The 72089-nt window shown below is 44.4% G+C and overlaps 2 protein-coding genes and 1 long non-coding RNA gene across 3 annotated transcripts in view; all 3 read left to right on the forward strand.

Annotated features, from left to right (window-relative positions):
* LOC120917668 (inactive hydroxysteroid dehydrogenase-like protein 1) overlaps positions 1-4836 on the forward strand; it is a 17883-nt gene extending 13047 nt beyond the window's left edge. Inside the window, exon 4 of the mRNA XM_040329124.1 lies at positions 4575-4836. Coding sequence (XP_040185058.1) covers positions 4575-4679 — 105 coding nt within the window. The 3' untranslated portion in view covers positions 4680-4836. The remainder of the gene's footprint in view (positions 1-4574) is intronic.
* Positions 4837-29634: 24798 nt separating this feature from the next.
* Positions 29635-35996, forward strand: LOC120917670. The gene is made up of 3 exons (XR_005744227.1): positions 29635-29775; positions 34243-34287; positions 35792-35996. It is a non-coding gene; the product is annotated as an uncharacterized LOC120917670 (long non-coding RNA).
* Positions 35997-35999: 3 nt separating this feature from the next.
* LOC120916826 (5-hydroxytryptamine receptor 3A-like) lies at positions 36000-58980 on the forward strand. The gene is made up of 6 exons (XM_040327769.1): positions 36000-36007; positions 39156-39325; positions 44793-44953; positions 51107-51314; positions 56428-56640; positions 58613-58980. Exons 1-6 carry the CDS (start codon positions 36000-36002, stop codon positions 58873-58875), a joined length of 1023 nt encoding a protein of 340 aa, XP_040183703.1. The 3' UTR covers positions 58876-58980.
* The last annotated feature ends 13109 nt before the right edge of the window (positions 58981-72089 follow it).

The following is a 72089-nucleotide window of genomic DNA, read 5'->3' on the forward strand; positions in this document are numbered from 1 at the left end:
AACGGGGAGAGCCGTATGTAAACACGGCTTCCCCGTGCTTCACTATGGCGCTGCATCGATCGAGTGATCACTTATATAGGGAGACTCGATCGATGACGTCATTCCTACAGCCACACCCCCCTACAGTTGTAAGCACACACTAGGTGAACACTAAATCCTACAGCGCCCCCTGTGGTTAACTCCCAAACTGCAACTGTCATTTTCACAATAAAGAATGCAATTTAAATGCATTTTTTGCTGTGAAAATGACAGTGGTCCCAAAAATGTGTCAAAATTGTCCGAAGTGTCCGCCATAATGTCGCAGTCACTAAAAAAATCGCTGATCGCCGCCATTAGTAGTAAAAAAAATATAATTAATAAAAATGCAATAAAACTATCCCCTATTTTGTAAACGCTATAAATTTTGCGCAAACCAACCGATAAACGCTTATTGCGATTTTTTTACCAAAAATAGGTAGAAGAATACGTATCGGCCTAAACTGAGGAAAAAAATAAATTTTATATATGTTTTTGGGGGATATTTATTATAGCAAAAAGTAAAAAATATTTTTTTTTTCAAAATTGTCGCTCTATTTTTGTTTATAGCGCAAAAAATAAAAACCGCAGAGGTGATCAAATACCACCAAAAGAAAGCTCTATTTGTGGGGAAAAAAGGACGCCAATTTTGTTTGGGAGCCACGTCGCACGACCGCGCAATTGTCTGTTAAAGCGACACAGTGCCGAATTGTAAAAACCCCTTGGGTCATATAGCAGCATATTGGTCCGGTCCTTAAGTGGTTAACCTTTAAAATTAGCACTTTTGATTTTTCATGTTCATGTCCCATAGACTTTAGCGGTGTTCGTGTGTTCGAACTAATTTTTTGCCTGTTCGCATGTTCTGCTGCAAATCGAACCGTGGGGTGTTCGGCTCATCCCTACTCTTTAATAGGGATGAGCCGAACACCCCCCCCCCCCGCAGTTCGGTTTGCACCAGAACATGCGAACAGGCAAAAAGTTCTAGCGAACATGTGAACCCTATTAAAGTCTATGGGACACGAACATAACAAAAATCTAAAGTGCTCATTTTAAAGGCTTATCTGCAAGTTATTGCCATAAAAAGTGTATGGGAACCCGGGTAAAATGAAATATTCCTTTAAATATTGTGTCTGGGGGGGTGCCCTTAGTCTGCCTGTAAAGTGGTGCATCTGTGCAATGTGTAGAACAGTGCCGCAGAAAAATGTAATTTCTAAAGGAAAAAATGTAATTAAAACTTTCTTGCGGCTGTAATGTATTGCCAACTTCTGGCAAAACAGATGAAAAATCAAGAAAAAAAAATCGGCATGGGGAACGCCTCGGCAAAAAAATACAAATAAAAAAAGCCGTTGGATTCCCCCCAAAATCTATACCAGAACCATTATCCTAGCAAGCAGCCTGGAGGACAGAATGGGGGGGGGGGGCAAGTGAGCGCCCCCCCCCCAAACCATACCAGGCCACATGCCCATGTTGATGGGGACAAGGGTCTCGTCCTGACAACCCTGGCCATTTGTTGTCGGGGTCTGCGGGTGGGGGGGCTTATCGGAATCTGGATGAAAAGTGTCATAAAAAAAAATGTCAAAAAGTAAAAACCACAATAGACAGTTTTTGGCAATTCCTTTTATTAACCATTTAAGGACCGGGCCTCTTTCTGAGTTTTGGTGTTTACAAGTTAAGAAAATTACTTAGAACCTCCAAACATTATATATCATTTTGTTTTCTAACACCCTAGAGTATAAAATGGCAGTTGTTGCAATACTTTTTGTCACACCGTATTTGCGCAGCGGTCTTACAAAAGCACTTTTTTTAATTAAAAAATAAGACAACAGTAAAGTTATATATTGTGAAAGATAATGTTACGCCGAGTAAATTGATACCCAACATGTCACGCTTCAAAATTGCGTCCGCTCGTGGAATGCCGACAAACTTTTACCCTCAAAAATCTCCATAGGCGACGTTTAAAAAATTCTACAGGTTGCATGTTTTGAGTTACAGAGAAGGTCTAGGGATAGAATTATTTTCATATGCGGGCGCTACTCACCTATGCGTGCACTTCTGCACACAAACTCGGCGGGATGTGGCGCGTTTAAAAAAAAAATCGTATTTATTTTCCCTTTTATTTTACATTTTTACACTGTTCTTTTAAAAAAATGATTGTGTCACTTTTATTCCTATTACAAGGAATGTAAACATCCCTTGTAATAGAAAAAAGCATGACAGGACCCCTTAAACATGATATCTGGGGTCAAAAAGACCTCAGATCTCATATTTACATTAAAATGCAATAATTTTTTTTATGTCCCTTTAAGAGCTATGGGCGGAAGTGACGTTTTGACGCCTGCGCTGTCTATTGTCTACACTGACTACACTGTATAATAATAATCTAGCTCAAGTTCTTTCACTCTCCTCCACGTATCACACTACATACGGCCGCCGTGTAAGCAGCCTTATATAGTGTGGGGCGTTGACTTAGCCCCCTGAGCAATTGGCCAAAGGCACCCTGCCTCCTTGTGATTGGCCAAAGCATGCAGGTCAGGTGCATGCTTTGACCAATCGGCAGCCGTCAATGCATTGCGACCTCGCAGTGCATTATGGGGCACTGCACGGTGTTCGAATTTGCCGCAAACGCCCCATATGTCCAGTTCATCTGCGAACAAACGAACACCCGATGTTCGAGTTGAACTTACGTTCGATTCAAACATCAGGACCATCTCTAGTCTTTAACCTCCCTGGCGGTATGATTCTTTCAGAAAAAAGGTGCTGAAAGCGGTACCAATATTTGCAAGGAAATTTGGCGTTTTATACTGTAGGCCTGTAATTTTTAGGAATAACTCACTTAAATCTGACCAAACAAGAGTCTTGTAGGCATCCCGGGTATGAATTTAAAAAAAATAAAAATTATAAATTATAATATAATAAATAATTATAAATAATTATAACAAATAATAATTTAATTATAATAAAAATTATTCAATATTGTAATCAACTCAAAATCACTGAAATTTGCTCAGTTGCAGAATTGTCGCTGTCATTACTTTTTTTTTTTTATGACGAATTTCCCCACAAATCGCTATCGCACAATTCTGCAAGTGATTATAATTTATTATCGCTGTTTTCTAGCTGTTCTAAAACCATTTTTGACATAAAAAGACACTTTTGGTTGCTATGGACAATCTACAGTTTGCAGGCAGAAAGAACAGTTTTTATTTTATACAAGTACATGCAGGACACTGGGCAGACCACTAGGGACAAGGGGGGTGTGTATGTTTTACATACAGTACTGTAATCTATAAGATTATAGTACTGTATGTAATGTGTTTGTTTACGTTTTTGAATTTGGCGCCGTTCTCCGCTCCCGTGCGTCGTAACGTCGCAGGGAACGGAGATCGGCGGCACAGGAGGACACTGTGTGAATCGAGCGAGGTCCCGCTCGCTCACACAGCGCGGTGGCATCGCTGGATCCAGGGACAAGGTAAGTAAACCAAGCCTGTGGATCCAGCGAGGCGAGCCCGAGTCTGACTCGGGGTTACCGATCCTAGCACAAATTCTAACCCCGAGTCAGACTCGGGAACACCGCCAGGGGGGTTAATAGTGTGACTCTAGCCACATCAGGCCATAAGAATAGTATTAAAAAAATCTCACAGGGCCCCTTCACATTTGTGCGTTGCTGCAATGCACACTAAAACATGTATTTCTGCAAAACATGGCAATGTACAGTAGCTGTTCTATCTGCATTGTGGTGTCATTTATTGTGAATGATAAATTAGATTCACTATTAACATGGACACAGAAAAACACACATGTAATTTTTTCAGAATAATCAAATGGTAGGAATCTGCAACAAAGTTTGTTGAAATCCCTGAAATGTACATAGATCACCCAGAGGAGAATGTTTTTCTCAACAAAAGTGGAGTTACTCTTTAAGTATACAGTGGAACCTCGGTGTAAGAGTAACTTGGTTTGAGAGCGTTTTGATTTGCGAACAACTTTTTTCTTAAGTTCTGACTCGGTTTGCGAGTGTTGACTCGCAAGACAAGCAGAATTCAAGCTAAATAGGCCTGCAGTACCTCATTTGGCTTGAGGTACAGGGGCACAGAAGCCGAGCAGAGCCGAAAATAGGCCTGCAGTACCTCATTTGGCCTGAGGTAGGGGGGCGCAGGAGCCAAGAAAAGCCAAACATTGGCCTGCAGTACCTCATTTGGCCTGAGGTATGGGGGCGCAGGAAACGAGCCAAAGTGTCCTTGGGCCTTTTCGGACGTTTACGGCGCTCTCTGGCGCCCCCCACCTCTGGCCGCATTCGGTATTGCATCCCATTAAAGTCAATGCAGAACAAATTATTTTCATTTCAATTGACTTCAATGCAAAAACGCTCTTTGATATGCGAGTACTTTGGATTACGAGCATACTCCTGGAACAGATTATGCTCGTAATCTGAGGTTCAACTGTAAAAGAGTTTCGGACTGTCCATCAGATGTGGATGCAAAAAACAAAATAGATTTTGCATTGCTAAGGAGGAGGTGAGCTAGTACTAAATTGTTAATTGTTTAAATTTGTTTCCACAGTTGTTGTTATCTTATTGGATTCCGGAATGGCTCTGGGTATCAATAATTACGTTTCTCTGCAACAGCGCTCGCATGGTGCGCAATCAAAAACCAGTGAAGTTATAAAAATCCACCAAATTTCTCCACTGTTGAATATGTAAAAGATTTGTAATCCTCAATATTCTATACTTATATTTCCTCTTTATATTCCAAAGTATATTGGGCCAGATTCACAAAAGAGATACGACGGCATATCTCCTGATACGCCGTCGTATCTCTGTTTTAGGGTCTTCCTCACTATGCGACTGATTCATAGAATCAGTTACGCATAGTTAGCCCTAAGATCCGACAGGTGTAATTGAATTACACTGTCGGATCTTAGGATGCAATACCTCGGCCGCCGCTGGGGGGAGTTTGCGTCGTAAACCAGCGTCAGGTATGCAAATTAGTAGTTACGGCGATCCACAACGGTTTTTCGCGTTTGTTACGTCGCTGCTAATCTAGTTTCCCGTCGCAAAGTTAGTCGTCGTTTTAGCTGCCCTATCTTTACACAGCCCATGTTAAAGTATGGCAGTCGTTCCCGCGTCAAATTTCAATTTTTTTTCTTGCGTAAGACGTCCGGGAATACGAAAGTATGCTACGCACGTCGCCGTTTGAAAAAATGACGTCACTTCGCGCAAAAGCACGGCAGGAATTTCAAAACGGAGCATGCGCAGTAGGTCTGGCGCGGGAGCGCGCCTAATTTAAATTGCACACGCCCCTTTGAATTACGCGGGCTTACGCCAGAGGCCGCCGGCATAAGTTTTCACGCAAGTGCTTTGTGAATCAGGCACTTGCGATGAAAACTTGCGGCGGTGTAACGTATCTACGATACGTTACGCCGCCGCGATTCTACGTGAATCTGGCCCATTGTGTTCATATTTTTTCTTTTTAGAATTATCCATATCTTCAACATCATTATTGGCTCAATTCACTTACTTTTACTGTTACTAAGTACTGCACGTATTTTACTCTTCTTAGTTATTATTAATATTTTTATGACCCTAGGCTATATTTGTTCATACCAAGATTGCAAATGTATTACTTTTCATTTTAATGATTGTTCTGCCTAATTTTTATGTAATTGTTTCTGTGTTGAACAGCATGACGTTATTATCTTTCTGTAGTATGCTGTTATCTATCTCTACAAATGTGATTTTTGGTATGTTCCTCTGTCGTCCCCCTCTGTTTAGTGCTGGTCCTAGCGCAGTGGTTCTCAACTTTTCTAGTGTCGTGACCCATTGATAAAATATCTCAAGTTGTGGGGACCCCCAACAGTAACATTTTTGTAGCGTGGGTTGTCAGCACCCAAGGAAAGACAAGAAATTGGCACCCCTAACCCACGGACATTTAGCTCTCCCTGAGTCCCTTCCACTCGTACCATATTAAACCCCTTATGGTACATTTTAGGATGTACACTCTTTCTTTGTTCTCCTTTTTTTCCCTTTTATGCCTCTCTATCCTAATTCCCCCCCCCCCCCCCCCCCCATACATCTCTCTAGTTCTTATTCTTTCCCTTTTTCTTTGCCCCCCCTCTTTTCCTCTCCCTTCCGTGTATTCTCCCTTTTTTTATTCTCTTACTGCTTGGTGGGGGGCAGGGGTGGGAAGAGTGGTAGTGCTGGGGGAAGGGGGGAGTTCTGATCAGTCAACTTAGGTGCTCTTGATAAAGGTCATCTGCTGATCTGAGAACTGTAGTGGGGACTTTTAATGGCAACTCTAATCACAGGTAGTGTTACTCACTGTGTCTCCGGCTTAACTGTGTCCCCAGCTCTGTGGTGCCTCGTAGCAGTGACACCTATGCCAAAATCAGGAGATAGGGTCTCCTCCAGCCTCTCCCACTTCACATTCCTCACCAGTCAGCTGACCTCTAGTCTCTGCCCCCTAGCCAGGGGCGTAACTAGAAATCACAGGGCCCCATAGCAAAATGTTGTATGGGCCCCCCCCCTCCAAAAAAAAGAGTGGGAGCAGCCAGGTGGAGGGGAGGACAGAGTGGGAGCAGCCAGGTGGAGTGGAGGACAGAGTGGGAGCAGCCAGGTGGAGTGGAGGACAGAGTGGGAGCAGCCAGGTGGAGTGGAGGACAGAGTGGGAGCAGCCAGGTGGAGTGGAGGACAGAGTGGGAGCAGCCGGGTGGAGTGGACGACAGAGTGGGAGCAGCCGGGTGGAGTGGACGACAGAGTGGGAGCAGCCGGGTGGAGTGGACGACAGAGTGGGAGCAGCCGGGTGGAGTGGAGGACAGAGTGGGAGCAGCCGGGTGGAGTGGAGGACAGAGTGGGAGCAGCCAGGTGGAGTGGAGGACAGAGTGGGAGCAGCCAGGTGGAGTGGAGGACAGAGTGGGAGCAGCCAGGTGGAGTGAAAGACAGAGTGGGAGCAGCCAGGTGGAGTGGAGGACAGAGTGGGAGCAGCCAGGTGGAGTGGAGGACAGAGTGGGAGCAGCCAGGTGGAGTGGAGGACAGAGTGGGATCAGCCAGGTGGAGTGGAGGACAGAGTGGGAGCAGCCAGGTGGAGTGGAGGACAGAGTGGGAGCAGCCAGGTGGAGTGGAGGACAGAGTGGGAGAAGCCAGGTGGAGTGGAGGACAGAGTGGGAGCAGCCGGGTGGAGTGGAGGACAGAGTGAGAGCAGCCGGGTGGAGTGGAGGACAGAGTGGGAGCAGCCAGGTGGAGTGGAGGACAGAGTGGGAGCAGCCAGGTGGAGTGGAGGACAGAGTGGGAGCAGCCAGGTGGAGTGGAGGACAGAGTGGGAGCAGCCAGGTGGAGTGGAGGACAGAGTGGGAGAAGCAAGGTGGAGTGGAGGACAGAGTGGGAGCAGCCAGGTGGAGTGGAGGACAGAGTGGGAGCAGCCAGGTGGAGTGGAGGACAGAGTGGGAGCAGCCAGGTGGAGTGGACGACAGAGTGGGAGCAGCCGGGTGGAGTGGACGACAGAGTGGGAGCAGCCGGGTGGAGTGGAGGACAGAGTGGGAGCAGCCAGGTGGAGTGGAGGACAGAGTGGGAGCAGCCAGGTGGAGTGGAGGACAGAGTGGGAGCAGCCAGGTGGGAGCAGCCAGTGATAAAGTCCTGTACCTCTATGGAAGCCTGCACCCCCCCCCCCAGTTAAGTTCTTACCTTGCCTAGTAAAATCACTGTCACTTTCTCTCTGGCTCCCTCCACCCTACAGCCTCATGGTTCCTCTTCTCTTCTCAAGTTCTCACAGTCTGCCTCTCTCCTCCTCCCGCTCGGCATGTTGGGGGCTGCAGGGCTGCATCCTAGGCCTGCTGGTATCATGGACTATCTATCCCATAATGCTCTATTCTTAGTTTCCCAGGTGCTCGGCTCAAAGATGAGAAGGAGGAGTGGAAATCCCCCGCAGCTGCGGCTCTCTCCCTTTACAGAGCCTGTCAGCAACGGCTGATGGGGGGGTCTGCATCCCCCGCTCTGATCCACCCCTGGCTCAGGCTTGGCTGACACTCCTAACAGATCTCACGCTGGAAGATGAAGGAGGTGGGCGGAGCAACTTATTGGCGCAGAGGCTGAGGCTCTGAATGCTGGGGCGGCCGTGTCCTCTGATGTCACTGGTTGCTAGGCGCTGGTCGGCAAGCTTTTCTGGCAACCAGTGCAGGAGGCAGCGCACCGCCGACAAGCATTCGCTCTGCTCTGCCCCTGCTTACTGATCTAGGATTCCGGGCGGCAGTCCGAGTAGTCTACTCCATCGGGTCCCATGGTAGGGCCGGCTCTGCCAGGCCCCACTTGGCTGCGGGCCCCATAGCGCCCGCGTGGGTCGCTATGGCGGTAGTTCCGCCACTGCCCCTAGCCATGTCGTGGACTGAATGGGCGGCTGTGAAGAGGCCAAGTGGGTGGCTGCAGGCTCCAGGAACACTCCAGGATTTGGTGACCCCTGGCAAATAGTTATTCGACCCCTGGAGGGGTCCCAACCCCCAGGTTGAGAACCACTGTCCTAGCGGGACCACCCACTCACATTTCTTCCATGTTCCGTCAGTTAGTGTTGGTACTTTGCAGAGACAGGGCTTTGGAAAGTCTTTGTCTTCTTACGCTTCAAAAGATTGGAAAAACATCCTCTATACTGTAATTAGCTGAAGTAAAATGCTGAAGGACTTCACTCCTGTGTGACCCCTTTCATCAGTCGGATGCTGCATCTTTCCCAATCCAGTTCTAACACTGAAAACCAAGTGATAAAACTTCACCGATTGCTCGCTTCTCAAAGTTCTCTGAGCAGAAAGCTGGTGACTGTTAGACAGGCTCTCTGCTCAATCCCCCCCCCCCCCACTATTGCTCTCATTTGAGCACTGGGCTGTACACGGGGCGGGAGTGGCTCCCAGCGGCTCACTGATTGACTGAGCCGTGTGCCGTTCCAGGCATGTGGGCAGATTTCAACCATATGATCGCAATCTTTCCCGAGCCTGGACCAGCTTGGTTCACTGCCTGCTGAAATAACTGCACACCTATGATAAGGTGACCAGATTTTTTTTATTAAATCCGGGGACATATTTTTTTTACTAGTAAAGGCGGCAATCAGTGACTCTTTGCCCGTCGTCACTGCTGCCCGCCTCACAGCCTGACAAGTCTTACGCTCCGGGCCCTGGCTACTACTGGGTGGGGAGCGGAGGAAGATCACTCCGCCAGGAAAGGCAAGGAGATAAGCAGGTAGGCGGGTGGCCGGGACTTGAGCCAAGGCAGAAGAAAATGCGAGCAGAGCTGGATGAGCATGCACCCAAAACTGAAGAAATATTCCCTCCGCTTCGACCAGCACATGATCATCAGAAAGGGGCACAGATAATGGAAAAAAATAAACCCCTCTAAGCTAGTAGGAGTGGCGGAGTGGGGGGTGTAATTCAGATTTTTTTTATTAATTCTGCACTGACTGTCTTTGAAATTGCCCCAACCAATGTTCAAATCCAACCCGGGGATAAAACCGGGGACAGACTTAGTCCGGGGACAGTGTCCTCAACACGGGGACTGTCCCTGGAAATGGGGGATGTCTGGTCACTCTAACCCAGTGTTTCTCAACCTTTTTCTAGTCGGGGCACCCTTAAAAAGTATTTTCAGTTATGAGGCACCCCAGTCCAAGGCTTGGTTCACAATACGGTGTGTCACACCGAAAAGCGATCTGTGCATGGATTGCTTTCAGAGGAGCAGCACTCCTTGCTATCAAACAAGCCCTACAAAAGCCATTCTTATGGCACAGGAATGGGGGGGGGGGGGGGTCAGGATTAACAGTAACATACACACATACATACAGACACATGCTTACACACGCATACACACATGGGCTATGAATAAGCACTGAAGCACAGTGCGAAACGCTTTAGCCTTTTCCTCATTGTTTGCTGTGGCGTGTGATGTTCTGTGACCAGTTTTAATAAAAAGGAAAGTTTTTGGAGTGCGGCTGTCCCAGCTTCTTCTCTTCAATTACGCATACACACATGCATACACACGCATGCACACACATACATACATACATACATACATACATACACACACACACACTTACAGACACTCACATGTGCACACACACAGACACATGTATAAAGCCATTTTAAAATGAATCTAGTTGAGAAAGGCTGCTCTAACCTATGATCCACAGGAGAAGTACAGCCAAATGAGCTTTGGCTGTACTTCTCCTTTGAAAGCAGCTGGGGTTCAGATTACATTCTGCAACGTCTTCATGTGTTTGCTCTCACTAATTGAAAGCAGATATTTCTTTAATTTGGAAAGCTGTGCATGCACATGAGTTTTTGTGTATTGAATATGCTTGGGAAATCTTAAGGACTATTTTTCTATAATTATTTCTAATTAGATTGCTGTGCTGTGATCAACTGTTTTTTTTTTCCAGCTTTGCACAAACACCGGTTTTCTGCAAAAAACTTCACTATACCCAGATATAGCTCCATAGCTCACAAATACAACAGCAATCAATTACAGTCAGACAGTGAATACAGCCCTGGCTAAAAGTTTTGAGAATGACACAAATATTAATTTTCACAAAGTCTGCTGCCTTATAGGTAGATTCAGAAAGAGTTAGGCCGGCTTATCAGTAGATAAGCCGACCTAACTCAGAATCTACGCCGACTTATGTTTAAGTGTATTCTCAATCAGAGATACACTTAAACATATCTAAGATACGACGGCTTGCGCCGTCCTATCTTAGGTTGCAATATTTCGGATGGCCGCTAGGTGGCGCTTCCATTGCGGTCGGCGTATAATATGTAAATTAGATACGCCGATTCACAAACGTACGCCTGGCCGACGCAGTACTTTTACGCCGTTTACGTAAGAGATAGGCCGCGTAAAGTTAGAGCTAGGCCCTAGTTGGAATAGTAATGTTAAGTATGGCCGCCATTCCCGCGTCGAAATTCAAATTTTTTACGTCGTTTGCGTAAGTCGTCCGTGAATCGTGATTTTACGTCATTTACGTCCACGTCGAAATCAATAGGCCCGTGCGGCGTACTTAGCCGCAATGCACACTGGGAAATGTAGACGCCCGGCGCATGCGCAGTTACATTTTTTTTTTAAAAACGTAAGGTCAAGCCCCATTGACATAAAACGCGCCCCCTTACACACATTTGAATTAGGCGCGCTTACGCCCGCCCGCTTTAGGCTACGCCGCCGTAACTTAGCAGGCAAGTACATTGTGAATCATGTACTTGCCTCGCTAACTTATGGCGGCCTAGCCTAAATGCCTTAGGCAACGCCGCCGAAAAGTTGCGGCAAGGTATGTGAATCTAGGCATAAGTCTTTATGATGGCAACTTGCATATACTCCAGAAAATTATGACGAGAGATCAGATGAATTGCAATTAATTGCAAAGTCCCTCTTTGCCATCAAATTAATTCCCAAAGAAAACATTTCCACTGCATTACAGCCCTGCCACAAAAGGTCCAGCTGACATATTGGAGGTTATTTACTAAAGGCAAATCCACTGTGCACTTGGAAGACATACAAGAAAAATAAAAATCAACATTTTTGCTTGCACATGATTGGATAATAAAATCAGCAGAGATTCCCCTCATTTTAGATCTTCCCCTCAGATCTACAGCAACTGCACTTCCAAGAGCACTTGTAGTGCAGAGCGGATTTGCCTTTAGTAAATGAACCAACCTCCATGTCAGTGATTTTCTCATTAACATGTGTCAATGTTGATGAGGATGAAAAATCACTCAGTAACGCTGAGTTCAAATAACAGACTGGAAGCTTTAAAAGGAGGGCGGTGCTTGAAATCATTGTTCTTCCTCTGTTATCCATGATTACCTGCAAGGAAACACGTTCAGTCATCATTGCTTTGCACGAAAAAGGGATTCACAGGCAAGGTTATTGCTGCTACTAAGATTGCACATAAATCAACCATTTATCGGATCATCAAGAACTTCAAGGAGAGAGGTTCAATTGTTGTGAAGAAGGTTTTCTGGGTAAGCAACTGCTTGGATTTACCTGCTCATTTGCATCACCATGACCCTGTGAACCTTCCAACCCACTTGACATTCTGGGTTCAGACATCATTGCAATACCTTTAAAGCGGAAGTAAACCCATCAATGTAACACTTAAAAAAACTGTTAACATTCCCGGCATGCCGGGAATGCTAACTGCACATTGGTTGTGCTCTCAACCAAACTGAGAAACCATCCAATGGCTGGTGTCATAACTGATCACATGTGCAGCTTCATGGCAGTTGAAGATTGAACAAAGGCCAAGATGGCAGCTTCTTTGGCTGAAAAAGATAGGAGGGTTTACAACCGCTTTAAGTAATGAGACAACACTCAATGCATTTATATTCTTTTAACGTTTACTGGAATACTTCAGTTAAAGTCTGGTTGTACAAAGAGGTAATGGTTCAACTGAGTTTGGCATAGCAGAGCCCTCTCAGTCGAATCACTACTTAAAGTGGAGCTCCTCTGTAAAAAGAAATTAAAAGCCAGCAGCTACAAATACTGCAGCTACTGACTTTTAATATTAGGACAGATAGCTGTCCCGGAGTCCAGCGACGTCGGCAGTAGAAGACGAGCAATCGCCTGTCACTCTGCTGCCCCCACCGCCATCCTCGGTAAGGGAACCAGGAAGTGAAGCATTGCGGCTTCACTGCCCGGTTCCCTACGGCGCATGCGCGAGTCGCGCTGCGCCGTGCTCACTGGTCCCCGCTGTGTTCTGGGAGCCGTGTGTTTCCCAGAACACAATAGGGGGGGATCTGACGTTCTGCCCGCAGTCTACACGCAAACTGTGTGGCCGGAGGTGGGTGCAAATACCTGTCTTAGACAGGTATCTGCACCCCCTCCCCCCTGAAAGGTGTCAAATGTGACACCGGAGGAGGGGAGGGTTCCGATAAGCGGAAGTTCCACTTTAGGGTGGAGCTCCGCTTTAAGAATTGTGAGTAGAGACAGAAGGCAACAACAGAATATTGTATATACCTATGTACAGTAGAATACCACTTGGACATATCTGGATGCATAGTTATGTAGGGGAACAACCCTCTGTTGGAACTACCAATTCCACTATCCCTTTGGTTGGGCTCACACATATGATGTCAGTTTGATAACGCTGGACACTAGAGGGATAATATGGTATAAGATAGGGCAGGGAATAGCTGTTCATGGGAATTATAATCCATATTGCTACAGAAAGTCTAGCAAGCTCCAGTACCGTCTCCTACAGTTGATTCAGCTGCAGGATCAGGGAACCACCAGTGCAGAGCTCAGGGAACCACCAGTGCAGAGCTCAGGGAACCACCAGTGCAGAGCTTGCAGAGGAATGACAGCAAGCAGGTGTAAGTGCATCTGTAGTGTTCTTTCACAGAATGCAAAGCAATCTGTGATTATATGAAGGGTTAGGTCTTTCTCATTGTGAAAGAATGGCACTTTTGCATTTTCTGAGGTGTTACCCTTAGGAATATATGGTAACGTGCTGCAGGAAATAGTCCTTTCAATCTTTAAAATTCTGACTGTGCTTAACCACTTAAGGACCGCCTCATGCCGATATATGTCGGCAGAGCGACACGGCTGAGCTTTAGCACGTACAGGTACGTTTCTGTTTAAGAACCCGGCTGTGGGTCGCGCACGCCGACAGGGGTGCGCTCGCGACCCGGTCCTGAGCTCCGTGATCGTGCCCGCGGGATCCCGCGGACCCGATCGGCGCCGGTGTCCTGCGATCAAGTCATATAGCTTGGTAAAAATTGTAAACTTATCAGGTGGCTTATGACATTAAACCTCAGTAAATACTTTACAATGCATTTGGGTATATAATGCGTGTGGACAAAACCCCTGTTTTTAACGCATACTGTTAGACAGGTTAATTGGCTGTTCTGCAAGCTGGTCAGTAAGTAGGCTTGGTTTTTCCCTGGGCATTCCCCAGGTTTTGTTTTTATTTGGGTATATAGACCTATATAAAAAGCTTGCATAAAGATTGCTCTCAGATATCAGTTATGCAATAATCAGCCTGACCAATAATCAGGGCATTCCTGCCACAAATCCGTGTGAGGCCCTTTTCACACTCAGTTCTATACCCAGCTGTGTTTCGTATACATATGACATTGTGTTTTTACATTTTTTAAAACTTCAATACAATTTTGGTAAATAGAAAAACAAAAAAAAATAAAGAACTTTTTGGATGTTGATGCAGAAGGGCGGAAAAAAACTCATAAAGCAGAATGGAAGAAAAAAATCATTCCTGATCCTCCAAGACAATTGGAAGTTCCCTGGATCAATTTACACAAAAACAAAAGAAAGTACTCATTCACTCACAAGATTTTTTATTATAACAAGTAACAATGCTTAAAATACTACTATCAAAAAAATGCCTCATAGCAACCAACCACCATTAAAAAAAATTACAGATCTGTCACATAAAACACACATAAGGGTAACCCCACATTCAAACCATGTTTGACATGACAATTACAGTATTAAACAGAGGCATGCTGCCACATTTAAGTTGCAGTTGCATCTGCAAGTTGAAGGCTTATTTATGTGGTCACTATGCTGAGAACACTTCAGGTTGGTTCCTAGTCGTCAGTGGGGACTGGAGATGTCAGTGACAACTGGGTCTTAAGCCTCATACCCTTGATCGGACTTCCAACAGACTTTTCCGTGGATTTGGCTCCGAATGGGCGTTGGCAGTGAACTTGGTATGCATACACACGGCGGGAGTTTTTCAACCAACTTTCACCAAATCACATGGTTTTTCAGCTCTTTACCACCACCCTGTGGGCAACTTCTGCTATTGTTGTCTGATCTTGGTTCTGAGCATGCGTGTTTGTAAAAAAAAAAACAGCCGATTGTCATTAGGACAACTCGGCTGAATGTAATGTTAAAACATTTTTTTGGGGTGAACACCCGCTTTAAGTTGGTCCAAAGGTTGATTGTATACGCAATCAAATAATTAAAATGTTCTGCTGCAGTTTCCATGCCTGTGCACACCCAACTACAGATGCCGGCTCCCCAAGTAGTCCGTCCTCTGCTCAACATGCAAACATTGTAGAGAAAATGGAAGCTGTACCCCAAAATGAAAGCTGATGTTTATTAATCAGTCTAAATAATTATATAATATAATCTATAACAACTTTCCTACCTCGATGGAATTCCCCCTTCTTTTGATTTCTTAAGGCCCATACACACGATCAGACTTTTTGACAACGGTCCGACGGACGTGTTTTATCGGACAATCCGACCCTCTGTATGCTCCATTGGACAATTGTTTTAGTTTTTTCAACGGACAAATGTTGGCTGTGCATGCTCTCAAACTTTCCGGGAACAAATGTCCGATGGAGGATCATCCCATCGTGTGTACACAAGTCCATTGGACTAAAGTCCAAAGTACAAACACGCATGCTCCGAACAAATGCTAAACATCAGACAACAAAAGCAGAAGTTGCCCAAAGGGCGGCGGTAAAGAGCTGAAGAAACACGTGATTTGGTGAATGTTGGTTGAAAAAGTTCTGCCATGTGTATGCATACTAAGTTCATGGCCAATGCCCCTTCGGACCAAAATCCACAGAAAAGTCTGATGGAAGTCCGAACGTGTGTATGAGGCTTTACACTGACAGATTTTTGTTGAATGCCCCAATCACTGCATAATTGGAAATTCCGTTCGTCTGTATGGAACTCTGACGGAGAAAAAAAAAAAAAAGGTTCAGAATCAAGTCGAAGCATGCTCGGAAGCACTGAAGTTCATTTTTCTCAGCTCGTCATAGTGTTGTATGTCACCGCGTTCTTGACGGTCGGAATTTGGTGTGACAGTGTACTAATTGATAATTTCTCTTTATTAAAGTGCTCTCTTTTGTTTCCACTGTTACTTTGGTTGGTCCGTTTTAAAATATCATCCCTGTTTTTGGAGTTGGCGATGGACACTGCTCTATCTAGAATACATCTGGGATACCCCCTCTTTGGAAAACGGGCATAGAGAGCATGTGCTTCTCTTTCATACACATCAGAATCATTAGAAACTGGCCTACAGAAATATCTCTAGGGCCTCGTACAGACGACCGAACATGTCTGCTGAAACTGGTCCGCTGACCAGTTTCAGCAGACATGTTCGGTCGTGTGTACGGCCGACCGGACAGGTTTCCAGCGGACATTTGTCCACCCGACCGTTTTCGAGCGGACAAATGTTTCTTAGCATGCTAAGAAACATGTGCGCTGGAAGCCTGTCCGTCGGACATCTTCGGTCGTCTGTACAGACTCACCGTACATGTCCGATCGGCCGCCATCCCTCGCATGCGTCAAAGTGATTCGACGCATGTGTGGAAGCTTTGACCTTCCAGCATCGCGCACGTCGCCGCGTCATCGGCGCGGCGACGGCGCGGACACGTCACCGCGCTGTCTGTCCGTGCGGATTTCGGTTTGATGGTGTGTACAACCATCAGACCGAAATCTCCCAGCGGACATGTCCGATGAAAACGGTCCGGCGGACCGTTTTCATCGGACTGTCCGCTGGTGTGTACGAGGCCTAATGGTATGTCGTGGGATGACCAGATTGTGCCATCAAGAGGAGCAGAACCCCCCTTCCCCGCCCTAGTACAGACCCCTCAGTGGTAGAAAGCCCCCTCTTCCCCCAGTACAGAGCCCTCATTAGTAGAACCCCCTTTCCCCAACACAGATCACTCACTAGTACAAATGTCAACCTTCCCCAGTACAGTTGTGTCTCCCTCCAGCACTGTCATGAATATTGTTTCTTTAACCTACCTGTGATCTGATGTAATGTAAGCAGAAGACGGAGCAGAGGAGAAGTGGGGGGGATAGCGCAGACTCTTCAGCAGGAGTGAACCTCCCCCAAACTCTCATCTAAGGGCAGCCTAAGCCCAGCAGTGCCCACAGCCTTCTATGGCCAGTATGATGGTGAATCTGAGATACGCCCTAAACCCACCCTTTTTTTAAGCCAATTAGAACCTCAAAAAAAAAACCCTATTGAAATCCATGCGTCAGGCACCCTGCATGTAGATTAGGGGCCAGGTGCATTGATTACGGGGGCAGCGCTCCTGCACCCCTAATAGATGGGCCACTACTGGAGGGAAGCCTTTCTTAAAATTGTGAATGACTCAGCAAATCTAGTACTGTTGGTAACTATGTGTAGGCAGGTGCAGTCTGTATTCTCCACTGCAAGTGGTGCTCGATCATAGGGAGCGAGAGACATCATATAGGGAATGGATATGAGGGGAACTTAAAAGAACTGGATGAAATTTTATCTTTTTTTCAACCAGACTAACTCTAACTATGTTATTTGGTTCCTCTATGATTTCCGGTCACAAGGGGGCCGATGTTTGATTGTGACTTTGTTGGCCATCTTGGGTCATACAGTCTATTTAGAACACTGGCTCCCAGCCTTGGCACGCTTTGTGTGAGTGGCTAGCATAGGGATAAGTTCCCTGTCTGACAGGGACAATGTTTAGAGACAGCGAAAGGTTCCAAAGGAGTAGGGACAGTACAGAGACTACGTCTACCTCTTCCAAGAAGCCTTCCCTTTTGGGTGTGTACCGGCTGGGCCGTATTCTACTCCTTATGGCAAACGCTGCCACCATCTTCCATTATTCAAATCGCTGTTCCATTGCAGTCACAGTTGTAAGTGGCTCTGGATGGATGTGCTGCCCGCTAGGCCTGTTTGCCTTGCTGAACTTTCCTACAATATATTGCTATTGCTCATACCTTTCCACATACCTTTCCGCGGACGAGGCGTATCTAAGATACACTACGCCGCCATAACTTATCTTTTTTTTTTTTTTTAATCCTGAAAGAATTTGCGCCGTAAGTTACGGCGGCGTAGTGTATATCTCGCGGCGTAAGGGCGCAGAATTCAAATGAATGTAACAGGGGCGTGTTTTATGTTAATACGTCGTGACCCGACGTAAACAACGTTTTTTTTTAACTGCGCATGCGCCGTCCCTGGGGGTATCCCAGTGCGCATGTTCGAAATTAAACCGGAACCAGCCAATGTTTACGTAGGTGACGTCATTCTACACAAATTCCTATTCGCGAACGACTTACGCAAACAACGTAAAAAATTCAAAATTGTACGCGGGAACGACGGCCATACTTAACATTGAGTACACCTCAGAACAGCAGCTTTAAATATACGCCGGAAAAAGACGAACGCAAACGACGGAAAAAAATGCGCCGGGCCGACGTACGTTCGTAGATCGCCGTAAATAGCTATTTTGCATACTCGACGCGGATTTCGACGGGAACGCCACCTAGTGGCCGCCGAAAAATTGCAGCTTAGATCCGACGGCGTACTAAGACGTACGCCTGTCGGATCTAGCCAAGGTGCCGTCGTATCTTGTTTTGTGGATACCAAAACAAAGATACGACGTGCAAAATTTGAAATTACGGGGCGTATAAAGAGATACGCCGGTGTAATTTCTTTGAGGATCTGCCCCTGTGTGTTCACTGCCTATGGCAAAATGCTGCACCTAGCCCACAGGCTAATGGAGGTGCATCTTTAGCTCTGGTACAAGTATTGTGTACTTTGTATTTTTATTTCCTTTATCGTTGGTTTGGTCACTTTTTTTACTTCCTGTCTCCAGATCTGCTTAGCGGTCTGTTTCCATGTTGTTGTCCTACAAACACTCATAAAATCTATAAAATCAGATTTAAAATTAAGTACGTTCACCAAGATTATGACACAGGTTTTCTTGTGATAAACTACTGCCACCTTCTGCTCATCATTAGCAGTGATGTTCTTCAAGGCGTTTCTTGAAAATATCAGTTCATGAGAAACACAATCTTTCACATTGAAAATCATTCCAAACCTGTGCAATATTTAAAGCTGAATACCAGGTATTTGTATTGCAATATGAACACTGGTTCAGCTTAGCAGATTGTGAGTATGCATATCTCATGACCGATGGAACACTAGGGAAGCTAAAAATCACAGTAATAGTTGGTCCTACTACAGCGATAGCGGCAATTCTCTTTGTTCTGTTTAGGTGCTCGACGCACACTGACCCAGAGGGGGTCGCTCATTTGGCACCCTTATTCGTTTTGCTCGTCGATTTCCTTGTGAAGCCGCCGAGGATCTCGGCGAGCCAAGTTTCCTCATTGACTAACGAGGAAATAGAGAACATGTTCTCTATTTGGCCCGACAAGATCCTCATCGGTTTCCTCGGCCAAAAGTGTACAGACGACCGGGTTTCTCGGCAGAATACGGCTCCGATCGAGTTTCTGGCTGAATTCTGCCGAGAAACTCGGTCGTGTGTACGGGGCCTAACATTTTTCATAGAATACATCATATTCTCTTCTTAGATAAGGGGGAGTTAAGGGGTTGTGACATCACGATCTCCACCTCATCAAATCAGGTTGGGAGGCTGTCATGAAACGTTGCAGTATATATGTGCAGTTTATATGTGCACACACTGCTAACTTTTAGGCTATGTTTACACTACTGTGATCCAATTTTCAGTGCAATTATGCAGCGTGGCTTCAAACCAAATAAAATTGATACCACTCAAAGACCCCAAACTGTTATCCCAGCTGACTGGCCACAATGTTTGTAGGTGGTGGTCAGGTTGAATACTGGCTTGTCAAACACATTGAGGACTATAAGAATTTTGTGCCTTTCTGCTCACTGCCTTGGCATACACTGAAATATGGCTTCAGCTTGGTCGCCTACCCATGCCTCTAACATGTTTTGCCCGATAGAAACATACTGGTAGATGAAAATGTAGTTTGAATAGATTGCGTTATAAAGCATCATAAGCCATAAAGAACTAGTGTTCAGAAGTGTCCGGTATCCATAACAGATCATACTGTGTTACAGCGCCACCTGTTTAGAAGAGATTGAAAATGCACACAAACATTCCAACTTAAAATAAAAACAACCTACAAACTGCTGGGAAACAAATTGCCAACCCACTGCTAATACAAATACCTTCATATATGAGAACGGCCTTAAAACATGGCTGGATGACTTACTTATGGATTGTCAGATATAAGTGTATATAAAAATATACATTCAATTTAAATCAATATTCTCAACTGATTTAAAAATCAAACTGATCCAAATAAAAAAACAAAACAAACGTAAGACAAGAAGCAAGAAAGCAATACACAAGCTATATACATGACTAAATCCCATCTCATAAATCAGTACGATAAAATGTATAAAAAAAATTAAATAAGAAAAATTTAAATAGCCAGGATACATTAACATGATCTGTAAATGTAACTACATGGAAAATGTTATTCTGACCTGATGAGAGCAAAAATGGACACGTGGAGTAAACCCGTAAAGTGATCTAATTATGTATCGCTTATATTATTTATGGTCGTTACCCTCTGAGAGAGAGATGTGGATCACATAAACACGCGACAAAACTTACAACATAAATAGACCTGAAGTGTGCCTTGGTGGTCTGGTCAGTATGCCAAGAAAAGGGGGCATACCCAAGGTAAGTAATGGGTAGTTAATTGAAGAAGGATATGCTGAGAAGTGCCCTGAAAAAGGGGAGGGCGGGAGGGTGTCGAATGCGATTGAATGCGCAGACTCACGGACATGAGGTGAGCTGGGAAGAGTCGGCCCAGTGACGTGTAGTACCGCACACTGAACCGACAAAGAGCATGTGTGAGTGGGCTGCTTAAATACCCTCCGGGCTCCTCCCATAAACTCAGGCCACCATACTGGCCTTCTTATATATGTTTGATGTATATAGATAAAATGATTCTAACATAATGAAAATCAGTAGTACATGATGCTTGACTACCTGCGAGAGCAAACCCATTGGTACTGTATTATAATAACTAATGTGTTCTATATGAAACATTTAAACATTAAATGTGATGCAGTAAAATAAATTAATAAAAATAAGCCTTGAGATAGAAAATAGAAAAGAGAGGAGTCTAGTCATAGCAATGGGTGATATCCAATTCATAATTAAGCCCTTTTGGTACACAAGTATCCAATTTAAAGATCCAATATACCTCTCTTATGGTAAGGCTAAAAAATGATCTCCTCCTCTCTTGGGATGATCTACCCTCTTAATAACCTGAACCTTCAGGCTGGGTTCACACTATTGCGAATTGGCGGCGGGTTTTGCCCGCATCCAATTTTCATAGCAGGAGACAGGAGATTGTGACCGGCTCTCTATGGAGCTGGTTCACACATCTCTGCAGAGGCTCCGGTGCAAATTGTACAGGAGCCTTGTGCTTCTTTTGGTGCATTCTAGTTCTGAATTAAGCCAAAAATGTAGGCTGAAATCGGACCTGAAACGGTTAAACGGTTAATGGGGATGAAATGGACTCCTGTTGTGAGCCGTTGTGTTCTCCAGTGTGAACCCAACCTCAATGATTGTAGATTAGAGGGATGATGATAAATACAATGTTTGGCTGCATTAGTCTTCTTATGCGTATTAATATTACATAGGTGGTCATTGTCACGTACCTTTTGGATGAGCCCAGTTTTCAGAGGAAGGCCTCTCTTACGCCCCTGACTCGTGGCCCTTGATAGAGAGAACAGGAAGCATGGGAGTGTAAGGTAGCACGAGTGCCTGGCAGGATCAACAGCAGATCCAGAGGACTCTTGTAACTGGATCAGCAGACTTGGCAGGAAGCTGGAGCAGACTTGTAACAGGTGTCACTCACTGGAGACAGGTAGAAGGCTCCAAGGGTTGAAGCACAGGAAGGTTAGGTAAGCCGGATCAAACACAGACGGACGGTACAGGAACACTGCCCCTGACAGTAACTTTAGAAGCATCGATTTCCAGGACAAATGGTAAGGCAGAATCAGGGTGTATTAACACGGAGACAGAGGTGAACTGTCTATTGAGGGTGTCAAAGGCAACTTGGGCTTCAGGGGACCAGTGAAACCGGACCCCTTGCTTGGTTAGCTGTGTAATAGGAGATAGGATGCGGAGAATCTTTTGATAAACTTCCGGTAAAAGTGTGCAGCCAACAAACCGTTGTATTCCTTTTTTGTCTGCAGGGACTGGCCATTCCAAGATGGCAGAAATCTTCTGGGGGTCCATTTTAACGCCTGCTACTGAAATGATCAAACCCAGAAATTGTATACTTGGTTGCTCGAATTCACATTTTTCACAAAATTTAAGTTTTCTGTTAAGGAAAATTCCCAAGCACTCAGTTTTGCCAACTACCAAAAGGGATCCACCATGTGTGATACTTTTAATATACATAGAAGTCCCACAAAATACTATCACATTTGCCTTTGCAAATGTTTTAGGTTTAACAAAAAGTACCTGTGAGATCTAAATGGCACTAAATGGATCTAAATGGCACTCTATAATTATATTATAAAGATCAATAATCAAGCTATGAAATATTTCTGAATAACCATGTTATCATCATTTTCATTAGATTAATAGTAAAGAATAGAACTTAAAAAAAAGGTGAAGAGAAAGAAAAATAACCAATAATTGCAGTATTTTGTTCTCTTTGTATTGCTTCCGGCTGGGTTGATGACACCACAAGGAGGCGGGGGTCAAATGGGGGCGGGGGAGCACTTTTCTAAAGGGGCCTTCCAGGTTCCAATAAGTGACCCCCGGAAACCCCCACAACCACCAGGCCAGGGTTGTGGGGAAGAGACCCTTGTACTCGTTAACATGGGGGCAAAGTGCTTTGGGGGATCCCCCCTACCCCAAAGCACCCCACCCATGTAAAGGGCATGTGGTCTGGAATGGTTCATCCCTCTCTTTCCTGTCCTGTCGGGCTGCATGCTCGGATAGGTGCATGGTATGAATTATCGGGAGGACTTCACGCCGTTTTTTTTTATTTTAGCATGGGGTTTCCCTTAAAGTCCATACCGGATACAAAGGGCCTGGTATGGATTGGGGGGGACCCCATGCTGTTTTTTTTTTTAAACTTGTTTTGTTTACTTTCTCCTGCCAGCGAGGAATCCCGTGATTGGCTCCATACTCCAGCAAGAATGAAGAAGAATATGGCTCCAGAAGGAAGAAATATGAAGGGTCAGAAGCCTCAGAAGGGGGGTCGTCTTATACGGTGAGTACAGGCAAAAAATCTAAAAAAAATGTAAAATTAGGGGGTCGTCTTATACGCCCGGTCGCTTTATACACCGGCAAATACGGTACCTGTTTGCAAAATTTTATAACAAACTATGAAAACAAAAATTATTATTTTTTACAAATTTTCGGTCTTTTTTGGCTTCTAAAACCCAGTCGTAATTAAATGTCAACAAAAAAAAAGCTCTACTTGTGTGAAAGAAAATGATAAACATTTTGTTTGGGTACAGCGTTGCGCAATTGTCATTCAAAGAGTGACAGCGCTGAAAGCTGAAAATTGGCCTGGGCAGCAAAGTGGTATAAGTGCCCGGTAGGCAAGTGGTTAATATTTGCAAACAAAATTAAGGTTTCATATTTAGAATAATAAGCTGTCAGGCTAGCAAAATAGCAATATCAGAACCAATTTTAGGTTAATAGGTTAATCACACATAGGGAGAACATGGAGAACTACTCAAATTATTTTATTTATTTAAAACAATAACATTGCCAGTGCATGTTATCTCATTGAATGAGTTTACCAAAAATTAAAAAAATCGCAGAATATACAGCCTCATGCTACTTAACTAAGCTCCATTCATGCTGCATAAACTACATTATTAATGTAGCTTAAATAGAAAACTACCTCTAGATCGATTTTAACTCCAAAAGCATTTTATTAAAATAAATTTGATTAAAATCTAAAAAAAACATCTGATTTAAAGTGGTTGTAAACCCTAATAAAAAAAAAGAACCCTGCAAGACAAAGGCATAATAAGCTATTATACTTCAATTCATTGTTCCTGTGATAAACTGGCTTCTAAAAATTTGCATAGTTTGCTCTGTTATTTATGCCCATTTGCAGTTACTATAATTTCTTTGGTTCAAAAACAGAAATATTTATCTTATTTCTTGTAACCTTTCCTTATTCTTTAAAGTAATCATTTTCACCGGAATAGTCATTACAGCGTTTCAAGAAAACTCTGGCTTTTCAAACAAGTTTATCAAGTTTTATATCACCCTACACGTACAAAAGTCCCACCCACAAAGTCAGCTGTCTAGGAAGACAATGTCGCTGCGCTGCGTCTCTCTATTATTATCATTCACCTTGTTGGGTAAGTTTTCTTTACATATTTATTAAATTTATAATTCTTTATAATTTCCAGAAAACACAGAAACATGCAACCATTAAGGTGACCCCCCCAGAAGGTATTTTACTTCAAAATACTAAGCCAGGTAGCCAGGAACTGATGTGAAAAGTGAAATGTTTTCTCTAATGTTATATGAAAACTGGTAGTATTGATTTAACTTAATAAAAGCAATAACTTTGGTGAACATAATGTTACCCAGGTGGGTAAGGCACCACAAAGAGCAGCGACAGTGTTCAATGTGCACCGATCCACACCTTCCCATCAAAAAATCATCACTGAAATATGAACTCTGATGAGTTGTTGTTGGTTGGAATATTTAATGCACTTTGCAAATTGCACTATTAAATATATTTGTATTTTCTTTAAGATCAAATATTTATTTGTTTAACTAATGTATTCATTGCCGAGAAATTATTTTGACTGTAGTTAGATGCAGAGAAGTGATAAAGGTGCCTCCTGAATTATACGCAATGGTTAAACAGCTGCTGGAGGAACACAGATCCCAGCATAACCTGACAAGCAGCAGTTGGCAAATTAATTTTATGTCTTCATACTGACCAACGCTCTATTATCAACATAAGTAAATATAATATCTGAAGCCACTTCACACCCAGAATGGATGTCTTTTTAAAACCCCTCTTTTTTCAATTTAGAGAAGAAATGCAGACTATGAAAGATGTAGTATCCCTTTACATTAATGGTCAGTAGAAAAGTGTGCCTTTGCACTGACGGTCAGTATAGGGCCCCCTTTCATTGATGGATAGTTTAGTGCCCCTTACATTGGTGGTCAATAGATAAGTGCTCCCTTGCAATGGTGTTTAAAGTTTTGTGCAGGGCTGGTGCAAGGATTTTTGACACCCTAGGCAAAACCACATTTTGCCGTCACCCCTGACTCCACCCCCTTTTCCCTGCCCATGTATACCCCATCTTTTTAATGATGCACCCATCAAATGCAGCCTCACCGGCACCCATCAAATGCAGCCTCACCGGCTTCCGTCAAAGGCAGCCTCACCGGTGTCCATCAAAGGCAGCCTCACCAGCGCCCATCAAATGCAGTCTCACCAGCGCCCATCAAATACAGCCTCACCGGAGTACATCAAAGGCAGCCTCACCGGCATCCATCAAATGCAGTCTCACCAGCGCCTATCAAATGCAGCCTCACTGGCGTCCATTAAAGGCAGCCTCACCGGCGTCCATCAATGAACTCTTTACCAGCGCCCATCAATGTAGCCTCACCAGCGCCCATCAAATGCAGTTTCACCAGCGCCCATCAAATGCAGCCTCACAAGCACCCATCAAATGTAGCTTTACCAGCGCCCATCAAATGTAGCCTCACCAGCGCCCATCAAATGTAACCTCACCAGCGCCCATCAAATGTAGCCTCACCAGCGCCCATCAAATGCAGCCTCACCAGCGCCTATCAAATGCAGCCTCACCAGCTCCCATCAAATGCAGCCTCAACAGCGCCCATCAATGAATGTTTGCTTGCTTCCATTCATTCGGGAGTCGGAACACAGACACAGTATTCCGCCGCCGTTCTGCATCTGACACTATGCGCGAACGGATCGGCGGCTGCCTTCTGATGCTGAGACTCAGTTGCTTTCTGCAGAGAGAATAGAGTAGGAACACCAGTGGCCAGGCGCCCTAGGCAGCAGGGCGCCCTAGGCGGCTGCCTACTTTGCCTAGTGGTAGCACCGGCCCTGGTTGTGTGTTCCTTACATTGGTCATCAGTAGGGATGAGCCCACGGTTCAAGTTGAACGTAAGTTAGATTTAAACATAGAGGCCCGGATTCACAAAGCACTTGCGCCGACGTATCTCGAGATACGCCGCGTAAGTGCGCCTGACTCAGAAACTAAGATACGCCTGAAAATGGGCTTCATCCGACCGATGTAACTTGTCTACGCCGGTGTAGAGTGGGCGCATATTTACGCTGGTCGTATTTGGCGCTCCCATTGATTTTCTATTCACATATGCAAATGAGGGAGATACGTCGATTCACGAACGTACGTCCATCCGACACAGTGCGCGTAAAGTCATACGTCCGGCGCAAAGTTATGCCCCATAAAGGAGGTGTAACTCAGCAGCATCCATGCAAAGGGAACACAAGACAACGTATTTTACGTAGTTTACGTAGGACGTGAATATGAATAGGCGTAGGTTACGTTCACGCCGTAGGCATATGTAAAACAGGGAGTGTAATGGCGCTTGCCAAAGGGAAACTAAAATAAGATAAAATATATTACACACACAACAACGTATATAAAAACGTATAGGTAATGATCAGTAGTGTTCAATCAAACTGTGTTCCACTCCTAATTTCCTTGAAGACCCTTCATAACATCCATAATTCAGGTGTAAAGGGTAGGAGTAGTGGATATAATAGATAAAATAGATTTACAATGATACTATGGAGATCATTGATTGAAGTGAATGTACCAATATAATGTAAACAAAGGTTTCCAGTGTTACCACCACAATAAAGTGCTTAAGTGTTAACGTGAATACAAAAAACCCCAAAATAGGACGTAGTTTGTATATCAATAGTTGTAGCAAATAAACCAGTGTGCACAAAGATAAAAAGTGCAAAGTGAATAAATATTGGTATAAATAGATTCCATAAAAAATATATAAATAAAATTATATATATGAAAAAATATATGAAAAAATATATATATAACAAATCCAGTTGATATAGTGTTCAAGTTGACTTCCAAAATTTCATACAAAAAATGTTCAAACGTTGTGTTCCAAACGTGCAGATAAAAGAAAAAAATTAAATAAAGTGAAAAAGAATAAAGATATTCAAAGTGCATATATTTCAAAAGTTTTCCCAGCAGTGAAAAAGTTGTTCAAACCAATGCTCCAATTCACCACACAATCCTCCAGGGTGACTGTGCAGATAGGACAGATAGTGCTAGCCTCTCACCTCAATTGCGATCATACAAGCCTGTTGGATAGGGGATGACACCCAGCAGTACACACTCTGCATATAGGAAGGTTCAGATAACTCCGGTCCTCCACCTCCAAATTCCTCCAGACACTCTCAAGGGAAGCAAAAAGCGGGCTCCATAGTGCAGTGAATCATTGGTAGTTTTAATAAAAATATAATAACACTCACAATTATAACGGCTGTGAACAGCATGCAGGTAACTCCACAGTATTATTTACAGATGGTCAGCAGATCTCCGCTCTCGGCCGCGAGCGGAGATGACGTCACCAACGACACTCCTCCTTCACCTGACGCGTTGCGTAGCAGAACAACGCTACTTAATCATAGGTCTATGATTAAGTAGCGTTGTTCTGCTACGCAACGCGTCAGGTGAAGGAGGAGTGTCGTTGGTGACGTCATCTCCGCTCGCGGCCGAGAGCGGAGATCTGCTGACCATCTGTAAATAATACTGTGGAGTTACCTGCATGCTGTTCACAGCCGTTATAATTGTGAGTGTTATTATATTTTTATTAAAACTACCAATGATTCACTGCACTATGGAGCCCGCTTTTTGCTTCCCTTGAGAGTGTCTGGAGGAATTTGGAGGTGGAGGACCGGAGTTATCTGAACCTTCCTATATGCAGAGTGTGTACTGCTGGGTGTCATCCCCTATCCAACAGGCTTGTATGATCGCAATTGAGGTGAGAGGCTAGCACTATCTGTCCTATCTGCACAGTCACCCTGGAGGATTGTGTGGTGAATTGGAGCATTGGTTTGAACAACTTTTTCACTGCTGGGAAAACTTTTGAAATATATGCACTTTGAATATCTTTATTCTTTTTCACTTTATTTAATTTTTTTCTTTTATCTGCACGTTTGGAACACAACGTTTGAACATTTTTTGTATGAAATTTTGGAAGTCAACTTGAACACTATATCAACTGGATTTGTTATATATATATTTTTTCATATATTTTTTCATATATATAATTTTATTTATATATTTTTTATGGAATCTATTTATACCAATATTTATTCACTTTGCACTTTTTATCTTTGTGCACACTGGTTTATTTGCTACAACTATTGATATACAAACTACGTCCTATTTTGGGGTTTTTTGTATTCACGTTAACACTTAAGCACTTTATTGTGGTGGTAACACTGGAAACCTTTGTTTACATTATATTGGTACATTCACTTCAATCAATGATCTCCATAGTATCATTGTAAATCTATTTTATCTATTATATCCACTACTCCTACCCTTTACACCTGAATTATGGATGTTATGAAGGGTCTTCAAGGAAATTAGGAGTGGAACACAGTTTGATTGAACACTACTGATCATTACCTATACGTTTTTATATACGTTGTTGTGTGTGTAATATATTTTATCTTATTTTAGTTTCCCTTTGGCAAGCGCCATTACACTCCCTGTTTTACATATGCTTGTTGGTGCGTGATCACTGTTTTAGTAGTGGCTGCTGCCTTTATAGACTTATTAACATTTTATTGTATTTTACTTAGTTGCCCTGGGTAGATTGGTTTTGCGCATTAGTTCCCCCCTTTTACACACGCCGTAGGCAGTGATCCGGCGTATCTTAGGGAGTAGTTCTGACGTGATTGTGAGCATGCGCACTGGGATGCGTCCACGGGACGGCGCATGCGCCGTTCGTTATTCGTATCTGTCTGGCGCTCTGCCCATCATTTGCATGGAGTAACGCCTCATTTGCATGGCTCACGCCCACTTCCAAATACGCCAGCTTACGCCTTGGAAACCCTGCGCAGTTTTGGCAGCAGTGGCTTTGTGAATCCAGTGCTTGCCTCTCTGCGCTGCGTCGGCGTAGCGTAAAGGAGATACGCTACGGCGGCATAAATATGCGCCGCTGTATCTGAATCCGGGCCAGAGTGTTCAGTTGTTCTAAAACAAACCGAACATATGGTGCATTCACAGGAAATTTGAGCGCCGCAGAATGCCCCATAATGCGCTGCTAAATTCTAGCCCTAGACCTCCTCTCTAACTCAAAACATGTAACCAGTAAAAAAAATTAAAGTGTCGCCTATGTGGATTTCTAAGTACCAAAGTTTGGCGCCATTCCATGAGTGTGTGCAATTTTGAAGTGTGACATGTTAGGTATCTATTTACTCTGCGTAACTTCATCTTTCACATTATGCAAAAAAAATTGCGCTTACTTTACTGTTTTTTTTTTTAAAGCACAAAACAATTTAATTTTTTTTTAAAAACGTGTTTAAAAAATTGCTGCGCAAATACCGTGCAAGATAAAAAAGTTGCAATGATCGCCATTGTATTCTCTAGGGTCTCTTCTAAAAAAAAAACATATATTTATACTGTTTGGGGGTTTTTATGTAATGTTCTAGAAAAAAATTAAGATTTTTACATGTAGGAGCGAAGTGTCAGAATTAGCCTGGGCGCAAGGTCGTTACGTTTAAATTGCATTAAAGCAAAAAGCTTTTTTTTTGTTTTTTTAAATCAACCTATTGAAGAAAAGTGACAGTATATATGATTTTCTTTTCTCCTAGGTGTTTGTCGCGGTGGGTTTCCCTGTAGTTTTAGTGACCTGGTGAACAATTTAAATTTCACAAATGCAGGCGTTCGGCCAGTAAAAGACAGTCATACTGTAACCAATGTAGTTATTCATATAACCATGTACAGTGTTGTTTCACTGGTAAGTTATGCAAAACTGATTATGGGTTCTTGTCTTGTATTTTCTACCCATTACTATCTTTATTATACAGTATAGTGTTGTATCCCTTAATTAGAATTGAAGAAGGGAATAGAGGGGTGTGGGATTATTGCGGTGCCAGCAAATAGAAACCAAAACACAATAGATATATACAAATAAAAAAGATTTATTAGTTACAGAAAGATAAAAATTGGTTCAAACATGTAAACAATGCAATGGAAACGTGGGAGCAAGACATAGAGATACAGGCCATTGGTCAGGTCTAACCAACTAGTTTCGCCAATTGTTGGCTTCGTCAGGGGATTTGTGAAATGACCGTCTCAGTGAGTGGCTCTGAGGGGATAGAACGAGAATTATTTAACAATTTAATCAAATCCATTAAATACAAGTGCATACGTTATTCATCATTTTTAACATATATAGTTTGGCTGGGCCATATGGCGAAGCAACAGGAGCCAAAGTACCACAACATAAGGTCCAAAAAACTCCCCAAGCTACCATAATAGAAACCACCACATATAGTGCAAGCTGGCACTAAAGTCCCTGTAGGGCAGAAAGGTAATAGGAACCTACCCAATGCTCCCCATGCGAACCAGGCAGGAAAACACCTGAAGGTAGGTACAGATCCAGGGACCCCAGCTGTGGCTGTTAAAGGACAATGAAAATGAAAAAAGTCACATTAAGGGGAAGCCCCATACCAGTAATCATAAAAATATTTGATAATCATAGTACTAAAATAATATATAACATGACACAGATAATTGGCAAAGACCTACCTAGAGGGACTGGCAATTAAAGGAAAAAATGGAAAATGCAGGGACGCTGGGCTAATTGCGATTATAGTAGGTCTAAAAATAAATAATAAAGAAAAATGAATTGCCATATATCAAAAAAGGTATATCAGGAATTTAAATAGCTGAAAATATATTGTTATGCAGGAAGGTAAGTAGTATATGTGGAATGGTAAATACTGCGCTGTCTAACAAAGTGAATGGTAAATACTGCGCTGTCTAACAAAGTGAAGAAATAATTAGCTAGTATGCTGCTGCGGCTAATACTGTGAGATATACACAATAAAAACAATATAAGAAAAAATATAGCTGCGCTTCAATAAAGTGTATTCTAAAAAGTGACCGTATACACCTAAATTGAATGTGCCAAAAAACACTAGTGAAGTATATATAAAAAATGACACACCAAAAAAAAAATGCAACACAGTAAGGAAAACTGTCGCTGCATAAAGTGAAAGATATAATGAGAGAATTCCCCAATGTGACACTAAATTCGTCTCTTAACACATATGTTGAAACTAAATACACATTAAAAGTGATAAAAAAACAGTGTAAATGTTTGAATGCATCAAAAGTCCAAATATTGAAGGTCAGTGATATCTTGTAAAACAAAATCCTTTTCAATTGTGATATCCGTGAAAGAAGCATGCAATACACCTCCAGAATAGTGAAATTTTTTAGATTGAGAAAAGAGTTTCCTCCACCAACAAATATACTGCCGCTTACCAAATCAATAGATCTCGTGTTACGGAGATCATAGACGCTTTGGAGCTCACAAGTTGGTGCATATACAGATGGAAGAAAACAGAACAGGCTCCCATAGCGTAATCCAGTTGGATAAAATGTATTACATAGTAAACAAAAAACAAATACACTCACATTTTAGTGGATGAATAAAAGCGTGTCAAAAAATGGTTGTAGCCGGCCGGCTTCCACAGCCCGTAGCTTCCGGGACTCTATGTGGACCGTTGCAGTGACGTCAGCACGCCGGGAGGAGCTGATTGGACATACCATGGCAGGGAGTTCCAGAGGATGGGAGAGGCTCTGGAGAAGTCCTGAAGGCGATCATGGGAGGAGGTGACAAATGAGCTAGAGAGCAGGAGGTCCTGGGAGTAGCGGAGGGGACGAATTGGACGATATCTGCAGATGAGGTTGGTGTGGTAGCTGGGGGCGATGTTGTGGATGGCTTTGTATGTTGTGGTTAGCATTTTGAATTTTATACGGATGGGTAGGGGAAGCCAGTGAAGGGATCGGCGGAGAGGAGCAGCAGTCACGGATCAGCTAGTGAGGTGTATTAGTCTAGCAGCAGCATTCATAATAGACTGAAGGGGGATAGCCTGCGTAAGGGTAGGTCATTAAGGAAAGAGTTTCAGTAGTCAATGCGGGAAATAATCAAGGAGTGAATAAGTTGCTTTGTGGTGTCATTAGTGAGGAAGGGTCAAATTCTGGAGATGTTGTGGAGGTTAAAGCAGCAGGATTTAGCCAGTGAATGGGTGTGGGGGCTGGAGGATAGGTCAGAGTCAAGGATTACACCCAGCATGTGTGGAGTGACCAATGGTTGTGATCTTAATGGTAAAGTCATGGCGGGTGGGGCCGGGAAGGAGGAAATATAACAAGCTCAGTTTTAGAAAGACTGAGTTTGAAAAAGTGGTGTGACATCCATACCGATATGTCATTCACTAAGTTTGAGATCCGTGAGTGGAGGAGTGGGGAGATAGATCTGGGTGGAGGTGGTATTGGAAGCCATAGGAGATTATCAACTGGCCTAGGGAAGAGGTATAGAGCGAGAATAGGAGGGGCCCAAGGATGGAGCCGTGGTGTACCCCAATAGAAAGAGGAGCGAAGGAGATGGTGTTGTAAGTGACACTGAAAGTGCGCTGAGATAGGTAGGAGGAGAACCATGATAAAGCGGAATCACGGAGGCTAAGGGAGTGTAGTTTGCTGAGGAGGAGCAGGTGGTCAACTGTGTCGAAGGCAGCAGAGAGATTTAAGAGTATGAGTATGGAGTAATGGCCATTGGTTTTAGCAGTTAGTAGGTCATTGGTGAGTTTTAGTAGGGCAGTTTCAGTGGAATGTTGTGGACGGAAGCTGGACTGTAGGGGGTCGAGAAGGTTGTTGTCCGTGAGGTAGCAACTCATTCGGTCATAGACAAGGTGTTTGATGAGCTTGGAGGCAAACGGGAGCAGGGAGATGGGTATTAAGTTATTCAAACAGGTGGGGTCTAGTGAGGGTTTTTTAAGTATGGGGGTAACCAGTGCATGTTTGAGCGGGGAAGGAAAGGTGCCGGAGGAGAGGGAGAGTCTACTCTGTCTACAATGTCTACTCGGTCTACATTGTCTATCCTGTTAACCACTTAATTCCCGGCGAACCTGCTTGGTAACTTTTTCACCCTACACACGACCGGGTTTCCCGACAGGAAAACTGCCATGATAGCTTTGGTCGGGAATCCCGGCTGTGTGTATGCTCCACCGCAGTGTTTCCCATAAGAATACTGCCGGGTTAAAAACGTCCGGGAATCCCGGCGGGAAAAAAGAGAGCTGGTTCTGTTTTTTTTCCGGCAGTTTTCCTGTCGGGAAAATTGCGATGGAGCATACACATGGCCGGTTTTCCCGGCCAAAAGCTCTCATGGCAGTTTTCCTGATGGGAAACCCGGTCGTGTGTACGAGGCTTAAGTGTTCACAAGTATGTCTTTATAATGTTTAAGAAATTAAATACGTTGTCCTATCATTGCCTTATAAAATCATGTTCAATTATTGTGTACAGTATGTTACTCAAATTGTCATTATGGCCGTACAGACACTCTGATTCAATCCATCCTAACTACAGCTGCAACTGGTGAGCTCATATTGTATATTTATGCTCGTCTTTCAACTACCGTATTTATTGGGGTATAGCGCGCTCCCGCGTATAGTGCGCACCCCTAAAGTTGCAGCGGATTCCTGTGGAAAAAAGTTTTTTGTACTTACAGTTTTGGTGTCTTGTGCGGCGTCCATCGGTGGCCTCGTCGGGTCCGGCGTCCGTCTGCGGCTTCGGGTGTCCTCTTCGTTGGGTCCGGCGTCCTTCTGCGGCGTCCTCGCGTCCTCCCCGCTCGTTTCCCGCGCCGAGTTTGAATACTGCGCCGACATATACAGAGCGCAGTACACTCGTGTATTGTCGGGCAGGCTCGGCAACTCTCACACTGACGTCCTGGACGTCCAGGACGTGAGCGCGGAAGGAGCCGAGACTGCCAGACTATACCCGAGTGTACTGCGCTCGTTATATGTCGGCGCAGTATTCAAACTCGGCGCGGGAAAGCGGGTATCGGCGTATACCGCGCACCCACGATTTTGCCCTGATTTTCAGGGCAAAAAAGTGCGCGGTATACGCCGATAAATACGGTAATTTTGATAACAGGAAATAAAAGCAACTACATGTCCACCTAATAAAAATACCCTGAAGTGCAGTAAAACATTTGGGTCTATGTATCAATCTTTTTGCCCAAGATGTACACAACTTTCACCTAAAATACCATGTTTAAAAAAGGGTCCATTGGAAAAATTGGTGAATATTGGCAAAATACAGGTAAATTCTTTTGTGATCAAATGGAAAAAAAAATGATGTGTGTGTGTTAGTGTGTCCTGCTTAACTCTTGGCAAATCTTCCAATTATTATGTTTCAGGACACGAGTTTGCAGTATTTATCTACATTGATCTGGTTCAGCATGGTAAGTCATTTTAATTTTTGCAAACATTTTACATGTAACGGCTGTCATTGCATATATACAGTATATACTGTACAATATTGGGTGAGGAATTACTTCATTTTTTCTCAGACATCAATTATATATATAGATTTTTTTTATAGGTTTTCCACTTTATTCAAAAGTTTGTTAATGCAACAAAATAGAGAATTCCTATCCTTCTGCAAAAGCTAAAAAAAAAAATGCTACTGTAATTAAATCATATACTGTATATAATCATTATCATTACATATCATATCATTATATATCATTATCATTACGTATCATATCATTACATATCATTACATATCATTACATATCATTATCATTACATACAGTATCATATCATTACATATCATTACATATCATTATCATTACGTTATCATTACAATCATGTATTTATGGTTGATAGTGTGTGTTTTTAATCTGAGCTTTTGTGTCTCATTAAAATCAATGTCGTGATGGGAAATTTGACTATTAAAAATCTCTAAACAAAACTTTTGCATGCTAGATCTTAAAGCGGAGGTTCCGCCATTTTTTTTTGCAGCTGCTGACTTTTAAAATATGGACACCTACCTGTCCAGCGCACCAGCGATGTCGGCAACCTAGGCCGAGCAATCGCTCGTCCCTCGGCTGCACCCACCGACATCCTCGGTGAGGGAATCGGGAAGTGAAGCGTTGCGGCTTCACTGCCCGGTTCCCTACTGCGCATGCGCGAGTAGCGCGGTGCGCCGTCACTGGTCCCCCCTCTCTCCTGGGAACAGTGTGTTTCCCAGAAGACAGCGGGGGGTGCGGGTAGGGGCGTGACTGCCACAGGAGTGTATTCCCGGAAGTGGGTGCAAATACCTGTATTAGACTGGTATCTGCACCCCCCTGAAAGGTGCCAAATGTGACACCGGAGGGGGGGTTCCGAAAAGCGGAAGTTCCATTTTTGGGTGGAACTCCGGTTTAAGCAGTATGTTAGCTAGAGGTCGGAGTCCTTGGGTGACATGGGATTTATCCATATGTAAAAATGAATGGTTACTTTATGCGACTACAATGACCTATATCGAAACAATATTAACAAGTGGAAAAGTATATTATAAAAACATCCCTTATTATTAAACATACTAATAGTAAAATTTCTGTAAAATTAAAAAAATTGAAAAATGATTAGCTGAGTGGCATACCACTATATATAGCAAAGTATATCATATACTTCGTATATACATACAACATACCGTATCTTTCCCCTTTTGAATTTTAATTGAATGCAGGCTGTTGTAGTCCTATAAAGTGGTGCTTCATTTTACATATGGATGTACTGTACAGTGTTCTGTGTCACCCAAGGATAGTTATATAACACACTGCTTGGGGTCTAGCAGCTATCTATCTTCTATCCATCGATCTATTTATCCATCTATCCACCCACTTATAAATCTATGAACAGTAAATTGTGTTATTATAATTTGTTATAGCTTACAAATGTATTTGTATTTTTTTTTTACAGGAATGGAACAATGAATTTGTAGGATGGGATCCAGTCATGAATTGTTCAATAAACAGTACATTGATAACAGGAGCCGACCTCTGGAAACCAGACTTGTATGTATATGAAATGTAAGTCCTAAATTCATAAATATGAAGTCTGAAGTTTCAGTTATAATTTTTAGGATAAGAAAAAACCAGACTGAACACAAATGAACATAGATTATAAGATGTGCAGGTTGGAGCAACCTTCCCTCCTCTGAGTTTATCCGTTCACACCCTATCCATATTATATAGAAAGAGGACAAATTAAAGTGCTATTAAAGGTTCAATAAAAAAAATAAAAAAATAACAAACATGTCATACTTACCTCCACTGTGCAGCTCATTTTGCACAGAGTGGCCCTGATCCTCGTCTTTTAGGGTCCCTCAGCGGCTGTCTCGGTTCCTCCCCGCATCAGCTGACACCCCTGGGAGGTGCTTTCCCAAGGGGGTTACCTTGCAGGCGGCGCTCCCGAGTCCTGTATTGGGCGTCCATAGCTGCCAACTACAGGACTCGACCCCGGGCCCTCTCGTCATTCGAGTTGATTGACAGCAGCGCGAGTCAATGGCTGCGCTGCTATTAATCTATCCAATGAAGAGTCGAGAAGCCTGTTTTTCACGACCAATCTAAAAAATGGCAGTTTTCTCGTCATGAAAAACGGTCGCGTGTACGTGGCATAAGGCTCCACAAAAACCCTGGTTGAAAAAGTCTGCTATTTTAGATTAGATCTGCAATTCATTTCAGTTCAAGTGCATGTCCTTATATCAATAATGACAACACTTTTTTTTACTACAGCGGGGATCGAAAGTTTGGGCACCTCAGGTAAAAATTTGTATTAATGTGCATAACGAAGCCAAGGAAAGATGGAAAGTTCTCCAAAAGGCATCAAATTACAGATTAGTTTTCTTATAATATGTCAAAAAAAGTTAGATTTTATTTCCATCATTTACACTTCAAGATTACAGAAAACAAAAAAATGGTGTCTGCAAAAGTTTGGGCACCCTGCAGAATTTATAGCATGCATTGCCCCCTTTGCAAAGCTGAGACCTGCCAGTGTCATGGATTGTTCTCAATCATCATCTGGGAAGACCAGGTGATGTCAATCTCAAAGGTTTTAAATGCCCAGACTCACCTGACCTTGCCCCAACAATCAGCACCATGGGTTCTTCTAAGCAGTTGTCTAGAAAACTGAAACTGAAAATAGTTGACGCTCACAAAGCTGGAGAAGGCTATAAGAAGATAGCAAAGCATTTTCAGATGTCAATATCCTCTGTTCGGAATGTAATTAAGAAATGGCAGTCATCAGGAACAGTGGAAGGTAAAGCAAGATCTTGAAGACCAAGAAAAATATCAGACAGAACAGCTCGCAGGATTGTGAGAAAAGCAATTCAAAACCCACGTTTGACTGCACGATCCCTCCAGAAAGATCTGGCAGACACTGGAGTTGTGGTACACTATTCCACTATAAAGAGATACTTGTACAAATATGGTCTTCATGGAAGAGTCATCAGAAGAAAACCTCTTATACGTCCTCATCGGCGTTTGAACTTTGCAAATGAACATATAGACAAGCCTGATGCATTTTGGAAACAAGTTCTGTGGACTGATGAGGTTAAAATATAAAATTTTGTATGAAATGAGCAAAGGTACGTTTGAAGAAGAAAGGGCACAGAATTTAATGAAAAGAACCTCTGTCCAACTGTTAAGCATGGGGGTGGATCAATCATGCTTTGGTGTTGTATTGCAGCCAGTGGCACAGGGAACATATCACGAGTAGAAGGAAAAATGGATTCAATAAAATTTCAGCAAATTTTGGATGGTAACTTGATGCCATCTGTGAAAAAGCTGAAGTTATAGAGAGGATGGCTTCTACAAATGGACAATGATCCTAAACACACCTCAAAATCCATGGGGGATTACATCAAGAGGAGTAAACTGAAGGTTTTGCCATGGCCTTCACAATCTCCTGACCCCAACATAATTGAAAATCTATGGATAGACCTTAAAAGAGCAGTGCATGACAGACAGCCCAGAAATCTCAAAGAACTGGAAGACTTTTGTAAGGAAGAATGGGCAAAGATACCTCAAACAAGAATTGAAAGACTCTTGGCTGGCTACAAAAAGCGTTTACAAGCTGTGATACTTGCCAAAGGGGGCAGTACAAGATATTAACTCTGCAGGGTGCCCAAACTTTTACAGACGCCATTTTTTTGTTTTCTGTTATTTTGAAAGTGTAAATGATGGAAATAAAATCTAACTTTTTTTGACATATTATAAGAATGTCTAATCTGTAATTTGCTGCCTTTTGGAGATTTTTCCATCTTTCCTTGGCTTCGTTATGCACATTAATACAAATTTTTACCTGGGGTGCCCAAACTTTCGATCCCCACTGTATATAACAACCCATCAGTTTTTTTTTTTGTGTGTCCTGTTTTACCTTTAGACACTGATAGCACTTTCAATAACATACTAGTCTATAACTATGTACTGTATATGAATACAGTATGGGGCAGATTCACAAAGATCTGCCCCGGCGCAGCGTATCTGAGGTACGCTACGCAGCCGTAACTTACTTCTCTTTGGTTCGAATCCAGAAAGAATTTGCGCCGTAAGTTACGGCGGCGTAGTCTATCTCTCGCGGTGTAATGGCACGTAATTCAAATCGGCGAGTAGGGGGCGTGTTTCATTTAAATGAAGCGCGTCCCCACGCCGAACGAACTGCGCATGCGCCATCCCTAAAATTTCCTGCTGTGCATTGCGCTAAATGACGTCGCAAGGACGTCATTGTTTTGACTTGGACATAAATTATGTCCAGCCCGATTCACGGACGACTTACGCAAACAAATTATTTTTTAATTATACGCGGGAACGACGGCCATACTTAACATTGAGTACTCCACCAAATAGCAGCTTTAACTATACGCCGAAAAAAGCCGACTAGAGACGACGTAAAAAAATGCGACGGCCGCTCGTACGTTCGTGGATCGTCGGAAATAGCTAATTTGCATACTCAACGCGGAAAACGACGGGAACGCCACCCAGCGGACGCCGAAGTATTGCATCTAAGATCCGAAGGCGCACAAAGACGTACGCCTGTTGGATCTAACCCAGATGCCGTCGTATCTTGTTTTGAGGATTCAAAACAAAGATACGACGTGGGAAATTTGAAAGTACGCCGGAGTATTAGTAGATACGCCGGCATACTTTCTTTGTGGATCTGCCCCTATGTGTGTATATAAATAATTACATGTTTATGTGCATAGTACACTGCTATATAACTTTTACATTAAAAAAATATGTTACTAAGGCTGACAGAAAAATAAACTAACATCTCTGTTCTTCAGGATACAATATGATGATGATTCTCCTGATCAATACATTAATATAGCACACGACGGAACAATTACCAATGCAAAGCCATTGCCGATTGTCAGTGCCTGTAAATTAAACATTTACCGCTTTCCTTTCGACTCGCAGAAGTGTAATCTCACCTTTGGTTCATATATTCATACAGGTATGTTTATATTGTATGTTACACACAGATTACATTTTTATACAGGTAGTGCAGAATTATTAGGCAAGTTGTATTTTTGAGGGTTCATTTTATTATTGAACAACAACCATGTTCTCAATGAACCCAAAAAACTCATTAATATCAAAGCTGAATATTTTTGGAAGTAGTTTTTAGTTTGTTTTTAGTTTTAGCTATTTTAGGGGGATATCTGTGTGTGCAGGTGACTATTACTGTGCATAATTATTAGGCAACTTAACAAAAAAAAAAATATATAACCATTTCAATTATTTATTTTTACCAGTGAAACCAATATAACATCTCAACATTCACAAATATACATTTCTGACATTCAAAAACAAAACAAAAACAAATCAGTGACCAATATAGCCACCTTTCTTTGCATGGACACTCAAAAGCCTGCCATCCATGGATTCTGTCAGTGTTTTGATCTGTTCACCATCAACATTGCGTGCAGCAGCAACCACAGCCTCCCAGACACTGTTCAGAGAGGTGTAATGTTTTCCCTCCTTGTAAATCTCACATTTGATGATGGACCACAGGTTCTCAATGGGGTTCAGATCAGGTGAACAAGGAGGCCATGTCATTAGTTTTTCTTCTTTTATACCCTTTCTTGCCAGCCACGCTGTGGAGTACTTGGACGTGTGTGATGGAGCATTGTCCTGCATGAAAATCATGTTTTTCTTGAAGGATGCAGACTTCTTCCTGTACCACTGCTTGAAGAAGGTGTCTTCCAGAAACTGGCAGTAGGACTGGGAGTTGAGCTTGACTCCATCCTCAACCCGAAAAGGCCCCACAAGCTCATCTTTGATGATAACAGCCCAAACCAGTACTCCACCTCCACCTTGCTGGCGTCTGAGTAGGACTGGAGCTCTCTGCCCTTTACCAATCCAGCCACGGGCCCATCCATCTGGCCCATCAAGACTCACTCTCATTTCATCAGTCCATAAAACCTTAGAAAAATCAGTCTTGAGATATTTCTTGGCCCAGTCTTGACGTTTCAGCTTGTGTGTCTTGTTCAGTGGTGGTCGTCTTTCAGCCTTTCTTACCTTGGCCATGTCTCTGAGTTTTGCACACCTTGTGCTTTTGGGCACTCCAGTGATGTTGCAGCTCTGAAATATGGCCAAACTGGTGGCAAGTGGCATCTTGGCAGCTGCACGCTTGACTTTTCTCAGTTCATGGGCAGTTATTTTGCGCCTTGGTTTTTCCACACGCTTCTTGCGACCCTGTTGACTATTTTGAATGAAACGCTTGATTGTTCGATGATCACGCTTCAGAAGCTTTGCAATTTTAAGAGTGCTGCATCCCTCTGCAAGATATCTCACTATTTTTGACTTTTCTGAGCCTGTCAAGTCCTTCTTTTGACCCATTTTGCCAAAGGAAAGGAAGTTGACTAATAATTATGCACACCTGATATAGGGTGTTGATGTCATTAGACCACACCCCTTCTCATTACAGAGATGCACATCACCTAATATGCTTAATTGGTAGTAGGCTTTCGAGCCTATACAGCTTGGAGTAAGACAACATGCATAAAGAGGATGATGTGGTCAAAATACTCATTTGCCTAATAATTCTGCACTCCCTGTAGACAGTGAAATGTTAAAGTGACTCTAATCTATGGTTTAAAAATTAGGTTACAGGGTCATTAAATGGTGGGAGTGTATAGATTGCTTTCGGAAAAACAATTAAGGATATAATTTAGTGTCACTTTAAAGAAAATTCATCACAGTGACAGGCAATGCCTCTTAAAGAAGAACTCTGAAATAGGCAAAAAAAACCACTAAACAATTAATATATTTGTGAAATTCCTTATCACTAAAGAGAAAATTCTAAAGGCTGGTACACACGATTGGAGATTTTCTGCGGACAAAGCGTAGGACTTTTGTCCAAAGGGCGTTGGCCATGAGCTTGTCTTGCATACAATACAAACGGCAAAGAATTGTTGGTCAACAAACACGAAACATGTTTTTTCAGCTCTTTAGCGCCACCCTATGGGCAACTTCTGCTAAAATTGAGTTACTGTATGGGTAACATTGCTTCTGAGCATGCATGTTTGTACTTTGGAGTTGTGTCCAATGGACTTCTGTACACACGATAGGATAATCCGACAATACACATTTGTTGTTGAAAATTTTTAAAGCATGCTACCCAACATTTATTTGGGGGAAAATCCAACAACAATTGTCCGATGGAGCATACAAACGGTCGGATTTTCAGCCTGCCATCACACAATTCCCATTGGAAAATCCCTGATAGGACAGTCAAAATTAGAAGCGGCGCCCCCCACAGTTGCAGAATGCTGGCCACCCGCATACTGGGAGCGATGCAGGCCACTTTATGGGGGCACAAGACTAATTTGCCTATCAGCCCAGTCCGCCCCATAAGACTAACTGTGTAGCACAAGCCGGCGGGACTCTTTCCATGCTGCCCCCCCTGCAAAGTGCTGCCCTAGGCCTGGGCCTTGTTGGCCTAGGCCAGGATACAGCTTTGACTACTACTATGCTATAGTGAATACTCCAAAAAAAATTGTGCCGCTAAAGTGTTCGGGTTTGGCTTGAAGAAAAGGTGGCAACCCTAATCCAGGCTCTAAAAGAGGTTGTTCTTGAAGAATGAAAAAAGATAGATGTTGCAATATGTCGTTCATTCCATGCCTAGAAGACTTTGGCCCAGATTCACAGTGGAGATACGACGGCGTATCTGCTGATAAGCCGTCGTATCTCTGTTTCTATCTATGCGACTGATTCATGTAATCAGTTACGCATAGATAGGCAGAAGATCCGACAGGTGTAATTGTTTTACACTGTCGGATCTTAAGATGCAATACCGCGGCCGCCGTTGGGGGGAGTTCGCGTTGTAAACCAGCGTCTGGTATGCAAATTAGCAGTTACGGCGATCCACAACGTTTTTTCGCGTTCGCTACGTCGCCGCTAGTATAGTTTCCCGTCGCAAAGTTAGTCGTCGTTTTACCTGCCCTAACTTTAGTCAGCAAGCGTATTGCTGTCTAAAGTATGGCCGTCGTTCCCGCGTCGAAATTTAAAAAATAACGTCGTTTGCGTAAGCCGTCCGGGAATACGGAATTACGCTACGCGAGTCGCCTTTCGAAAAAATGACGTCACGGCGTGCAATGCACAACGGGAGTTCGGAAACGGAGCATGCGCGGTAGGTCCGGCGCGGGAGCGCGCCCAATTTAAATGGCACACGCCCATTTAAATTGGCCCGCCGCCGGCGTAGGTTTTCATCGCAAGTGCTTGGTGAATCAGGCACTTGCGATCAAAAATTGCGGTGGTGTAACGTATCTATGATACGTTATGCCGCCGCTCTTCTATGTGAATCTGGGCCTTTGTGCCTTAAAAATCATGGAGGCCATACAAAATATAGAGTAGTTTTTGTTTAGTTTAGTGAGTCCCCCTCCTCAAGAAGGCATGTACAGGTAACAATTGTATAAATATTAGTACATTCTCTTGCAAACAAGTATTATAGCGTCATTCTCTCCAATTATGATAGTTGCACATATATAAGTGTCCACTATAATACTTGTTTATTTGCAAGAGAATATACTAATACATATACAAATTTGTTGTGCTGCACTATGAAGGTATAAAAGATTGTTTGGTGTTGTGAGATCACGTACACACGGTCGGAATTTCCGACAACAAATGTTCGATGGGAGCTTGTTGTCGGAAATTCTGACCATGTGTAGGCTCAATCGGACATTTGCTGTCGGAATTTCCGACAACAAAAATTTGAGAGCTGGTTCTCAAATTCTGTCGGAATTTCCGAGCGTGTGTATACAATTCCGACGCACTAAATTCCACACATGTTCAAAATCAAGCAGTTCACTGGCTATTGAACTTCATTTTCCGACAACATTTGTGTGACCGTGTGTATGCAAGACAAGTTTGAGCCAACATCCCTTGGAAACAAATTCACGGTTTTGTTGTTGGAATGTCTGATCGTCGGTACGCGGCTTAAGTGTTCAGCAACAATTTTGAAATTATTTTGAGCTACTTATCTGAGTTATATTGTTCTTTAGGTTCACATATGTTGAGATATTTTTGATTGCGCTGATTGTCACTATATACCTGATTACATGTACAGTCATGTCAATGAACATCAAAATGATTCAGAGAAGAATTGGAAGAAAGTGCTGTGGTCAGTACCCACCACAGTGCAAATCAGTGCCCACCATAGTGCCAATTAGTGTCCATCACAGTGCCAATCAGTGCCCAGCATTAACTCCTGTCAGTACTGTAATAGACTTTTCCCTGGCTCAATTCCAGGATACATTTTCTATTCTGCCGCTGAGCCAAATTCATGATGATGTGAGCATGCATGCAGAAGAAATCTCACACTTCAGTCTCCATCATCATCTCCAACAGAAAGAAAGCCTTTATTCAAATTACAGCTTTTATAGCCTAAAGGACATAAGCAAACATCATCACATATGGGTGCATCTGATTGGCTCATTCACATATGGTGTTCTCTTGTTACATTTGTTTCATGACCACAAGGCAAGCTTTCCAGACTTTCAGCAGCCATTTACTTTACACGGTGGGAGGGGCAGAGAGGAGGGGGTAAAGGAGTGGGGAGTAGAAAGGAAGGTGTTGAAAAGAACATATGGCTTTCATCTATATATATCTTGGTCAAGACAAATACCACTGTCTTGTCACATGAATACTGAAATACACACACATATATATATATATATATATATATATATATATATATATACACACACACACACACACATACATGCGTATATATATACATATATATATACATATATATATATATATATATATATATATATATATATATATATATATATATACACATACACATCGCAACAAGAAAGAAAATAAATAAAATAATAAAAGAAAGGAAAGCAATATTTGAGTGGTTAAAAGAGAAAGATAACATAGACATTTTATTTCACTCCATCACAGTACCTGCCCAATCAGTGCTGCCCATCATTGCCATCTATTAGTGTCCATCAATGCCACCTGTCAGTGCCAATCAGTGCTGCCTGTCAGTGCCCATCAGTGCCACCTATTGGTGCCCATCGGTGCTGCCTATCAGTGCCCTTCAATTCTACATATCAGTGCCCTCTCATCAGTACCCATCAGGACACACCGGGGGACATGGGAACAGGCAGGATCAACCATGTTTTTTACAGCTTAGAGAAGAAAAAAAATTACACTGCAGACAACCACTATGCCGTTTAACATGCTTTAAAGGAACAGGGATCTTCTCCTTTTTTTTTTAGGGTTACAACCACTTTAAAACTTTAATTATTTTTAAAAAATTTTGATTTAATATGTATTTTTACATATTTTGTGCCATACCCTACTGTATAGCACTGCAAAATATGCCTGTGTTATATAATTAAAATAAAATAGTGATGACTTGTCGTCTAATTTCACCTTTTACTTTTCCTATTTCACAGACACAGATATTGTCATGTCTCCAAAATTCAATTCAAGTGAAGTGTACAAAAGATCAAAAGATGTTTTTGTCAACAAAGGAGACTGGATACTACTAGACATCACAGTGAAGTCAAATTTAATATATGTTAATGGCGCTAATTTCAGCACAGTCTTTTATGAGGTGAGAAACATTATTTATTTATTTTTTTTATGCACCTACAGTGCTCTGCATAAGTATTTACCCCTTTTGGAGTTTTTCACATTTTAGGGTTACATTATGCAATGTGAAAGGATTTCACTGAAATGTCCTTAAAGTGGTTAGGTGAACTTACATTGGACCCTCTTCCTCCCGGAACCCCCACACCCGCTCCCCGCCCTGGTCTCGCTGACCTGGAGTGCCACAATCACCAACTGTAAGACATTGGGTTGCTGCTTCACCGGTGCAGGGATTTGAAATCCCCACAGTTTTCTCTCCTCCTCTCTAGCGTTGACAGGACAGGCTAGGTGGGTTCTGATTGGTCAGCGCCGTCATGCAGAGAGATACATCTAGGAGCTTATGCTGCAGAGATTTTAAATCCCTGGACCGGTAAAGCGGCGGCCTGATATCCCCAGGTGAGTGGGACAGGGGGGAAGGGAAGAGGAAAGGGGTTCAGTGCAAGGTCACCTTACAGATTTTCTGTAAAGGTTATCTTACCCTTCAAGGTTTGTCACCTTATTGCATGCTGTGCATTAAGGTGAAAAAAAAAACGTTTGTGCTGCAGCTCCCCCCAAAACCCCTAATTTTTCTTACCCGAGTCCAATCCGATCCAGTGACGTGCACAAGAGCAGCGGCTCCAGCCACTGTTGCCCTCCTCATTGGACAGATTGATAGCAGAGAGAGCCATTGGCGCGAGACATGGGAGCGGGGGGCAAGACCAAGTCCTGCTATCTGTGTCAATGGACGCACGGGTGCCCCCATGGAAAGCAACTTTCCATGGGGGCACCGGCTGAAGAGCAGGTTTTCCTTTGTTTTCACCCTGTGATTTGCTAGTAACACATCTGCTGTATTAGTGAGACACAACTCTGGAGAAGTAAGCACAGTATGCACAGCAGTCAGCAGCATTGCCCGTGTGAAAAGTGTCCGTGATAGCCGGGAGAGAGCAGGTGATTCCTGCGTTCTCCTCTCTGCATGCACCAGCGCTATTCAACCTATACAGGTAACCCTTTTTTCATTTACGTTTGATTTTACTCTCTACTCTTTTAAGTGCCTGTGGCTGGCCATTTCCATCTGAATATTTGGCCATGGCTCTGGCATTTTCTTGTTTATTGATACTCGTGTTTACACACACAGCTCCCGGTTCTCGCTCTGCAACGAGCGATCGGGGGTGCCCGGCGGTGATCACGCCTGCCGGGCACTCACATCGGCACCAGGGGCGCGCGCCCCTAGTGGCTGCAATGCAAAATCACATTATATTACGTGATTTTGCGCAGCCGAGCCGACCTGCCGCTGTAAAACTACGGTGGGCGGTCAGCAAGCGGTTAAAGGGGTTGAAAAGGTACAATTTTTTTCTCCTAAAAAGCTTCTTTTACCTTAGTGCAGTCCTCCTTCACTTACTTCATCCTTCCATTTTGCTTTTAAATGTCCTTATTTCTTCTGAGAAATCCTCACTTCCTGTTCTTCTGTCTGTAACTCCACACAGTAATGCAAGGCTTTCTCCCTGGTGTGGAGTGTCGTACTCGCCCCCTCCCTTGGACTACAGGAGAGTCAGGACGCCCACTAACACACAGCTCCTTTCTCTATCTGCAACGTAGAGAGTGTCCTGACTCGTCCTGGTCACGTGACAGTGAAGGGAGCAGGTCTCATTATGCTCCCCCATACATGCAAGCACCAAGCTATGATGGAGGTAGTGGCAGTAAGGGCAAGATCGCAAGGTGAATAAGTGGGTTAGGGTCCTTTACAAAAACACTGAGGAAATGATGTCTCAGTTGAGAGGCACTACTAAGGTAGGTAGTTGTGATATCAATTCCTGCTTAAAGTGACCCTGTAAGAACAAGGGCCCAGATTCACGTAGAAGTGCAGCGGCGGCGTAACGTTTAGTAGATATGTTACACTGCCGCAAGTTTTCATCGCAAGTGCCTGATTCACAAAGCACTTGCGAGAAAACTTCCGCCGGCGGCCTCCGGCGTAAGCCCGCGTAATTCAAAGGGGCGTGTGCCATTTAAATTAGGCGCGCTCCCGCGCCGGACCTACTGCGCATGCTCCCTTTTGAATTTCCCGCCGTGCTTTGCGCGAAGTGACGTCATTTTTTGAACGGCGACGTGCGTAGCGTACTTCCGTATTCCCGTACGTCTTACGGAAGAAGGAAAAATTTTCAAATTTCGACGCGGGAACGACGGCCATACTTTATACAGCACATACGAGTGCTGTGTAAAGTTAGGGCACCAAAAACGACGACTAACTTTGCGACGGCAAACTAGACTAGCAGCGACGTAGCGAATGCGAAAAACCGTCGTGGATCGCCGTAACTACTAATTTGCATACCCGACGCTGGTTTACGACGCAAACTCCCCCCAGCGGCGGCCGCGGTATTGCATCCTAAGATCCGACAGTGTAAAACAATTACACCTGTCGGATCTTATGGATATCTATGCGTAACTGATTCTATGAATTAGTCGCATAGATACTCTGAGAGATACGACGGAGTATCTGAGATACTCCATCGTATCTTGGCTGTGAAACTGGGCCAAGGTTTCCTGCAAGAGAAGATATAGTACACTCCTCCATCAGAATTTGCCTCTTACCTTTCCTCTGTTTCAGTGCTGAAGCCTACAGCATAGAGTGACCACGTGTCCCGGATTGCCTGGGACAGTCCCGCATTTTGCAGGTCTGTCCCAGGCACAGGGCCGGTACAAGGCAGGGGCGGAAGGGTCGGCTGCCCTGAGCGCTACCATTTGCGGGCAGGAGGGGGGCGCAGGTGAAGTGCCGCCAGTGTGCTTTACTGTACACACTAGCCGGCGCCACTAGTAGTCATCTGTAACTTACTGCTGTTATGTGCTGAGTGCGCTCCTGCACCCAGCACAAGCCTACACAGTCCACACCAGCCATACATGTCAGCGCTGCTCCTTCTCTCCCCCTATGAAGGGGATTTGTAGTCCCGTCCCAGCAGCGTGACATCACTCACAGCCGGAGGTGGGATAGGAGGAGAGAAGAGAGCTGCTGCTGAAACTGCGGGAGGAGCCGCTGAGGAGGAACCAGCAGAAGTTCAGTAAGTTCAGTGTGTGTGTATCACCAGGACTTTTTCACCTCTGGCAGCCCTCTCCTCTACTGGCTTTTCTGTGTTAGCTCTGGGCACTCAATGCTGCTGCCCTCGAGCACAATTCTGCTCCCAGCACTGTAAGCTAGTGATTCCAGAGGCAGCTTGTCCCTGCTTGCTGCCACTACTGATACATTGCAGCATGAAGCCGAGGAGCTCTGAAACTCCTCCTCAGCTCTGTGCTACAAGCAGCAGGCAGGGCTCTCTGTACTCAGCTGAAGTAAGAAAAAAAAGCCTGTGCATACCATAGAGAGTGGTGACCGTCAGAAGAGGTGAGGGGTTGCCAAAGCCTGAGGTGCAGAGAGGAGTGCACTGTAAAGGTGTGGGGGAGGGGGTATATGTGCTGAGAGAGAGAACAGTGAACAAGGGGGGGGGGGGGGGGGTAGCAGAGAGAAGAGCTGGGGGGATGTGTGCAGAGGGGGGATTTGTACATGGAGGAGATCTGGGGGGATTTGTACATGGAGGGGATCTGGGGGGATTTGTGCAGAGGGGGGATCTGGGGGGATTTGTACATGGAGGAGATCTGGGGGGATTTGTACATGGAGGGGATCTGGGGAATGTATGCAGAGGGGGGATCTGGGGGGATTTGTACATGGAGGAGATCTGGGGGGATGTGTGCAGAGGGGGATCTGGGGGGATGTGTGCAGAGGGGGGATCTGGGGGGATTTGTACATGGAGGAGATCTGGGGGGATGTGTGCAGTGGGGGATCTGGGGTGATTTGTACAGAAAGGAGAGCTGGGGAATGTATGCAGAGAGGGGATCTGGAGGGATTTGTACATGGAGGAGATCTGGGGGGATTTGTGCAGAGGGGGGGATCTGGAGGGGTTTGTACATGGAGGAGATCTGGGGGGATGTGTGCAGAGGGGGATCTGGGGGATGTGTGCAGAGGGGGGATCTGGGGGGATTTGTACATGGAGGAGATCTGGGGGGATGTGTGCAGAGGGGGATCTGGGGGGATGTGTGCAGAGGGGGGATCTGGAGGGATTTGTACATGGAGGAGATCTGGGGGGATTTGTGCAGAGGGGGGGATCTGGAGGGGTTTGTACATGGAGGAGATCTGGGGGGATGTGTGCAGAGGGGGATCTGGGGGGATGTGTGCAGAGGGGGGATCTGGAGGGATTTGTACATGGAGGAGATCTGGGGGGATTTGTGCAGAGGGGGGGATCTGGAGGGGTTTGTACATGGAGGAGATCTGGGGGGATGTGTGCAGAGGGGGATCTGGGGGATGTGTGCAGAGGGGGGATCTGGGGGGATTTGTACATGGAGGAGATCTGGGGGGATGTGTGCAGAGGGGGATCTGGGGGGATGTGTGCAGAGGGGGGATCTGGAGGGATTTGTACATGGAGGAGATCTGGGGGGATTTGTGCAGAGGGGGGGATCTGGAGGGGTTTGTACATGGAGGAGATCTGGGGGGATGTGTGCAGAGGGGGATCTGGGGGGATGTGTGCAGAGGGGGGATCTGGAGGGATTTGTACATGGAGGAGATCTGGGGGGATTTGTGCAGAGGGGGGGATCTGGAGGGGTTTGTACATGGAGGAGATCTGGGGGGATGTGTGCAGAGGGGGATCTGGGGGGATGTGTGCAGAGGGGGGATCTGGGGGGATTTGTGCAGAGGGGGGATCTGGAGGGATTTGTACATGGAGGAGATCTGGGGGGTGTGTGCAGAGGGGGATCTGGGGTGATTTGTACAGAAAGGAGAGCTGGGGAATGTATGCAGAGATGGGATCTGGAGGGATTTGTACATGGAGGAGATCTGGGGGGATTTGTGCAGAGGGGGGATCTGGAGGGATTTGTACATGGAGGAGATCTGGGGGGATTTGTGCAGAGGGGGGATCTGGAGGGATTTGTACATGGAGGAGATCTGGGGGGATTTGTGCAGAGGGGGGGATCTGGAGGGATTGGTACATGGAGGAGATCTGGGGGGATGTGTGTGTACCACTGCTGCTGCCCTCGAGCCCTTGAGCACAATTCTGCTCCATAGAGACTGGTGACCGTCAGAAGAGGTGAAGGATAGCCAAAGCCTGAGGTTGTGCAGAGAGGAGTGCACTGTAACGGTGTGGGGGAATATGTGCTGAGAGAGGCACAGATAGTCACAACGGCGACGATAATTGGGGGGGGGGGGCGCAGTTTGCCTCCTTCGCCCTGGGCACCAAATGACCTTGTCCCAGCACTGCCCAGGCACATTCACTCCAGGACAATACAGTGTCTCAGAATGAAACTGACACAGCCACCGCCCAAGCCAATCTTATGCCCCCATAAATGCCGCCACATCACCGCTTTACTCACTGACAGTACTTGTCCTGGCCGGGAATGCCTGGAGGAGCACAATCCCCACTCCCTGCTTGCGATTGGAGAAATCATAAATCCCGCCTCTTGTGTCCAATCACTGTGCTGTGATTCGTTACAGCACAAGCTGATTTTTGGGAAGGTAAGGTGTCCCTGAATGTTAGTTTGGAAATGTAGTCACCCTACTACAGCAATGTATTTGGCATTGAATATTTAAGTGGGTGTGATATCATACCTCCCAACTTTCTGAGATTGGAATGAGGGACACCTATCAGCAAAAGTATGCAGGCATAGGACACACCCCTTGCCACACCCCCTTAAAGGAGAATTGTACAAAAAAATAAGATTGGTTGAACCCACAAGTGCTTTTTTTACCACTACTATTTTTTTATATTGGCTTTTGAAATTTACAAATGCAGCAATTTAGAAATCAGATGAAAGTTTAGTGCTGGGAAACACTTTCTGAAAGATAAAAAGTGCATTTTATATACATCTATATAGATCAGACAAAAATGAGGGACAAATGAAGTGAATGAAGGACAGAGGGACATTGCTCCAAATCAGGGACAGTCCCTCGAAATCAGGGACAGTTGGGAGGTATGGTGATATGCCTCCAACCCCTACACCACTACTGGATTATGTAATCTCGACAAATCTCTCCCTATACCTCCAGATCTGATCAGATTACCAATGCTTACCAACAGAACTACTCTTATCAGCTGGCATGAGTTGTCTTTTTCTTTTTCTTTTTTAGATAACATTGAAAAGAGTACCTGTAGTTCAGATCATTACCCTCGTCCTCCCAGCATGCTTCATGGTTTTCTTGGATATTGCCAGTATGTTTATACATATTGAGTCTGGAGAAAGGCTTGGCTTTAAAATAACTCTTTTACTTGGATTTGCTGTGCTCCTTTTAATCCTAAACGACATGCTTCCAAAATCTAGCACTGCTCCGGTATTAGGTAAGTTGTTTTAACTTTTACCTTCCTATCCATATAATTAGAATCCAACAATTTGATACTGTATATGCTTTTTTCTTAATAGTATGCTGACCATTGAGGCACTCGGGCACTGCACGAGGGCCCCATACCACTAGGGGGCCCCACCAGGGTTGCCAGGCTCAGTAAAACCAGGGACAGTATGTAAAAATCTGTGTTTTTTTTACATCTGTCCCTGATATGTCCAAAACCGACATGCTTTTGATGTGAAGATCCAGAGATTTTAGCTGCCCTGCCTCTGTACTGCTTCCTGGCTTGGTGGCCATCTGTAAACCCAGGGGCCCCATAATCTTCTATTGTCCGAGGGCCCCATGAGTTGTCAGTCCGCCCCTGAGTATGCTTCTATCTGGTAAGCTACCATGTACAGTAAAACCTTGGATTGCGAGCATAATTTATTCCAGAAACATGCTTGTAATCCAAAGCACTTGTATATCAAAGCAAATATTTCCATAATAAATAATGGAAACTCAGATGATTCGTTCCACAACCATTTATTCATAGGTCCTTCAGTTTATAGTTCATATAAAAAGATTATAGCAATGTGATAGGTTGTGTAACCATAAAATGTCCATCCACAAATGGAAGCCTCCCCAAGGGGATTAGAAGCAAAATCCAGCAGGAGCTACAGAGTATAAAAGAGAAGAGAGGCGCTTCTAAGTGCAGCAATAAGTTGCTAAATGTTGTACCTTCATTAAATGTAACCATATTGCTACACTTAAAGTGGAGGTTCACCCAAAAAAAAATTTTTTTAACGTTACATTCAGCCGAGTTGTCCTAATGACAATCGGCTGTTTTTTTTTTATTTATTTTTTCGTACATACCGTATTTTCACCGCCGCTTCCGGGTATGTCTTCTGTGGGACTGGGCGTTCCTAATTGATTGACAGGCTTCCGACTGTCGTATACTGCCGAAGTTGCCGAAAGAAGCTGAACGTCGGTGCGCAGGCGCCGTATAGAGCCGCACCGACGTTCGGCTTCTTTCGGCAACTCGTGACGCGCTGTATGCGATGGTCGAAAACCTGTCAATCAATTAGGAACGCCCAGTCCCGCAGAAGACATACCCGGAAGCTGCGGTGAAAATACGGTATGTACGAAAAAAAAAAAACAGCCGATTGTCATTAGGACAACTAGGCTGAATGTAATGTTAAAAATGTATTTTTGGGTGAACCCCCACTTTAAGCCCTGTACACACGATCGGTTTGTCTGATTAAAACAGACCGATGGACCGTTTTCATCGGACAAACCGATCGTGTGTGGGCCCCATCGGTTTGTTTTCCATCGGTAAAAAAAAATATAACATGTTTTAAATTTTTCCTATGGATAAAAAACGATAGAAAAATCTGATCGTCTTTATGGAACTCCATCGGTCACAAATCCACGCATGGTCAGAATCAAGTCGACGGATGCTTGGAAGCATTGAACTTCATTTTGTTTTCGGCTTGTCGTAGTGTTGTACGTCACCGCGTTGGACACAATCGGATTTTTGACTGATGGTGTGTAGGCAAGACTGATGAAAGTCAGCTTTATCGGATATCCGAAGAAAAAATCCATCAGATTAGATTCCATCAGATGTCCGATCGTGTGTATGAGGCGCCTCTCTTCTCTTTTATACTCATTTGTGACATTACGCTACTCATATATTAAGACATCGCTTGTATATCAAGTCAAACTTTATTAAAAAATGTTACTCGTCTTGCAAAATGCTCTCAAACCAAGTTACTCTCAAACTAAGGTTTTACTGTATTATTCTTTGATGGTTATTACTTGTATCTCAAAAAAGCATTTTTACACTATTATGCCGCGTACACATGACTGTTTTTCATGACGTGAAAAACGACAACGTGAAAAATGACGCGAAAAAATAGAGCATGCTGTAAATTTTTAATGCCCATTTTTCACGTTATGAACAAAGCTCTGGAGCCTACACACGATCGTTTTTAACCACTCAAGACCCGGACCAAAATGCAGGTAAAGGACCCGGCCAGTTTTTGCGATTCGACACTGCGTCGCTTTAACTGACAATTGCGCGGTCGTGCGAAGTGGCTCCCGAACAAAATTGGCGTTCTTTTTTTCCCCACAAATAAAGCTTTCTTTTGGTGGTATTTGATCACCATTATTTTTTGCGCTATAAACAAAAATAGAGCGACAATTTTGAAAAAAATTCAATATTTTTTCCTTTTTGCTATAATAAATATCCCCCAAAAATATATAAAAAACCTTTTTTTTTCCTCAGTTTAGGCCGATACGTATTCTTCTACCTATTTTTGGTAAGAAAAATCGCAATAAGCGTTTATCGATTGGTTATAGTGTTTACAAAATAGGGGACAGTTTTATTGCATTTTTATAAAAAAAAAAAATGTTTTACTACAGCGATTTTTTTCGTGACCGCGACATTATGGCGGACACATCGGACAATTTTGACACATTTTTGGGACAATTGTCATTTTCACAGCAAAAAATGCTATAAAAATGCATTGTTTACTGTGAAAATTACAATTGCAGTTTGGGAGTTAATCACAAGGGGGCGCTGAAGGGGTTAAGTGTGACCTCATATGTGTTTCTAATTGTAGGGGGGCGGGGCTGGACGTGTGACATCATTGATCGTGTTTCCCTATATCAGGGAACACACGATCAATGACAGTGCCACAGTAAACAACGGGGAAGCTGTGTTTACACACAGCTCTCCTTGTTCTTCAGCTCCGGGGACCGATCGCGGGACTCCAGCGGCGATCGGGTCCGCGGGTTGAGGGTTCGTCCTTTGAGAAGGCTTCATTCATGTGGATACAGTGACTGGCTCAATCTTTTTTGTGCTAGTTATCAAAATGTTATCCTTAATGGCTCTGCATAACATAACTTTAAATAGATTTTTACTCCTTAGTCACCTAATGCCCATACTTTATTACATTTTTGTACAATATACTTTTGCCCACTGTGACATATTTCGGAAAGTAGTTCATCTGACTTATGAGGGCTTTAATTGCATCACTAGAGCCAGTCACTGTATTCCTGTTAGGGTCCTGGTGACCCAACATTAGTCACCCCCTAGATGATGGATTAGGGGTGGTTTTATGTGGGTGCGTTCTTCTGACATCGTTGTCATGTTTTTAACCACTTGCTTACTGGACACATATACCCCCTTCCTGTCCAGGCGAAATTTCAGCTTTCGGCACTTTCACGCTTTGAATGACAATTGCGCGGTCGTGCGACGTGGCTCCCCAACAAAATTTGGCGTCCTTTTCCCCCCACAAATAGAGCTTTCTTTTGGTGGTATTTGATCACCTGTGCGCTTGAGAACGAGGAAAACCAGGAAGACAAATGAACTGGGCTTCACATGCCCACAGCCATCATTGAAACGGCCAGAAGTTTGCTGAGACGATGTACAGTACGTTTTTACACAGATTTAGGAACCGATCCTCAAATTTTGATACGTTTGTAAGAATATTAAGTGTAATGATTTTAAAATTGCAAAAAAAGTACTTTCAGATACCCACAGATACCCACAGCAGCCTCTAACTTTCCTTGCTTTTATGGCCAAAATACAAGGCCATTTGTAAATGAAAGGTTCTAACAATTCCAGGTAGTGTAGAAGCTTCCTGCTACCTCCTGCACCCACACATCCCTTTGGCCTATCACTATTATGGACTGCCTCACTGGCTTACAGGAATGTTCCAGAGACAGGGAGGAGGGGGATAGCTTTGGTACGCTAAGGAGGTGCTGAAAATGTGCCTGTCAATGCAGATGGGATTTGGCCATAATGCCAGAGATTTGAGACTTTTACCTTCAGCCAGGGGCGTCAGGAGGGGGTGGCTAGGGGGGGGGGGGGCTGAAGCCTTGAATGTGACCCCGAAAAGACCCGAGTTTAATAATGTCAGGGCTCCATTGTTAGCCCCGATCTGATCCGGAGTGCCGCCGAATGTGGCCGAGTAAGGCCGAGTCCTGCAGACTCGCCGAGTGCTGAGTGCCATAGCAGGTCCTGGAGCCTGTGCAACGCCTATGATGGACGTCCCACTGGTCCAATGCTGTGACCGCGGGACGTGTGACATCCATCATATGCGCTACAGGCTCCAGAAGGCGGGAATTACAATGCGGCTGCCGCACCACATCCCCACTCGGTGCTCGGGCGGGCGGCTATTCTTAGGCTCTCCTCCAGGGCAGCTCCTCGGCTCTCCTACCCTCCAGGCTCCTCAGCTCTCCTACCCTTCGGGCTCCTCGGCTCTCCTACCCTCAAGGCTCCTCAGCTCGCCTCCCCTCCCCTCCAGGCTCCTCGGCTCTCCTCCTTTGATGGAATGACTGACTGCCTGGCCTGCCTGTGCCTGCTGTGACACCGCTGAGCTGAGATCAGACAGTGTAATGTGTATGAAGTCAGTGTAGGTAGGGCAGTGTATATAGGTCACTATTGTCAGTGTAGGTAGGTCAGTGTAGGTAGGTCAATGTATGTAGGTCAGGTAGGTCAGTGTATGTAGGTCACTACTGTCAATGTATGTAGGTCAGTGTATGTCAGGTAGGTCAGTGTATGTAGGTCAGGTAGGTCAGTGTATGTCAGGTAGGTCAGTGTAGGTCAGGTAGCTCAGTGTATGTAGGTCACATCCGTCAATGTATGTAGGTCAGGTAGGTCAGTGTATGTAGGTCAGGTAGGTCAGTGTATGTAGATCACTACCATCAGTTTATATAGATCAGTGTAGGTAGGTCAGGTAGGTCAGTGTATGTAGGTCAGTGTATGTAGGTCACTACCGTCAGTGCATGTAGGTCAGGTAGGTCACGGGCCAGCCAAAAAAAAAGCCTGCATCACATACACCAACCCCCCCACCCCCCCCGTTTGACAGAGGTTCTGTGACTGCCATAGTTACTATCCAGTGGGTCAGAGACCTGAGGCATGCAGCTGAAGTTTAAAGCCTGAACTCCCGCCCTGTATGTTTGCTCCAGTTCATTACTGGGTAGTGAAACTAAAATCAGGATGACAGCTCTATGACCCACGCCTATTTAAAAATGGCAGTTTCCATATTTTCCAACAGTTGTACTTGAACCATTTGCTTCTTTTAGAAGGACCTCTTCACCGTGTTTTAATCTTGCAATTACAGGTATATTCTGCCTGGTCTGTATGACTGTCATGATACTCAGTATATTTGGATGTGTCATAATTTCCTACATGATGATGCTGTCCAGATCTCAGACTGTTGTCCCATCTTGGGTAAAGACCTGGATCTTGAAATACTTGGCAACGCTCCTTTGCTTTAGGTCCTTAAGCAAACTCGGAATAAGCATAAGTGAACCAGAATTGGATTCAAAAACCGGTAAGTAGTGTTTGCTACATGTGAACAGACTTCCTGAACAGACTTTAGATCATGACACAGGAAGGAGGTGATGCAGGGTGTGTGCATGAGGTCAGCTGGTTAACTCCTTCCTGTGTCATGACCTAAAGTCTGTTCAGGAAGCAAGGCAGAAGTAAAGGAGCAGTATTTTTAAACAGCCATTGGAAGAGTGAGGTAACCGTATGTAGAATAAAAGCTGTTTTATTTTAGCAAAAGAAGTACATTGATGCTATATTGGTACATAGGGGAGCCAGAATAAAAATAAAAAAAAAGGTGAACTCAGCCTTTAACCAGAAAAGAGGCTGCAGTGGTCTGAACAATATGACTTGAAGAATTCCTTCCAACACAGTCATAGGGAGCACTGACCTCATGAGTCAGTGTGCCAAAAGCATTGTCCTGCGCCCATTGGGAGCTGTGCAAATGGTGCTATTCCGACTACGTGCTATTTCATCATGGACCGCAAGTTAACGAGCAAACGTGAAATTCTGCGTGAAACTGGGCAAATCTGCCACAGAGACATTTGACATGATTCGGCAAGTTACGGTGATGCTACAATGAGTAGTTAAAAAAGGGGGGAGAGAGTTGGGACTTTGAATGAGATGCGTTTTTAGCAGTATGTGATTAGCAGTATGTGATTAAGTATATATATATGGAATATAATATATGGAATATAATTTTTTTCCATAATAGCCAATATAAGTATATATATATGGAATATAATTTTTTTCCATAATAGCCAGGCTCAAAGTTACCAACCAAAAAAGCACTAAACCAAATTAATCTGTCTAACTGTATGTAATTAAAAACAGAGGTTTAGTTGCATGTATTTGCAAATACCTGGGTAAGCTGCAGGCCAACGTCAAGGCACTCCGTGTACTGCAGTCCTAGCTATGATTTTTAAAGCCTCCTAAAGAGGAGCACAGGCATACTAATCAATAGCACAATGAGTAGTTAAAGGTATTTTAAATGGCACACGCTCTTCAAGAGCAAAAGAACATCACCGGAAGACAATGAAATATCAGTAAGACCTTCAAAGACACCAACAACCGAAAATGTGAAAACTGTTTGGCACCTTGTGATTTGAACATGCACCGTGTTGCTGCTAAGTTCATCTGCTTGGCAGACTTTGACGCAGTGTTCCTTCTGCTCAATCAGCAGCCTGTGGACCCCTCAAACTCAAAACACCTTGAATGACTCAATGCAGCATTGTCATAAACTTGCCGAAATGTCTCTGTGGCAGATTTGGCCAGTTTCATAAAGAATTTCACGTTTGCTCTTTGTTCTAACCTGCTGTCCGTGATGAAATAGCAGACGTGGCACACTGACTTATGAAGGTCAGTGTTCCCTGTGACTACATGCAGCCTTGTGTTGCCATCTGTTGGCGTGTTATAAAACTAGTCCTGAAACTTTTTGATACCACCTCGCATATATGCTGCTACAGGAAAATTGGTCTTCAGTGCCCAGTTGCCACACATATGAGTCCACAGCACTCTAATGCCGCGTACACACGATCGGAAATTCCGCCAAGAAAAGTCGGATGTGAGCTTTTGGTCGGAAATTCCGACCGTGTGTAAGCTTCATCTGAATTTTTCTGTCCGAATTTCTGCCAAGAAAAATTTGAGAGCTGGCTCTCAATTTTTCTGACAAGAAAAGTTCTTGGAGGAAATTCCGATCGCCTGTATGCAATTCCGACGTGCAAAAAAAACATGCATGCTCGGAATCAAGTTGACGCATGCTCGGAAGCATTGAACTTAATTTTTCTCGGCTCGTCGTCGTGTTGTACGTCACCGCGTTCTTGATGGTCAAAATGCAAAAAGCACTAAAACTGCATAGGTGTGAATCCAGCCTGATGAAGGTCATTTGGACGCTTTGCTGGTAGTGAGTTGGATACTGCGAGTTTTCCATATCTGCACTAGATCATTTATATCCACCTTTGTTGTCCAATTCTTCACAGATTCTAATAACGAAATGGTAAATGCTGAGAGGAGAAACACAACCCAAATATCCACTGAAGATAGTCATGAAGTGAACCTACTGAGGGAGCTGTTAAATGAAATCCTAAAGATCCACGAAGACTTGACGGAGTCTAGGATCAAGCAAGAGTATAAGTCAGAATGGCATGCTGCAGCACTTGTCATAGACCGCTTTATACTTATCACCTACCTAATCATTGTAACAATTGTGTTTGCTGTTGTAATCGCTATTTGGGTAACATAATGCGCATGTACAAGGAAGAGATACTGTTACATTATTTTCAGCTGTTTTCATGTCATTGTCACTTTTATCTAAAGCCAGGGCCGATCCGCCCTATAGGCTCACTATGCAAGCCGCTTCTCAACTCGTTGGCTGCATGGGAGAAGAGGTAAGAAGTCAGCACCCCCCACTTCTCACTTTAATGTAAGATGTCATTTCCGACAGCAGAACACCACCCCCCCCCCCCGCTTCTCAACTTTAATCTTTAAAGCGGTGGTTCACCCCAGTGCTTTAAGTGGGCCAAAAGAGGTGCCGGTACTCTATTAGGCGCCGGTGCTCCCCCCCCCCCCAATACTGAACATGAAAATACCCTTGGCTGCGTGTGATGGGCACAGTGGCTGCATTAGATGGGCACAGTGGCGACAATTGATGGTGGCACAGTGGCTGCGTGTGGTGGCACAGTGGCTGCGTGTGATGGCACAGTGGCTGCGTGTGATGGCACAGTGGCTGCGTGTGATGGGCACAGTGGCTGCATGTGATGGCACAGTGGCGACAATTGATGGCACAGTGGCAGTGTGAGTTGGCACAGTGGCTGCATGTGATGGCACAGTGGTGACAATTGATGGCACTGTGGCTGCGTGTGTTCGCACAGTGGCTGCATGTGATGGCACAGTGGCTGCGTTTGGTGGCACAGTGGCTGCGTGTGATGGGCAGAGTGGCGACAATTGATGGCACAGTGGCTGCGTTTGATGGGCACAGTGGCTGCGTTTGATGGGCACAGTGGCTGCGTTTGATGGGCACAGTGGCTGCGTTTGATGGGCACAGTGGCTGCGTTTGATGGGCACAATGAGACTGCAATTAATGGGTGTTTTTTTTAGTTAGAGAAGGCAAGCTCAAAATAACTCAAAAATATTTTTTTCTGCCATTTTTTTATTAAAAAACTGATGGTCATCTCAGTCCAACCCCCCCTCCCTCCAATACAGTCAATTATTTTCTTACTTTCTTCTGTTGCAGTCCTGAGTCCAGGATCCAGACAGTAGCAGCACTAGGAACTGTAGACGCAGGCTGAGCTGAGGCTCCTCGTGACTTGGGCTTTTTTCCTTGCCGCCGACACAGCTCCCTGCGCGAGTCCTCCTCTCACCTCTCACCTCGCCTCCGGCGTGACGTCACGCGGCGCACGCCGGGGAATTAACCAACTCTCCTCCATGGGGGGGGGGTCGAGGAAACGCACAGGACAGGAGTGACAGGACAGAGGAAAGGGAGCCAGGAGCGCACTCGGCAGCAGTGAGTCGGCTCCAGCGGGGCGGCATACAGTTTCTATTGTGACTGCGCTGCCTGTCTGACACACATTACCAGCCCGCAACTCGACAAGCCCACCGGCTGCGTTCCGGTACTGTAAACCCACGTACTGGGCGCACAGAGAGGTGCTGGTACTCTCCAGGGCCATTTTTGGAAGTGGCGGTACTGAGTACCACCGCGTTCTGGCCCAGTTAAAGCACTGGTTCACCCTAAATAACAAGTTTCTACCTTGCCATTCAGCATACTAGCATCAGCTAAAGTATGCCTTTATTTTTATTTTTTTCGCCGTACTCACAGTTTAATCCCCTAGTTAAATTTCAGACACCCGGGGGGAATGGGCGTTCCTATGCAGAGGGGAACATGATTGACGGCCGGCTATGGCGCGTCACGCTTCCCGAGAAGAGCCGGAGTAGGACTCGGCTCTTCATGGCGCTATACGGCGCCTGCGCACAGACTAGGAGCTGACTGTGCAGGCGCCGTGAAGAGCCAAGTCCTATTTCGGCTATTTTCGGGAAGCGTGACACGCCATAGCCGGCCGTCAATCATCTTCCCCTCTGCCTAGGAACGCCTACTCCCTGTGGGGAGTGTGAAACTTAACTAAGGGATTAAACTGTGAGTACGGCACCAAAAAAAAAAAATAAAGGCATACTGTAGCTCGCGCTAGTATGCTGGATAGCATGGTAGAATTTTTTTTTTATTTTTTTTTCAGGGTGAACCCCCGCTTTAATGTGACACGTCACTGTCGGCAATGCCCCCCCCCCCCCTTCTCATCTTTAATGTGACATGTCATTTTGCTTAGGGCCCCAGGAAGGTCAGGATCGGCACTGTCTAAATGCCATCCTTACCTTACAGGCAAATAAGATATTGCAAGGCTGTCCATAATTGATTCTCACACATTTGAGGTGGGTTAGGGAATCATCCCTACTATGTCAGTGTATTCTGACAGCAGGACAAATTTTCCAACAGTCCCGTTTGATAGGAGTTGATCACTAGGCCGGCACCTCTTGAACAGGATGGAACAAAATTTGTCTCCGCTGAACCAGCTGAATTTTGATCCATCAATGGCCAGCCTATAACACGGCCTTGAGAGGATTGTGAAACAAAAGCCATTCAATATTCTGGGGGAGATTGGACTATGGATGGTGTCAGTGCTTTTAGGAGCCCCTATGCACAGACGCATCCAGGACATGGACTACAACTGTTGCATTCCTTGTGTCAAGCCACTCCTGAACCAGAGACAACGTCAGAAGTGTCGTACCTGAGCTAAGGAGAAAACGTAAAATTTTGCATTTCATTTGGAAATCAAGGTCCCAAAGTCTGGAAGAAGAGTGGAGAGGCATAGAATCCAAGTTGCATGATGTCCAGTGTGATGTTTCCACAGCCAGCGATGATTTGGGGGGGCCGTGCCACCTGTTGGTGTTGGTCCGCTGTGTTTTATCAAGTTCAAAGTCAGCGCAGCCGTCTACCAGGAAATTCTGGAGCACTTCATGCTTCCCTCTGCTGACCAGCTTAATGTAGATGCTGATTTCATTTTCCAGAAGCACTTGGCACCTGCCCACACTGCCAAAAGCACCAATACCTGGTTTAATAATCATAGTATCACTGTGTTTGATTGGCCAGCAAATTGGCTTGACGTAAACCCCATAGAGAATCTGTGGGGTATTATCAGGAAGATGAGAGACGCCAAGTCCAACAATGTAGACAAGCTGAAGGCCGCTATCAAAGCAACCTGGGCTTCCATAACACCTCAGCAGTGCCACAGACTGATCACCTCCATGCCACGCTGCATTAATGCAGTAATTCAAGCAAAAGGAGCCCGACCAAGTATTGAGTGCATACAGTAGTACATGGTCATACTTTTCAGTAAGCCAACATTTCTGTATTAAAAATCCTTTTTTCTATTACTCTAATGTAATGTAAAGTAGTACATGTAATTAGTAGACAAAATGGCTCACTGCCAGTATCTCAGTCCTACACTTGGGTTTAGGGTTTCCATCTGCTCAGGAAAAGCTGTTGGAGCTCAACAAAACTGATTCTCAGTCACCCTACAGCAGTGGTGTAACCAGAGTTATGGGCGCCCGGGGCAGAATTTTTTTTGCCCCCCCCCCCCTTATATAATCATCCACTCTGGTTGGATCCCCTTTAGCCCTCACCTGTCCTGCCAGAAGACATACCTCAATAACGTATCCCTGATTACACAGCACCCTGCATTGCTGGACCCCTTTACATTACACAGCACCCTGCACCTCTGGACCCCTTTACATTACACAGCACCCTGCACCTCTGGACCCCTTTACATTACACAGCACCCTGCATCACTGGACCCCTTTAGATTGCACATCCCCCTGCACCTCTGGGCTCCTTTACATTACACAGCACCCTGCACCTCTGGGCCCCTTTAAAGTACACAACACCCTGCATCGCTAGACCCCTTAACATTACATAGCACCTCTGCACCCCTTTACATTACACAGCACCTTGCACCTCTGGGCTCCTTTACATTACACAGCACCCTGCATTGCTGGACCCCTTTACATTACACAGCACCCTGCTCTTCTGGACCCTTTTACATTACACAGCACCCTGCACCTCTGGACCCCTTTACATTGCACATCCCCCTGCACCTCTGGGCTCCTTTACATTACACATAACCCTGCATCACTGGACCCCCTTACATTACACAGCACCTTGCACCTCTGGACTCCTTTACATTACACAGCACCCTGCATCACTGGGCCCCTTTACATTACACAGTCCCCTGCACCTCTGGACCCCTTTACATTACACAAACCCCTGCACCTCTGGACCCCTTTACATTACACAGCACCCTGCACCTCTGGGCCCCTTTACATTACACAATCCCCTGCACCTCTGGACCCCTTTACATTACACAAACCCCTGCACCTCTGGGGCCCTTTACATTACACAACCCCCTGCACCTCTGGACCCCTTTACATTACACAGCACCGTGCAACTCTGGACCCCTTTACATTACACAGCACCCTGCACCTCTGGACCCCTTTACACTACACAGCACCCTGCTCTTCTGGACCCCTTTACATTACACATCACCCTGCACTTCTGGACCCCTTACATTACACAGCACCCTGCACCTCTGGGCCCCTTTACATTACACAACCCCTGCACCTCTGGACCCCTTTACATTACACAACCCCCTGCACCTCTGGGCCCCTTTACATTACACAACCCCCTGCACCTCTGGACCCCTTTACGTTACACAGCACCCTGCACCTCTGGACCCCTTTACATTACACAGCACCCTGCACCTCTGGGCCCCTTTACATTACACAACCCCCTGCAACTCTGGACCCCTTTACATTACACAACACCCTGCACCTCTGGACACCTTTACATTACACAGCCCCCTGAACCCCTTTACATTACACAGCCCCCTGAACCCCTTTACATTACACAGCACCCTGCAGCTCTGGACCTCCTGCATGTTACACAGACCCCTGTTCAGTGCAGCCCCCCTTCAGTGTAGCCCCCCTTCAGTGCAGCCCCCCCATCAGTGTAGCCCCCGTTCAGTGCAGCCCCCCTTCTGTGTAGCCTCTCCCATCAGTGCAGCCCCCCCATCAGTGTAGCCACCGTTCAGTGCAGCCCCCTTCTGTGTAGCCTCTCCCATCAGTGCAGCCCCCCATCAGTGCATCCCCCCATCAGTGCAGCCCCCTTCAGTGTAGCCCCCGTTCAGTGCAGCCCCCCTTCTGTGTAGCCCCCCCATCAGTCTAGCCCCCCTTCAGTGTAGACCCCGTTCAATGCAGCCCCCCCTTCAGTGTAGCCGTTCTTTCAGTGTATCCCCCCTCCAGTGTAGTCCCCCCCACATTCAGTACCTCTGGTAAGCATGGCGGGTGTCCTGTCGATAAGGGTCCGCCATTGGATAGTGCCCGGCACATGCAGCCGGTCCCCCTCCCCCTGTTTACACATAAACAGAGAAGCGGGGAGGCGGCTTCACTCTGCTGCTCAGCCGGGCTGACATCCGGGATCGCACAGAGAGCCCGCGGCCGCCAGAGGAGGGGATAGTAGGTGCAGCGGTGAACGGTGTCACCCTGCACCTCCCCTCCCCCCGCATCGCCGATTCGCCACAGCGGCACTATAGCTCGCCTCTCACTGTGCCGCTGGGGCGCTGTCTAAAACCGTGGCGCTGCCACCATTTCAATCGCGGAGGGGCGCCAGCGCCCCCCCTCAGCTCAGCGCCTGGGGCAGACACACCAGCGCCCCCCCCCCCTCCGGTTGTTACGCCACAGCCCTACAGCACTTACTGTCTCATAGCTGTGGACTAATCCCAGGAATTGGTTACTTTTTCCCACCCAAAGTCTCTTTGAGACTCTGAATTCCAGGTCCCAAATGAGGACTTACCATTCCTGAGTGTACTGTAAATCAGTCCTCTCCCTAGCCATGTGGCTTTTTGAAAACCTTTTTCTACCACACTGTTTTCTTCCACTCAACTTTCCAATAATATGCTTGGATACAGCACTCTGTGAACAGCCAGCTTCTTTAGCAATGACCTTTTGTGACTTGCCCTCCTTGTGGAGGGTGTCAATGACTGTCTTCTGGACAACTGTCAAGTCAGCAATCTTCCCCATGATTGTGTAACCTACTGATTTGAGTTAATTAGCTGATTACAGTGTAACACAGTGAGTCTATAATATTGAACATTTTCACAATATTCTAATTTTCTGAGATACTGAATTTTGGATTTTCACTAGCTGTAAGCCATAATAATAAAACTTAAGAGAAGGAAATGCTTGAAATATATCACTCTGTGTATAACGCATCTATATAATATATGAGTTTCACTTTTTCAATTCAATTACTGAAATAAATTAACTTTTTGAAGATATTCAAATTTTTTGAGATGCACCTGAATATTTTATATGATTTTGTTTGTTTGATAGTGTCCCTTTATATGTTGTTTAAAGAATGCCCCAGAGTAAAGGGAACCTAGGCAGAGGGGCCGCATGACTGGGGGAACGCTGAGGATGTTGCTCCAGGAAGAGGAAGTGGGGTTGGATGCAGTATTTGCCAGGGGGAGGGGCTGGCAGCACGAGGCAGCTCACTATAAGTTAAAGGGGAGCGGAGCTAGTCATTCGGCGCCAAAGGCAGAAAGAGGTAACACACAGGCTGTTTTATCCCTCCCTCCCTATTGGAAGTTGTTTGGAATGGGTATTTGTTTTTAATGTGTCTTTTCGTTTCAGGTGGTGCTGGCAGGGGTATGGGGTTCCTGAGGGTTGGTTGGTGGTTGTTAGATATATATTGGAGGTATATATCAGAGATGGTTGGTAGGGTTTGGGGCCTGTCTCAGGATGGGCACCTTCCCTATCTGGTTAAGCGGGCTATTGGTCAATTGGGCTGAAGAGTGAAGGAACGATCAAGTCTCGGAGCTGGTGGGAGCACGGCTAGAGGCCAGAATACTTTGGTGATGGTGGGCAGCCGATGACATAGCATTCTTTACCCTCTCTCAGGAACCTCTTACGCAGTAGTTAGAAAAAGTTCTTTGGGTCAATAAAAGTTGTTTATGTTTAAATATATATATTTATTAAAAATGGTTAATTTTATACGTTTATTTTATGTTATCTTTTGGAATTAATAAAGGGGCCTTTGTTGGCCAATTAATCCAGAAGGTGTAATGTCTTTAATCCAATGGTAAGGGTATGTAAGGGGTTTCTACTAAAGAGGTTATGAGCTAGGACTCTAGCAGTGCACCAGTCAAGTAGACATGTGCATTCGTTTTCGTTAGAATGCATTTTCGGCCGAAAATCTGTTTTTTTCGTCATCGTTTTAACAAACTATAACGAAAGTGCAAGAAACGAAAACCAAAAGATCCGACATAAAAAATGCTTTATTTTCGTTTTCGTTGCGGTAAAAATTCGATATAGAGAGATTCGACATTACAGGGAAAAGATTCGACATCATAGAGAAAAGATCCGACATTATAGAGAAAAGATTCGACACTATAGAAATAATAGATTCGACATTACAGAGAATAGATTTTGTTTTATGAGAAAATAGATTCGACATTATAGAGAATAGATTCGACATTATTACAACATTAGAATTCTTGTAGGCGGAATATTCGAACGGAAATGTACGATTCGACGTAAAGATTCGACGTTCCGTCGAATTTTCGTTTGAACAATCGACATAAACCGAAAATATTCGACGTTCTGTCGAATATTCTTTTGACCATTCGACAGAAACCAAGTATTATTGGATTTTCGGACGAAAGCTATTCCCCAACGAAAAACGAAATAAATCAAAACGATTTTCGGGAGTAACTAAATAAATTTATTTTCCAAACGAAAACGAAAAAACGAAACAAAATATTCCAGTCTGCACATGTCTACAGTCAAGTCCCCTACTTTTAAAAGGCTGGCATTGTGACCCTAAAACATGTGTCAGTGGCTACTGCGTCTGTGTGTAGAGGGTTAACTGAGTAGTTAGTCTGCGCCAGTGACAATTACTCTTCCTTTCCATAAACTTTTATCAAAGTATTTCAAATTACAGGTCAAAACGTAATGAAACATGTAGGTATGAACAATCCACTGCTAGTTTCTAGAACTGTAGCCACCAATAACATAAATCCAGTTATAAGCATAATGCATAACAAAAGTCTGTGAGTCGTTGGATTGGTGATAAAGTGAAACCAAGGTGGTGTGTAGCTATCTTGTAATGGTTTTGGCATCTAGCAAGACAGGGACTAGGACGTGCTGCCAAAATCCAGTTGGAGAGTAAAGTCTGGTTCAAGGTGGAAGCAAGAAAAGTACAAGAAATAAAATAATCTCCACTGCAGATAGGTATAAGAAGATATGAAAGGAGGGTAGAATAGGGAGAGGGAGAAAGGTCATCAAAGACACCCAAGCCAAGATGTTGGGGCTTGGTGCCTGCAGAGATGTAGACCTTTTTATGGGCACTGAAGGATGGCCATAATGTATCTATGGAGTCTATAACGTAAGACATTTCTTATGCGTGTCGAAAAAGAAAACTGGTGAGTTTTTCAGTTATGAAAAAAGAGTTGACATGTCTGCAAAATAAAGAAACTGCTACCTCCAGGCTTCAGTCTGCTTCCTCCAGGCAATAGTCTGTTTCATCATTGATAGAATATAGATTGCTATTCTGAATTGAAAGTTAGTAGGGCTAGGGGTTTAAAATAAGGCCCCTTTCGCATTGGGGCAGAAGCAGCATCGGCGGTAAAGCGCTGCTATTTTTATACCGCGCTATTCGGCCGCTAGCGGGGCGGTTTTACCCAAATTTGGGTTAGTTGCAAAGTATGACACATGGAACAATAATTTAGGAAACAGGACTTGGAGGACGATCCTACACTGAAGTCAAACAGAGCCCAAAGAAAAAAACAAAGGACAAAGCAGAGCCGAGACAAGTGAAAAACCATAAGCCACAGAAATAACACAATAGATACTTTTGCTACAAACACAGATTTTTTCACAAGATTAGACAAGAGAGTGATAGACAGAAACAGACAGCATTAGATAACTACAGGGAAATTGCAAATGTCAAAAATGTGTGGGTGGGGAGAATCACTGTGTGAGACAAAATACATGGCGCAAGGGAAAAACTTAGGAGGAATGTGTGGAGGAAGTAAAGCGCACAGCGTGTAACAAACCCACCCTGAAGTATGTCCAGTTGCTATATAAAGAATAGAGTACCAGGAATCAGTAAACTATAAAAGAATTCCATAAACAAGAAGTAGCAGAACAAGCTTGAGTACAATGAAAAACAATGGCTATATTTTGCGCATCAGCACACAATTGTGCCTAAAAGAAAGCCGATTTAAGATACTGGCCCGGATTCAGATACAAGATACGACGGCGTATCTCTGAGTCCGGCCGTCGTATCTATGCGCCTGATTCATAGAATCAGGTTACGCATAGATATCCCTAAGATCCGACAGGTGTAAGTGTCTTTTTTTTTTTTTTTTTCGCTCAGACTTAACAATCTTGGCGACTTTCTCATGGAAGATGGACCCCCATCGTCTCCGTAAAAGTTTAGCATCATATGCGGAGGAATGATTACTATTAAATACGTTTATGCTTTTTTTTTTTTTTTAAAGGAGGTATATAAACATGAGAAAAATAAAAAATAAGGAACATTTAGCCAACACGACCCCCCCCCCCCAAATCGCCTGTGTAGCTGCAATGTGCAATCCTTGCAATTAAAGTAATGTAAACCCTCTAATATACCCAGTGAAGTGAATAGCCTCAGATGATACACAGAGATTAAACAAATTCTCCCACATAGGTTTTAATGAAAAATGTGGCAGTAAATATAAAAAAAAAAAAAAAACAATGCAGTGAGCTCTAACAACTTCCAGACCGCCCACTACACATAGAGTGGGGATCGAAAGTTTGGGCACCCCAGGTAAAAATTTGTATTAATGTGCATAACGAAGCCAAGGAAAGATGGAAAAATCTCCAAAAGGCATCAAATTACAGATTAGACATCCTTATAATATGTCAAAAAAAGTTAGATTTTATTTCCATCATTTACACTTTCAAAATTACAGAAAACAAAAAAATGCCATCTGCAAAAGTTTGGGCACCCTGCAGAGTTATTATCTTGTACTGCCCCCTTTGGCAAGTATCACAGCTTGTAAACGCTTTTTGTAGCCAGCCAAGAGTCTTTCAATTCTTGTTTGAGGTATCTTTGCCCATTCTTCCTTACAAAAGTCTTCCAGTTCTTTGAGATTTCTGGGCTGTCTGTCACGCACTGCTCTTTTAAGGTCTATCCATAGATATTCAATTATGTTGAGGTCAGGAGATTGTAAAGGCCATGGCAAAACCTTCAGTTTACGCCTCTTGATGTAATCCCCAAAGGATTTTGAGGTGTGTTTAGGATCATTATTAATTTATAGAAGCCATCCTCTATTTAACTTCAGCTTTTTCACAGATGGCATCAAGTTACCATCCAAAATTTGCTGAAACTTTATTGAATCCATTTTTCCTTCTACTCGTGAAATGTTCCCTGTGCCACTGGCTGCAATACAACCCCAAAGCATGATTGATCCACCCCCATGCTTAACAGTTGGACAGAGGTTCTTTTCATTAAATTCTGTCCCCTTTCTTCTCCCAACGTACCTTTGCTCATTACGGCCAACAAGTTGTATTTTAACCTCATCGGTCCACAGAACTTGTTTCCAAAATGCATCAGGCTTGTCTATATGTTCATTTGCAAAGTTTAAACGCTGATTTTTGTGGTGAGGACGTAGAAGAGGTTTTCTTCTGATGACTCTTTCATGAAGACCATATTTGTACAAGTATCTCTTTATAGTGGAATAGTGTACCACAACTCCAGTGTCTGCCAGATCTTTCTGGAGGGATCGTGGAGTCAAACGTGGGTTTTGAATTGCTTTTCTCACAACCCTGCGAGCTGTTCTGTCTGATATTTTTCTTGGTCTTCCAGATCTTGCTTTAACTTCCACTGTTCCTGATGACTGCCATTTCTTAATTACATTCCGAACAGAGGATATTGACATCTGAAAACGCTTTGCTATCTTCTTATAGCCTTCTCCAGCTTTGTGAGCGTCAACTATTTTCAGTTTCAGTTTTCTAGACAACTGCTTAGAAGAACCAATGGTGCTGATTGTTGGGGCAAGGTCAGATGAGTCTGGGCATTTAAAACCTTTGAGATTGACATCACCTGGTCTTCCCAGACGATGATTGAGAACAATCCAGGACACTGGCAGGTCTCAGGTTTGCAAAGGGGGCAGTGCATGCTATAAATTCTGCAGGGTGCCCAAACTTTAGCAGATGCCATTTTTTTGTTTTCTGTAATTTTGAAAGTGTAAACGATGGAAATAAAATCGAACTTTTTTTTGACATATTATAAGAATGTCTAATCTGTAATTTGATGCCTTTTGGAGAGTTTTCCATCTTTCCTTGGCTTCGTTATGCACATTAATACAAATTTTTACCTGGGGTGCCCAAACTTTCGATCCCCACTGTACACTGCAGCAGGGCATATGGAGCTCTAAAGGCGTAACGGAACAGAAAGGAAAAAAAAACAATATTTACAGTGCCTTGAAAAAGTATTCATACGCCTTGAAATTTTCCACATTTTGTCATGTTACAATCAAAAACGTAAATTTATTTTATTGGGATTTTATGTGATAGACCAGGGCTCAAAATGTCAAGTCCTGAGCTACTAGCCAGGCCTCAAGGGTCACTTGCCACCAGTTGCCACGCCCAACCCCTGCCATGTCCCGCCCCTAATCCCACCCCTAGACACGCCCTCATAAATCTCATGAAATGACACTTAAATGTTTTATGCAGAATTAAGTTATAAAAATAAATATTAACAACAACTTTATCCGTGCCGAAAAATGCAGCCTGCCCATGTCTACCAATGCAGCATGTGCCCCCAGTGCAGCAAAATGTCCCCATTTTGCAGCCAGAGTCCCCACTTTTCAGCCAGAGTCCCCCATTTTGCAGCCAGAGTCCCCCATATTGCAGCCAGAGTTCCCCCACAATTGCAGCCAGAGTTCCCCCACAATTGCAGCCAGAGTTCCCCCACATTGCAGCCAGAGTTCCCCCACATTGCAGCCAGAGTTCCCCCACATTGCAGCCTACCTGTGCTGGGTAGGAGAGGAGCCGGAGTCAAACAGCGGGGAACATAACAGCTTTCAATTCAATAGCTGTGTTCCCGCCGCACGCGTCATATACAGCCCCTCCCCCCTTGTCCGGGAAACTTTGATAAACAGATCACCTATCCAAAATTGGATCAAATTTGCACAGGACCCTTTTTTCCAAATCGCACTGCGATTCCACCGCATCTATCTGAACGCCCTCAATAGGAACACATTGTATTTTACTTGTCATGCAAATTCACACTCTGAAATCGCATTAAGAAAATGCACATGCTTGAATCGGGGCTTAGCCAGTATTACACACACATGGAAATAGATTACATATTCCAGAACGTAGCAGCAGCTCAACAGCCTCAACAAACAACAAATGAAATTGTGGTACAAAGAAATGCTAATGCACTATCCACATAAGTTAGCCATTACCCCCCCAGATAAATATTAGGATACACTTGTGTAGTATAGATAGTTTTGAGAAAAGAGTGGTGAAATGCCATACCATATAAACCAGCCCACCCCAGGTGTGACGTCACATCCTGCCCTGTGTTCCACAGTAGCTTTCCTCACTTCCTGGAACATTGGACTTGGTTTCCTCGCTGACAGCGCGCTGTTTGCTGTCACAAGCCACTCTTCCGGTGGATGGCTTCCATCCAATGTGGCATGGCTGCAGATAAACTCTTTGATTTTTATATTTCTGAGTTTGCATTTGGCTTTTTAATCATAATAAACCCATTGGCCCGGATTCACAAAGCACTTGCACCGACGTATCTCGAGATACGCCACGTAAGTGCAAATATGCGCCGTCGTATCTGTGCGCCGGGCCCACAAAACTGAGATACGCCTAAAAACAGGCTTCATTCCCCCGACGTAACTTGCCTACGCCGGCGTTGAGTGGGCGCATATTTACGCTGGACGCATGTGGCTCTCCCATGGATTTTCTATTCAAATATGCAAATGAGGGAAATACGCCGATTCACGATCGTACATGCGCCCGACGCAGGCTACGACTGGTGCACGTAAGTTGTACGTCCGGCGTAAAGTTAAGCCCCATAAAGCAGGTATAACTCAGCAGCAGACATGGAAAGGTCTGCACCAGGGAACTCAAGCCCGCGTATTTTACGTTGGCCGTGAATATGACTAGGCGTAGGTTACGTTCACGCCGTAGGCAGTGATCCAACGTATCTTAGGCAGTTGTTCCGACGTGATTGTGAGCATGCGCACTGAGATACGTCCACGGGAGGGCGCATGCGCCGTTCGTTATACGTATCTGTCTGGCGCTCGGGCCAACATCATTTGTATGGGGTCACGCCTCATTTGCATGGCT

This window comes from Rana temporaria, chromosome 11 (assembly GCF_905171775.1).
Source record: "Rana temporaria chromosome 11, aRanTem1.1, whole genome shotgun sequence".
Lineage (NCBI taxonomy): Eukaryota > Metazoa > Chordata > Amphibia > Anura > Ranidae > Rana > Rana temporaria.

Bases quoted from the DNA above. Each gene is read 5' to 3' on its own strand.
- LOC120916826 (XM_040327769.1), top strand. The intron at 51,315-56,427 runs GTAAGTTGTTTT...TTGCAATTACAG, and splicing joins TAGCACTGCTCCGGTATTAG to GTATATTCTGCCTGGTCTGT. The intron at 56,641-58,612 runs GTAAGTAGTGTT...AATTCTTCACAG, and splicing joins AGAATTGGATTCAAAAACCG to ATTCTAATAACGAAATGGTA.